This window comes from Vulpes lagopus, chromosome 2 (assembly GCF_018345385.1).
Source record: "Vulpes lagopus strain Blue_001 chromosome 2, ASM1834538v1, whole genome shotgun sequence".
Classification (NCBI taxonomy): Eukaryota; Metazoa; Chordata; class Mammalia; order Carnivora; family Canidae; genus Vulpes; species Vulpes lagopus.
In genome coordinates, this window is record NC_054825.1 from 43,614,388 (window position 1) to 43,683,815 (window position 69,428).

General features: G+C 50.5%; 2 protein-coding genes across 14 annotated transcripts; both read right to left on the bottom strand.

The window, feature by feature from the left end:
- Positions 1–7,355: 7,355 nt before the first annotated feature.
- Positions 7,356–35,340, bottom strand: PPCDC (phosphopantothenoylcysteine decarboxylase). 13 transcript variants are annotated; one of them, XM_041744778.1, is made up of 8 exons: positions 35,276–35,322; positions 30,737–30,825; positions 28,299–28,443; positions 26,920–27,128; positions 13,444–13,539; positions 12,449–12,577; positions 8,291–8,459; positions 7,356–7,908 (listed from the first exon to the last, which is right to left on the bottom strand). In XM_041744778.1, the coding sequence occupies exons 4-8, from the start codon at positions 27,052–27,054 to the stop codon at positions 7,823–7,825; spliced, it is 615 nt and encodes a 204-aa protein (XP_041600712.1). In that variant the 5' UTR covers positions 27,055–27,128; positions 28,299–28,443; positions 30,737–30,825; positions 35,276–35,322; the 3' UTR covers positions 7,356–7,822. The 13 variants fall into 13 exon arrangements, with proteins under 13 accessions (XP_041600712.1, XP_041600713.1, XP_041600715.1 ...); XM_041744779.1 differs by having other exon boundaries at positions 35,184–35,300; XM_041744781.1 differs by lacking the exon at positions 30,737–30,825 and having other exon boundaries at positions 35,276–35,339.
- Positions 35,341–36,688: 1,348 nt separating this feature from the next.
- Positions 36,689–58,698, bottom strand: SCAMP5 (secretory carrier membrane protein 5). The gene is made up of 7 exons (XM_041746172.1): positions 58,543–58,698; positions 45,831–45,894; positions 44,965–45,093; positions 41,406–41,562; positions 40,155–40,256; positions 39,607–39,724; positions 36,689–39,341 (listed from the first exon to the last, which is right to left on the bottom strand). Exons 2-7 carry the CDS (start codon positions 45,835–45,837, stop codon positions 39,147–39,149), a joined length of 708 nt encoding a protein of 235 aa, XP_041602106.1. The 5' UTR covers positions 45,838–45,894; positions 58,543–58,698; the 3' UTR covers positions 36,689–39,146.
- Between the last annotated feature and the right edge of the window lie 10,730 nt (positions 58,699–69,428).

Sequence of the window (69,428 nt, forward strand, 5' to 3'; positions counted from 1 at the left end):
TCCCCTTTTTACTCTCAGAGGTGCTCACTCTGGGTGACAAAATACTCGGTTAGCTTACCTGCGCCTCTTTCTGTTCCCAGCTCAGGCCCAGCCCATGAGAGCAGCACCCATTTCTGCACCCTCTAAGGGGCCATGTCTCGGCTTGTAGTTCTCACTGAGCCTCGGGTTCTTTTTTTTTTTTTTTTTTCAATTTATGATAGTCACACAAAGAGAGAGAGAGAGGCAGAGACACAGGCAGAGGGAGAAGCAGGCTCCATGCACCGGGAGCCTGAAGTGGGATTCGATCCCGGGTCTCCAGGATCGCGCCCTGGGCCAAAGGCAGGCGCCAAACCGCTGCGCCACCCAGGGATCCCCGGGTTCTTAATTTTAATGGGATCGCAATGCCTATCCGGAAGGATGGTGAGGACGAAGAAATGAGATAAGGAATGCAAAGCACATGCCAGGTACTGGAGAGAAGCATGCCCGCTCCCCATGATGCCAGTTTCCCAAGAGTGGAGCTCCAGAGCTCAACTGCTCCCCTCTTGAGGGGGTGACTTTTAGGAGTTCCAGGCGACAAGTGAGCTGCCTAGCTGTGCTCTTTCCTGAGAGCAAGAAAGGGCCTCCACCCCCACCCCGAGCTCCACTGCAGGCTCCGGGGGCGCCCCAGCCTCGCCTTCCGGCCTCAAGCGCTGCTGAGCGGGCCAGGCCAGCCGGGAAGCCTCAGCCCCCACTCACACGGAGTGAAAGCACCTTTGAACTCTCCCCGCTCTTCCAGGAATCCAGAGACCCACAGGGAGTTTGTTGGGCCTCCAATCCCCCAGGGACCTGCTATCTGGGTCAGCAGGCAAAGGGTAACCACGAAACTTCAGCAGATAAAGCCACCATGAGACCAGCCTGTTGCAACCAGGGAAAAACATGCTCCCAGATCATAGCTGGATTAGCAGCATGTCCTCCACAAGCCCCAAAGCCCAAGTCTCTGAGCCTCTTGCCCTCGCACCCACCCACTCCTGACATTCCTTTGCTATTAGACAACTGGCAGTTCTGGCTTGCTTCTCGCCTTGCCCCAGGTAGTCCCAAACCTGCCTTGAATATTGTAGAATATTTGGTTCCACCAGGAAGCTCTTGGTGTAAACAAGCTGTCAGTCACTGGGATCTGATTCCAGGGCTCTTTGTTCAGGGGCATTTGCGTGACATTTCAGATTTCTGTGCTGCCCTAGAAACCACAATGTATGTGTGAAGGAAGCTATGGGAGGAAAAAGGTAATGAGGCAGCTACTAAATTGGGACTAAAAAAAACCAAAACAGGTATCTGGTGGTAGTGGTGGTGTGTGGTGGAGGGAGCATCTCAAAGGACCTCAGCGAGGTAAGTGCTAATAAGGGTGGAGCTCGGGTTCTGCTGCAACAGCCAGAGGAGAGGCCCCCCCGGGCAGGGCAAGGAACTGGACGGTCACTGTCACATCTGAAATATTCCAGCTGACCCCATCACCCAGCTGTGGTGTTAGGAGGTGAGAAGGAGATCCAGGAAACTCAGCAGGACACCAACACGTGTACATGACCCAAACAGAAGCAGGGCTCCAGGTGGCTGACCCCTGCGCAGTCTCACTCAGAGAAGCACACGCTGGCCAAGGAATTGAAGAAGGAGGCCTCCTGAAGAACCTAAAGTGTGTCCAACTCACAATTGTCAGCCACATTCCTTAAAAACTCCCATAGCCCCCACCCCCATCTTCTTGTACCCCTCAGCAGCTCAAAGACTCTTAAGCCAAGTCCAAAATGGAGCCCCAACTCCTGGCCACCCACATGGCTCTGCTGCCCCCCTCCACTCAGGCCTCTCTCGGCCCCTTACTGGAGAGTTCATCAGCTCTCGGCTCCTTGCTTTAATTTCTCCCCCTTGACCCAGTACCGGAATTTGCCACTCAAAGGAGACACAATATAAAAACTAAGACTCCCTTCCCCTTTCTTGCCATCTCCCCAGTTCTGTAGCTCAGTCTGTTTTTTCCCTAATTCCCCACCACAAAATGCCCAGGAACCATGAGGGAAGACTAAACAATCCTGAGAGAAAAAACTGTGGTAAGCAAAGCAAAATTCTTTTTAGTGGGTGGCACCAGGGGCTGTTAATAAATCTTGCAGCAACGCACACACAATTGTCATTAAGCGTCCCCCAGCCCCACGCCCTCTAGCCACAGGGCAGTGGTTCTGCTACTTTCTAATCATGCCGGATTTTCTTCACGTCCTCACTCACTTTTGCACCCCCTTCCCCTCCAGAAGCACGGGGCTGGCCAAGGCCTTCAGCACAGCCTTGCTTCCCCAGCTTAGCATCTGGCTTCCTCCCTGACCCTCCAATGTGTCCCGCGAGCCACCCAGCGAGCCTCCACACCACACTGCACAGTCCCTGGGCTCCCTGCTGAAGCTCCGGCGTCCCCAGCACACGGAGCCCGGGTTCCTACGCACGTATCCCCCACCAGGTACGCGGCCACAGGGCTTCCCCCCGTGTCCACTCTTCAGTCCTCCAGAAAGCATGGGCGCGGGTTCTACGGCCTCCAAAGGCCCACCCACACTACTCGATTCGGAGCCACGCAGCTTAGACTAGCACAGTCTCACGCTTGATTCTCATGGTCACTTGATTGTTTTAAGGCCTTGGATCTTCCCGTAGACCATCAGCTGCTTGAGATCAGGAGTCTCAAAGGCTTATGAGTAGCCCTCAGGGGTATTCAAAAGCTCTCCTCCTCTATTAATTAGCTCATGACAAGAAAACCAGACCCATTTCTACTCCAGAGGCCTCAATGGAAATCTCCAGATGCCCCCGTCAAGTCATTTTTAGGAACTTCTGGATAAAGGACAGAAATAACCCATTTTGAAATGTGTGTGGCTTGGGATCCCTGGGGGGCTCAGTGGTTGAGCGTCCACCTTCAGCTCAGGGTGTGATCCGGGCTCCTGGGATCGAGTCCCGCATCGGGCTCCCTGCACGGAGCTAGCTTCTCCCTCTGCCTGTGTCTCTGCCTCTCTCTGTCTTTCATGAATAAATAAATATTTAAAACAAAATAAAATGTGTGTGGCTCATTGAGTTACACAGCTGCCTTCAGCTCAGGTCCTGATTCCAGGGTCCTGGGATCAAGCCATGTGTTGGGCTCTCTGTTCAGCAGGGAGCCTGCTTCCCCTCTTCCTCTGCCTGCTGCTCCCCCTGCTTGTGCTCTCTCTCTCTGTCAAATAAATAAAGAAAATCTTTAAAAAATAATAAATAAAATGTGTGTATTTACTGCCTTTGTGGGAGATAATATACTCATCTGCCTCACAACTTAAAATGAAGCTGGCCCCCCACCTTTCTCAATCACACCTAGTTCTGCTGCCAAGAGGCAAACAATGGACTGGTTTCTTGTTTATTTTTCAATAGGTGTTTGATGCATCTACAAGCCAACAGGAATACATCCTCCTTTCCAGCCCTCACTTTTTTTGCACACCAACTAGCATGCAATAGACATTTGTTCTGCAGCTTGCATTTTCTGTTTAGCAGCATATCTTGGACGGCACCTAGAGGGCTTCCTCACACTCATCTTGTGGCTGCATCGTGTTCCAGTCCCTAACTGATGCAACCAATCTCCAGTAGTTAGTTAGTGAGGGTGCTCCCGGCCTTTTACTGCCACCTACAATGCTGTAATGAATAGCTTATTCAGACTATATACGTCATATGTGTGAGTGTATCTGTGGGATGAATCCCTGGAAGCAGAATTGCTGGGTCTAAGGGTAAAGTACATATGTAAGTTTCTTAAAGACTTCATTTATTTATTCATGAGAGACACAGAGAGAGAGAGAGAGGCAGAGACACAGGCAGAGGGAGAAGCAGGCTCCATGTAGGGAGCCCGATATGGGACTTTATCCCGGGACCCCAGGATCACGCCCTGAGCCAAAGGCAGATGCTCAACTGCTGAGCCACCCAGGTGCCCCCAGTACATAATTTATCAAAATGTAATTTTGATAGATATTTCCAAATTGTTCTCCAGCAAGGTTGTATGCAGTCCTACAAGCAAAGTAACGGGTGCCCGTCCCCTCGCCCTCACCAATCTAACAGACAGAAACCTCCGCTGCAGTGCAGTTTGGTTCGCATCCTTCTCCCCATGAATGTGGTTGAGTGCTTTTTATGTTTAAGAGCCGTGTGGGGTGTCTGTGTGTGTGTGTGTGTGCGCACACACTCGTGCATACATATACATGTGGACTTGATTTTTTATCCTCTGCTCACTTTTCTTTTGTACTCTTGGTCCTTTTCTAGTCAATGAATAGCTCTTTATATATTAGGAGGTATTAGTCCTTTGTTATGTGAGTTGCAGATAATTTCCCACTTGCCTTTGGGCTATTGCTAGGCAGATTTGTTTATTTTTCTGTAAGCAAATTTATTAGTCTTTGCTTTTATGGCTCCTAGGTCGGTGTTTTGCTCAGAAAGGAGCTCCTTTCTGAGCAAGACTGCCCCTTCCTGCACCCCCACACCTTTTTTGTTAATACAAGAAGCTTGGGGGATCCCTGGGTGGCGCAGCGGTTTGGCGCCTGCCTTTGGCCCAGGGCGCGATCCTGGAGACCCGGGATCAAATCCCACTTCTGGCTCCCGGTGCATGGAGCCTGCTTCTCCCTCTGCCTGTGTCTCTGCCTCTCTCTCTCTCTGTGACTATCATAAATAAATAAAAATTTTTTAAAAATTTAAAAAAAATACAAGAAGCTTGGAATGACATACCAGGCTTTGTGAGGAAGAGGACAACTCCTGCCCTCAAGGAGATCCCAATTGTAGGGGGATACAAAGTAAAGAGGCAATTGCAATTTCATCTTATAATAAATAAGAAGGGGCATGATGGGAACCTAAGCAAAGACCGCCTAATCTAGCCTGAGTTGGCCAGGGAAGGCTTTCCAAGAGGTGGCACCCAGGTATATCAGAGGCATGAGTAGGAACCCAGCAGGTGGAGAATGGCCTTCCAGTAAAAGTGGCAGCAAGTGCCAAGGTAAGAAGTAACAGGGCTCTGCCAAGGCTGTCCGGTCCGCGAAGACAGGGAGTCTTGCATGGTGGCATGTGATGGGGGTGGAGCTAGAAAGGGTAGGCAGCAGCCAGATCACGGAGGGCCAAGATGTGTACTGCCCAGGAGTCAGGGCAGCAGGAAGAAACCGGAGTGTCACAGAAGAGCTATACACAGCCCAGTATGGAGGCTGGGCCCTGGCTGAGGACATCATGCCTGTCGCCCAGCAGTAGCCACAGCAGCCTAGAGAGGCTCCAGTTTCCAAACAACAGTGTGAATTTCAGATCCAAAGGTTCTATTTTGTCAAACTTTCGGAATTCCATAAAAATAATCAGACAATGCGCAGCTCGGGTGGCTCAGTGGTTTAGCGCCGCCTTTGGCCCAGGGCCTGATCCTGGAGACCCGGGATCGAATCCCACATCGGGCTCCCTGCATGGAGCCTGCTTCTCCCTCTGCCTGTGTCTCTGCCTCTGTCTCTCTCTCTGTGTCTCTCGTGAATAAATAAAATATTTTTAAAAAGTCAGAGAAAATACCATATTCTCTGAGAAACACTTCTAACTTCGATGCTGCCAACTTTAAGAGCTTTGACTCCTGGTGGGGAAAGCTGTGGCTCCCACTCCCACCTCAGCACTCCTCTTCAGTTGGGGCCAGGTAAGTGCAGCCTGACACTAACTCCCCTCTCCTCTTAACTCCAGCCTCAGGGTTTCAGGGGACAGCTGGGCTCTTCAGCAGCAGCCCAAGCCTCACCCCCATTCAAAACAGGCAGCAGGGATAAAGGATTGCAGTGATGGCCTGGGGGAGCCTAAGGATGGAGCCTGCAGCTGGCCCTTGTCATGGGGACCTCTCTCCTTCCAGCCAACAAGTCTCTGGCCCGCTCTGAGGAGCCACAGCTATCTGCAGAAGTATTAGGTAGAAGCCTATCAACCTCTCTGCTCCTGTGGCCTTCTAGAACAGGCATGGTGTAGCAGCTCTGCTGGGTAGTTGTCCTCCCCAAAGTGCCCAGCACAAAGCCTTTCATACAATAAGCACTCAGTAAATGGGGGCAGTTTCTTAAAATTTGAGCGTTTCATTACTCTTTAGCAGGCTGCTGAAGGAAAGAAAGGGAGATGTGGACATGGGGAGGGACATTGGAAACCACTTAAATAGAACTTTGGGACTGTCTCTGGATTTTAATCATTCAGGCCCTCCTCATGCCCCAACCCTCAAACCTGCCAGAGAGGTTGGGTCTGTGATGCTACTATTTTAGTTATATTTTCTTTATTGCCCTTAGGCAATTTTATCCCAAAGCACTTGATGAAGTCAAGTGCTGCAGAAATAAAGGCTCTTGGAAGCTACAGGAAGACTTGGGCCCAGTCAACAGGCTTACTGGTGCCCTTCAAAGGTAACCGCTATGCTCAGTGGTCCAAGGGCATTCGTGGAGTGCTCACTCACCCCTGGCCTGGAAGGCAGCAAGCCAGCCCCAACCTCAGCTCCAAATAGGAGAATAAGCCCTTCCCCCGCGCAGCCACCAAACTGCAATTAAGTCAAAGGCAAGGTGATAGGGTTTTCTAGGGCAGAACTGTTTTTCTCTGTAGAGTCTACTTCCCACCTTCATGTGTGCTGTTGGGTGGGGCTCAGGGAGAGGCAGAGACACCCAGGTCCTAGTCTCAGGTGCACAAGGCTGATGAGGACATCGGGAAGCGAGGGGCCTGGATTCCAGGGCAGGTTCCAACCCAGCTGGCTATCTGCCTGTCATTTGCATAAAGGCCACGACAGCTAAGGGCTGGAGATTTTATTTTTCCCAAAATGAGAGGGTCTATTTAAGTAAATGTTAGAAAAGCTCACTGGTGTGAATACATACTTAGCTTTAACTTCCCTTTATTTGACATTTACTAAGTAAGAGGCAGTGGGGTAGGGATCTTGCACACATAATCTCATTTAATCCTCTCAACAAGTCCATGAAGGCAGGATAATTGAGATGAGGAAAGTGAGAGAAAGGCTGAGCCCTGAGCCACGGTCCCACTGCTAGCACGTGACAGAGCTAGGATTTTTTTTTTTTTTTTAATTTTACTTATTTATCCATGAGAGACACAGAAGAGAGGCAGAGACACAGGCAGAGGGAGAAGCAGGCTCCCTGTGGGGAGCCCAATGTGGGACTCGATCCCAGGACTCCAGGATCACGCCCTGGGCCGAAGGCGGGCGCCTAACCGCTGAGCCCCCCGGATGTCCCCAGAGCTAGGATTTGAACTAGGGTCCCCCTGCCTCGGAGCCCTCTGCCCTTAACAACCATTGGATAGTAGCTGAAAGATATGCTGGTCAGCTGTCCGCCCCAACCCTTCCCCAGCCACACCAAGCAATGCCCCTGATCTCCAAGACTACAGACTGAGGTAAAGGAAGGACAGTCTCCCACAAGTCACTCTTCTCTATTTCCACGTACCCCTGATCTCACAGCATGGCCTGTGGAGAATCTCGGTGTCTTGCCAGTTCCAGGCTTCCCTGACTCTGCAAGCATGGCACCCAGGCAGCCCCCCACGGAGCTGAAGTGGCTCCCGGGAATGAGGGAGAATCAAGGTTTCTGTGACCTTCCCAGAGCATGGGGACATACAGCAGCTTGCTGTGCCAATCCTGGGGAAAAGTGAGTGGGTTCTGGAAAGCAGGCATTTCTAGTTGGAAAGAAGTTGGGACCTGGGCCTTTGGTCAAATTGAACCTGAGGCAAGTCAGGCTCCCGGGGAGGCTCTGGAGCAGGCCCAGGCCAAACCCCTACCCAGCAATCACAGAAGTCTTCACTGTATTTTGCCAATGTCCACCTTCTTCACAGATTGGCCTGGAAACACACTCAGTACAGAGGGATACACATGCCAGAGATCCCAGCTTCAACTCTCCTGAGAGTCACCATGCCAGAAGAGGACTTCTTTCACTTTGTCCACAATGGTGCCCACCTCGGCCATGGCCCCTAGACCTAGGAGGCAAGGTTCTGCTGTGGCTCATAGACTGAGGCAGGGGCCCATCCCCCACCCACCCTGCTCAATGCTCCCCTGAGTGCTCCACCCAGAGCCCAGCGCTTTGGAGGCCAGGACCATCTCTGCAAGAGCCATATCTTATATCTCATGACCCATCATATCCCTTCCAAGCCACCCACAGGACAGGCCCCAGAACAGTAACAGTAGCCACTATGAACTGCATATGGGCTACATGCCAAGGACACCAGACACTCGACATACACTCAAGCTTTCCCTGAGGTCACAACAGGCTGGGATGTAGACCCAGATCTGACCCCAGGGCTGAGCCCTTCTGGGACCCTGGGCTGTGAGGATGGGCTGTGGGCCTGTCCAGATGCCCACCTTGGTCTCCACACACCAACTTCTTGGCAACGCAAGGTATTTCAACATAGCCGAAGGCCTTGAGCTGGCCGACTTGCTGTGCAGTGATGGGATGCTCCCACATGACGGTGTTCATCGCTGGGCAGAAGAGCAGGGGCTTGTGGCAGTCCCAGGCCCGGATGATGCAGGTCTGTGAAGAAGGGCCGGGGTGGGACGGGTAAGTGCTCCCAAGCTCCTCTCCCTGCCAGCCCTCTCCAGTGCTCCCAAATCCTGCCCCCCATCCTCTGGGTCACAGCCAGCCATGGGCTTGGGATGACTGGGTGCTACTTGTCTGTGTCCCTGCATCTCTCGTCTCCTCATCCCCTCCACGTCCCTATAGCTGCCAGCACAGGGCCTACCCACAGGAGTGTCTCTACCAACACTTGCAATGGCCCAGCCACATCCACACAGACCCCTACTCCTGTGCAGAAAGCGCTCTCCGAGCCGGAGCACAAGGCCTCTCCACTGTGAGACACACCTCATAGAGAGAAACCGGCCAGGTGAGCAGAGGTCAAGCTTTGCAGTTACCCCCAAAGCAAAGGCCCAGACCACTCATGGGGTGGGGACCCCTCTACCCCAACACCAGCCCTACTTCAAGGCCAACTAAAGCTTTTTTTTTTTTTAAAGGTTTTCCCTCTTTTTTTTTTTTTTTTTAAGATTTTATTTATTCATGAGAGACACAGAGAGAGAGAGAGAGAGGCAGAGACACAGGCAGAGGGAGAAGCAGGCTCCATGCTGGGAGCCCAACGTGGGACTCAATCCCGGGTCTCCAGAATCACACCCTGGGCTGAAGGCGGCGCTAAACCGCTGAGCCACCCGGGCTGCCCAAGGCCAACTAAAGCTTGGCAGTGAGGACACCTTCTACATGACAAAACCCCTCTCATATGTAGTATCCCACACACCCCGCTGCAACCCTGTGAAGAGGGGCTGCCTGTTTCAAAGATGGGAAAGCTGCGCTCCCCAAGGTCCCACGGAGACAAAGATCAGGGCATGATGCTCTGCACACCGGCCCTGCCATCTTCCACCACAGCACACAGCCTCACTACATCCCAAGTTCCAGCCATCCCACCAAGTCACACACCAGAGGAGCCGTGAAAGGGACCTCCCAGCTCAGTGGGTGGCAGAATCACAGAGACCTGGGTTCAAATCCTGACTCTGCCATCTACTGTTACTACTAGCTGGGAGAACTTGGATGAGTAATTTAATGTTGGAGGCCAGCTTCTTCCCTGCAAAAGCCTCCCTCACTGGATGACTGTGGGGCATGGGCTGAAAAAGGCTTAAAGCTCTTCACACAGGGCCTGGCATCCAGGAAGGGCTCCAGAAGCATTAGCTCCTATTATTCCCCAGGCATAGGCTCCTGCTGCCAGGAGGTGCTCCTCTGTGCCCTGACTGCTCCGGCTCCTCGTTCCAGCTGTGGGCCCCTTGAGGAGACAGTGGTCAGCACATCCCTTCCCTGAAGCAGCCCATCTGGGAAAAGAGGGGAGAGCCCAGAAAACAATGGCTTGGATGGACCAAAGCCGATGCCCGCCCCTCTCAGTGCCCCCATTCTCTCCCGGGGACAGGAAGGAAGTGGAACAGCACAGAGCCTCAGGATCTGGCTACCCGTGTAGTCCCCAGACAGCAGCGTCTGTTTCCCACCAAGTCCTCTCAATTTGGCAACCAGGCTGAGGGGACAGTTTCAGGCACACTTCCTCTTGGCCCTGTGCCACCTGCCACTTCTGCAAAAGTCATGAACGTACCTAGAAGAGCCCCCCTAGCTTTGTGTGCAGCGTGGGGGTGGGGGTCAGGGTGGGGGTTAGGGTTTCTAAGTGTCTTCAGAGCAAAGCACACCAACCAGAGGACAAACCCAATACCTCCATGACCCATGCCTCTCTAGCTTTTCCCATCTCATGCCAAAGCTCAGTGCTTCCAGACAAACCACAGCTCCTCTGAACCTTCTGGCAGCGGGAGGGATGAGAGGAGGCGGCAGTTCCCACGGTCACATCTGTTTGGCCAACGCTCTGTTCTGTACCTCAGGCTCTGCCCTGGGAAGGTGCCTGGCGGAAAGAAGGCCTAGATCCCGAGCAGGAGACCAGCTCCCAGCTACACTGGTGACCCAAGCTCCTCTTTCTGGATCTCCTGGATTTTTTTCTCTCTCTCTCTCTCTCTCTTTTTTTTTTTTAAGTAATCTCTACACCCAGTGTGGGACTCAAACTCACAACTCAGAGATCAAGAGTTGCATGCTCTACTGACGGAGCTAGCCAGGCAGCCTTCTGCTCGGCTATTTAGCATAAAGAAGGGGCTAGGGCCTGCATGGGCCAGAGGGCAGATGGAGATGCACATCACCCAGGCCGAGGGCCCAGAGGCCTGGCGCACAGGTTCACACCCAGCACGCTGCTCTACCGGCACCCAAGTTCTGGGCACTGGGACGGGAGATCTGAAAGCAAGGGGCAGCAGGGTGCTCTTTCCAGGAATAAAAGGACAAAACATATTTGAGTAAGGACAGAGCCGTGGAGTGAAGATGATGACTTAAAGCTTAAACTTTATGAGATTTGTTATTCCTTGAAATATCTGGGCCTTCAAAGGAAACCTTTTGAGGCAAATGGCCTGGAGATTGGTCATAGGAACATGTTCCACTGCTCAGCCCACTCAGGAGGAGGGAATCCCGAAGAATTCAGGGAGTGGGGGCAGCTTTGAAGGGAAAAAAGGGAAGCAGAGCTTTGGAGGGAAAGAAAGGAGCCCTCAGAGAGCCAGCGCAGCCCAGGGCATAATTCCTAGATGGCAGTGTGCTTCATCATCAGCTGGTTCTGACCAGCCAGTGGGAAGCCTAGAAATTTGGTGAGATGGTGCAGGTCATGCACAAGTCAGACCTACTGAGATCAAAGTGGCCAGGAGCCTCACCTGCTCCAGCTGCCCTGTCAGCCATGCACCCGCCTCACTGGGAAGCCTTCTGGATAACGCTGCCACTAAGCTCGCCCTTCCCTGTACTCCCCTCCCCCTGCTCCTGGCTATACAGTCTGTGTGCTGTCCTTCTTCTGGTCACCCTGTACTCTTATTCAAGTGATGTTTCAATCCCTAGCAGGTTCTTTGAGAAGTGGCCTACACACCCATCAACAAGCATACAAAACTAAGCTCCTATCTGACCCCCCAAATTGGGACCCAGCTTCATTATTCACTTCTTGATCCTATTAAACTCCGAAAAAGTCCTTGTTCTTTGCCAAAGTAGAGTAACTAATTACCTTATATATACACTAAGTATTTGTTGAACTTACTAGATGCCCAGCACTGTGCAAAGTGGTGACTCCATGGTCAAAGGACCAATGGGGGTGATTTAAGGCTGTACCACACAGCAGAGCATACTCCCTTCTCACCTGCACGGGTCACTGGAAACCCTCTCTTTCCAGACCATGAGCTCCTGTGTCCTGTGTGTCCCTCAGCATGGGGCCCAACTCATGTTAGGGAAAAGCTCAATGTATGAGGGAAGCAGGGAGGGAGAAGAGAGATCACACACCTAGCTCCTCCCAGGATGATCAGATAAACAAGACCTTTTAGGACAACAGCTTCCTGGAGGTTCCTTAGGCCTAAAACAATCCCCACTTTGTGCAGCTGGACTTCTGCTCCTCTCCTCCACCATTCACCGGCTGGCACGCCTCACCCAGTCTTTCTCCTCCCATCCCCTCTAAGCCTTCCCTAACACACAGGAAAACCACATTTCTGCCTTGTGGCCAATGCTACAGGAGAGATAAGTGTGCATAAGAGATCCATGAGGAAGTAAACACTCTTATCAGATTGCCCATGTGGATATCCAGATCCTGGGGAGAAGGCAGGGCTAAGAGGGGGCAGGCAAGGGGGCTGGGCAGGGAGACTAACAGAAGAGCTCATCGAGGGCAGCCAATGACAAAGGGAGAGGAGCTGAGCATCAAGGAGCAGGTGAGAGGTGCATGCCCTCAGAGAGCATACACAAGCCGAGCCCATCCACCTGCCCAATTGCCAGAACATAGGTGAGACCAGGAAGAGGGTAGGGGATCCAGGAGGACTGTGTTCTGAGCAAATCATCCCACCATAAAAAGAATTCCAAGGCAAGAACCCTGCACAAAGGCAGTCTGCAGCTCAGCAAACCGGGAGGGAGGCCCAGGGAGGGAGGAGGGTAGAGTCACTCACAAGCAAGTTGTCACATATGCCACTGGCCACCTTCCCCAGGGTGTTGGCATCAAGAGGAGCCACCAGCATGAGGTCTGCCCACCTCCGCAGGTCAATGTGGAGAACGGGGTCGGATCGGCACTTCCACATCTGGCAGAGGGAAGGAAACAGAGTCATTGAGCTGCTACTTTCTCAGTGTGTGTGGGGGGGTGCACAACACAGGCCAGGGATGCTTAAGTCAGAAATAGAGGGAGACCCCCTGAGCGATGCCTGCCCACATCCACCGCTGTTCCTCTCGCTGCTAAGCTGGTGAGCACTGGCGGTGGAGCCAAGAGCCTGAGAGAAAGCAGGCCTGAGGAAACAAACGCCCCTTGTCTCTCCGAGCTATTCCCTTTATGGTTTGGTTTTCAAGAGAACTGACATCTGGCAGGGAACTCCTGGCCTGTCTGCTTGAGGCGGATGCTTGGGTTGTCCAAGCCAGTGGAAGGGCTCTGGGGCGGTGAGAATGGAGGGGGTGGGGTAGGGGAACGGGCCAGCCAGAAATGTTCTAGGCTGAGAGTGTTTAAAAATGCCTGGCAGGGCACCCCCGTGAGGCCCACACTCGATGTCTGGTGAATCGGCCGGGGCCTGCCCCTCTTTGGGGGAGCAGAAGCAGGGCCCACGTCCATGGGAAGCGAGGCATCTCGACAGCCCTGACACTGGGAGCCACGTGGACAAGGGTGGTGGGAACAGAGCTCCTCTGTGGTTTCATCAGCCCCGATAAGTACAAGGACACTCAACCGGAGGCACCCAGCCAGGCCTGGGCTCTGTCTGGGGTGGGAGGAGTCTCCCGGCCTCCTGCAGGCCAGAAGCTAGACAGATGTTTTCCTCATTGCCTCTGCCCAGAGGGCCCTGACCACTGACTTGAGCCTGGCCCGTCTGCTCTGGCCTCCAGGACCACGGGCTGCAGAGAGGCCACTCCTGTCCTGTTGGTAGAAACACGATGGAACTCGGCCATGGGGCCCCCGCGCACTGACCTCCCATTCATCAGCATCGCTGTAGAGAGTGACGGGAATGTCCTGGGGGCTGTAGAAATGTTTGGCTCTCTCAGTTGTGACCACTGCTACTTCCAGCTGTCACAGAGAAAAAAACAGGCGGGCGGGGGAGAGAGGGAAAGGAAACTGTTACCAGAGCCACCGGCCTGGAAGCCACACGGGGCCAGGACAGGCAAGTGCTTTCTGCACGGCCTGGCTCTGGAAAAGGCTTCTCCCTCCCTGGCAGTGAGCCTCCTGTTTGCACAGCTACTTCCGCTGTCACCCAAAGGTCAGGCCCCAGCAGATGTGGCCGTTTCACTTCCCTATCTGAGGGGCTGCGGAAGAATGAGTCACCAACTGCCCAGCGCATATAAAGCAGCAGGCTCCTGCCACTCAGGCCAAGAGGCAGAGGCAGACGGGAAGGAATGCAGGGCCAGAGGGCCACGGAAGGCAGGAGGGGTGGCAGGAGGGGCCGCCGAGGCTCGCAGGTCCTGAGCTCTGATGCGCGCCCCAACCCTGCCCTCTGCAGGCCACGCAGGGGCAGCCTGGCCTGGCACGGTGGCTGCCTCCGGCCCCAGCGAGAGTCCCCTCTCGTACTTCTAGGAACAGGGCCTCGTGGGCTCTGGCGGCAGACAGACTCCAGGAAACCCAAAGCCGAGTGTCTGACGCTTGCGGAGCAGCAATGAAATTCACTTTCACGCTCGTCATCCACAAGGAATCCATAGTGCCCGCGGGGAGGCTGGGCCGCCCAGGAGCCGCCCAGGAGGCGCAGCACTAGGCCGGGCCATCATCTGCAGAATGAGACGCTGAACTGACAAGCTGGCCGAGTGGAAGAGCTCCGAAGAGGCGGCCGAGAGGGGAACGGGGTAGAAAATCACAGGTCTGGGAGGGACATTCCTCCAGGAGACAGGAAAGTGGAGGGTGGCAAGGATCGTCACCTGGCTAGAGCAGGAACCACAGTGGCACGGAGGCCAGATCCAGCCTGCAGACGTGCCACTTGGCCTTCCTGAGGTTATAAACATTTTCGAGCCAATATATACAGATCGGGAGATTTCACACAGAAAATCCAATTTCCTGGCTTCTCTTGAAAAACTAAAAGCTTTGGCACCGTGGGGCCCGCGTTCCTACCTGATATCGGTGGCATCGCGCAAGGCTGCCGCTTGGGGCGGGACTTGGGATGGCGGGCCCCTGCCAACTCACAGTAGCCCCATCCCTCCCTGTCGTCTGAGGCCCCCTCCTCCTGCTTCCCCGTCTGTCCTGCGGCAGCATTCCCCACAGCACGTAAGAGCCAAGGGGGGACCAGGGCGCAGAGTGTCAGAGAGGCAGAGCACACAACTCCAGAGGGTCTGCTATTCCGAGCTCTCCAAGACAGCTCTCAGCCCAGTCCCATCCCTGAGAATCCACCACCCCAGGACTTGCACCCTCCACTCAGCAACCTGTTTAAAGGTCACTGAAGCTACACTCCCTCCAGGACAGCTCTGAGCAAGGCCGATGGACAGGGCTGGAGCGGACACGGGACCAGCACAGGTAGGGGAGCAGAGGGAGGCAGGGCAGGGCTGAGGCCCTCCGGATACAAGACAGACACCAGGAAAAACATGGCAAGGGCCAGTTAGAGCTAAGCAGGGCAGGTGACTTTCAAACCAGCAGGAAACTCAATCTAGACAATAAAGGATTGGAATGGGGAAAAAAGAGCAGCAGAGAGAACACGTGACAAGTAGAAAGCATTCAACAAGAAGGCACAAGTGAAGTCCTAACAGAATAGCAACTATAGTAACACATAATGAGCTAAATTACCTGATCAGAACTCAGGCTCTCATACTAGATCTTTACAATCCACCGATCACATCAAAATGTGTCTGGAAAGGCATATTTAAAACATGAGGATACACTGGGGCACCTGGCTGGCTCAGACAATGAAGTGTGTGACTCTCAATCTTGGGGTTGTGAGTTCGAGCCCTACGCTGGGTGTAGAGATTACTTAAAAATAAAATATTAAGAAATAAAAAGGTGGGGTGCCTAAGTCAATTAAGCATCTGCCTTCTGTTCCGGTCATGATCTTGGGGTCCTGGGATTGAGCCCTCCAGCCAGCTCCCCTGCTTAGCAGGGTCTGCTCCTCCCTCTCCCTTTACCCCTCGCCACCCCCACTCCTGCTCTCCCAAATAAATAAATAAATAAATACTTTTTAAAAAGGTAAAAAAGGATATATAAATGTTAAGCAAAAGAATAAACTTTCAGTTTAATAAGATAGATTCAACTCTGCTTCCTCCCAAAATCTCACTAAAATAAAAGGGATTTTTTTTTTAAGATTTTATTTATTTATTCACGACAGACACAGAGAGAGAGAGAGAGAGAGAGAGAGAGAGGCAGAGACATAGGCAGAGGGAGAAGCAGGCTCCATGCAGGGAGCCCGACGTGGGACTCGATCCCGGGACCCTGGGATCACACCCTGGGCTGAAGGCTACGCTAAACCACTGAGCCACCAGAGCTCCTCAAGGGATGTTTTTTTTTTTTTAATGATATGAACCAAGAACAAAGAGAAGACGACCAAAACACAAAATTAAATTAAACAAACAAAGACCAGAAACCAGCAGGTAAGACATGTCCACACATTTCTGGAAGACGGAAGTGAAAGGAAGCATTAGCAGATCAGTTAAGATGAGACGCTAAAGTTTCTTTTCTTTTCTTTTTTTTTTTTTTTGACGCTTAAGTTTCTTATGAATATTCAGGGAACAAAAAAGAACTCTTGGACACTAAAATTACAAACAGTGGGCAGCCCTGGTGGCTCAACAGTTTAGCGCCGCCTTCGGCCCAGGGCATGATCCCAGAGACCCGGGATCCAGTCCCATGTCACGCTCCCTGCTGGAGCCCGCTTCTCCCTCTGTCTGTGTCTCTGCCTCTCTCTCTGTCTCTCATGAATAAATAAATAAAATCTTTAAAAATAAATAAATAGGGATCCCTGGGTGGCGCAGAGGTTTAGCGCCTGCCTTTGGCCCAGGGCGCGATCCCAGAGACCCGGGATCGAATCCCACGTCAGGCTCCCCGTGCATGGAGTCTGCTTCTCCCTCTGCCTATGTCTCTGCCTCTCTCTCTCTCTCTCTCTCTGTGTGTGTGTGACTATCATAAATAAATAAAAATTAAAAAAATAAATAAATAAAATAAAATAAAATTACAAACAGTGAAATAAAAAACTCAGCATAAGTGTAGAAGAAATTAAAAAAAAAAAGTGTAGAAGAAATCTTCCAGAAAATAGAACAGAAAGATAAAGAAAAGACAGATGTTAGAAAAATAGATGAGAAAATCAGAAGATCAATTTAAGAGGTCCAAAATGTGCCTGAGGTGCAAAAAGAAGACAGAAAAATGAAGGTGAGAAAAATCACAAAAGGAATGGAATGGAATCTCCCAAAGCTGAAAAACTCAAAAGACAGGAGGCATCTCTTCTGCTTGCCTGGTGTCGTTCAGTCACTCAGGGGACCCAGAGCATCACGTCCCTGGTACCTGCTGAGTGTCTGTCTGTGGAGCCAGAGCCCACACCAGCTCTTCCGGAAGCCACATCCTCCTGCTGAGATATATGGGGTTTGCAATCAGCAAAGTCAAAAGAGTTCTTCTCACCATGTTGCTGCTAAGCCACAAACCCCAGCCTGTACCTACACAGCTACTTTCCTGGTCCTAAATGCAGCAAGTCATACTTCCCTGGTAAATTCCACTTTCCAGAGGGGGCCCACAGAGAGCCCCTAAGATCTCAGTCCTGTTCAGCCAGCACCACCATCCGCAGCCCCCCACCCCCACCCCGAGACATGAATCCAAACCACGGACAGTACAAGGTTCAGAGTGGAGCTCTTCCCTGAGGTCCACAGGGTGGGGGTGGGAGTTGGGAAGGAATCAAGAACGAACCCTTTAAAGTGGGATCTTTCACTGCTTATAAACCCACAGACATCACCACCAGGTGGTCCAGGGGGATGTCCCAAGACTCTACTGAAGGCCTCACCTCAATCCAGAGTATTGTGACGTCCAAATAAATAAAACTGAAGTTGTTAGGCCTTGTTCCCAATGAGCCATATCAAGCCCCAGTGACAACCACCTGCTGAGAGCTTTCCTAAGTGTTCCCAAATCTCCTCTATGGTAATTTGAGGAGCCCACCTCCTTTACCTTTTATCAAAAAGTCATGACATTAGTCATCTCCAGCTCTCAAGTCCTCTGCTGTTTCCCACACATCCTATAGGCCCACCACCAGACAGAAATTGGTCCAGGTGATGAATCACCCAACCTGGGTTCAAGTTCCTCCTATCAACATTTGTCCTGCTCTTTCAAGCCCAAAAGATGGAAACAAAATGGGACACAAGAGTCTCTCTTGTTTCCTTCTGTTCCCTCCTAACATTATACCACTGGCCTCCAAGACCAGGTCTGGTTTCTTTTCCCAAATATACATAACAGCCCTGTTGGTCGTGCTGAGTTTCAGTGCAAGCTTCGGCTCACTCTGGTGGGCTCTGGGCCACGCTCCTAACTCCATCTTTGGTTATATGTCCTCGTTTCCATTTAACGGTTTCCCATCTCCTTCAACAGAGACCTTCCCAGGTAGACATTGGTTTCTGGTCACTGCCTTCTTTTCCTCATGGGGGCCATTGTCATTCATCTCTAAGAGCTTCCCAACCACCATGAACAAATTGCAACTTAAGAATATCCCCCCCCCCCCAAAAAAAAAAGAATATCCCAGTTCAGGGGCCCCTGGGTGGCTCAGTCAGTTAAGTATCTGCCTTCAACTCAGGTCATGATCCCAGAGTCCTGGGATTGAACCCCGCATCACGGTCCTTGCTTGGTGGGGAGCCTACTTCTCCCTCTCCCTCTGCTTGTATGCTATCAAATAAATAAATAAATAAAATCTTAAAAAGGAGTGGGAGTAGTGCCTGAATGGCTCAGTCAGTTGAGCATCTGCCTTCAGGTCAGGTCATGGTCCTGGAGTTCCAGGATCCAGGATCCGTCTGCATTGGGCTCCCTGCTCCGTGGGGAGTCTGCTTCTCTCTCTGCTCCTCACCCCATTCATGCTCTTGCTTTCTTTCACTTCCCTCAAATAAATAACTAAAATCTTTTAAAAAAAAAATCCCAGTTCATCCTCTATTCTGCAATCTGGAAGGCTGCTTCCTGATCTAATTCCCCTATTTTCCCTAACTCCCAAACTGCCTGTCAGTTCGCAAAAGATTGTGCCAAGGGCTAAGAAACATTCCCAGTTTGGTAATGGCCCTGTTCTGGGGCTCCGTCCTCCGTCTCAGCTCTGCCATGTCCCCCTCACGGCATGAGGCTCCTCTGGCTCCCAGGGAGTTCTAACCAGGGGTCCAGGTGAGCCTCCCACTCTGGGCCCCTGCTTGAACTCTTCCCTCTGAGCTCCTCCCCCAGGCTGAGTCCATCCTTTTCTGACTACCCTCCCAGGTTACAGTCATTGTTAGGGAGCTTCCTGGGGTTAGTATCTTTACCTCAAGAGTAATCTGAAGAGTATGCGATGAGCCAATCCTTCCCAGTGCCCAGCCCGACTCCACTGAAGCAGCTACCTTTCCTTGGCACTGACCTGGCCCACATGTCCGGCAGGCCCAAGCCCGTTTTTCTGGTTTCAGAGGGATGTCACTTGATCTGATTCATCAGCCCTATGGGCTTTGTTCTTTCGTTTTCATTTACTCTGTCAAATGTCCTGGGAGCCAAGGGCTAAGGCCTGGGTTTTCACACACTTCAAAAAAAGGAAGGGGGAGCGGGACGGGAAACATGTTTTGTTAACTTCTGAGACACTAAATAACTCAGACTATTCACTCATTCACCCTAACGTTTCCCCTAAGCAAATGCCAAGGAGCCCTGGCAGGGCAGGAAGCTCCTAAGGGCAGGAACCCTCCTCGGCTTTCTCTGATACCCCTCGTGGGTCCTGGCAGAAGCAGGGCTGTGATTAAAACAATCTCCCACACACTGGAGAGTTCCTGAAAGGAAGCGCTGTGTTTGGTCCCCTGGTGAGACCTCTGCCAACAGTTTTTATATCTAATATTTAAAACCTGAACTTCTTTGGGTGATGTGACCAAGGCTTGGCGACCTTATTTAAGCTGTCTACAGTTTGCCTGGCATTTATAGAGGTTCCTTCCTGAAACCAGCTGGCAAATCTAGTTTTCTTTTCTCTGTTGAAGGTCCATTAGCAATCCCATCAGGGGTTCCTGGAGAGTCAGGGAGGGGGGAATGGAAACCTCCACTTTTACTTCTAGGCCTAGTCTGGCCCAGGCTGCCTCTGGGGCTGACTACCAGAGGGACCTGGGGAGAAGCACTTTCACAGCCAGAGGATGAGACAAAGCCCATGGCCTGAATTTCCCCCACCAACCCTATCTCTGGCCTCAACCTACTATAACCAGGAGCCAGTAGCACCCGCTCCCCAAGTTAGGACGATGAAAAAGGTCCCTGAACAAAGTCCAATGTCCCCTGGGAGGCAAAACTGCCCCCAGTTGAGAACCATTGCTCTACAGAATTATCCAACAGAACTCTGCAGAGATAGAAACAAGTCACACCTGTGCCGTTCAGCACGGCAGCCAGTAACCACTTGTGGCTACTGAACACCCGAGGTGTGGCTAGTGTAACTAAGGAAATGAAATTTTGGTTTTATTTTAATAATTTAAATTTGGATGTGGCTAGTGGCTACTGTATTAGATAGCACAGCCCTGGCATGCGCAAGTGAAGGAGAGACCCAGCTGGAACCCCCAACTGAGTGGCCCAAAAAGAGCAGGTGTTTCTAGTAGGGCAGGTGATGATAGCTTCTCAGGATGCTGGTGAGGATTCTAAAGAGGAAGTGCCCGCCATGACTTAACCCGCCACAAGGCAAGGAACCAGAGCTTTGGTGGCTTGGGCCTCAGGGGCTGGCACACACAGCAGAGGCCCCTGACACTGAACTGACCAGTGTTGGCACTGGCAGTGCCCAGAGCCTGGGAACCAGCCAAGAAGCTGACACGAACCTGAGCGTGGGGGTGGTGGGTATACTCTAGGAAAAAGGACTCGTGGTGCCCAGGGCAGTCAGTACACAGGGTGGGGAGCTGTGGAGGAGTTGGCCTTAATGAATCCCTGAGGGGGTTCCGGTTGGCTGAGTGGGTGTCCCAACTCATCATATGCCAGCTCATAATGTCTTTTTTTTTTTTTTTAAGATTTTATTTATTTGAGAAAGAGAGAGAGAGAGAGGGAGAGAAGGACAGAGGGGTAAGCAGAATCCCTGCTGAGCAGGAAGCCCAATGTGGGGCTTGATCCCAGGGCCCCGAGATCGTAAACTGAGCCAAAGGCTTAACCGACTGAACCACCCAGGTGATGATGTCTTGACTTGTCAAACATTTACTGAGCTTATGTATACATGGGGGCCACAGCTGGTAAGGTATGCGCTCTGCCCTTGGCAAGGACACAGCCTGACGAGGGGGTGCGGTATATAGGACCTTGACCAAGAAGCAAGGCAGACCAGGTAAGAGCCTACAATTTCCTGGGAATTCTCATCCTCACGGCCATGGTCAGCTTGAGCAGAGAATGCCCATGCTCCAGATTTGAGCTCAAGTTCACTTGCTGACCGGAGTCGAGAAGGCTGGTCCCAAGGGGGGCCTAGGGCAAATCCCTCTTCCTCTCTGGCTCCGGTTTCCTCTTCTGAGCCATGAGCCATTTAACCCACTAGGCCTTCAGGGGCCGTCTAGCGTCCAGCTCACTATGTGGTCCCAGCCCTCTTGCCCTTTCCCACCAGGCTCCGTGGGGAGAGCCATTCTCCACTGGCCTCCCAGTGGGCCTCCGGGAGGAGCTGGTGCTCTGGTCTCATCAGCCCTTCCTGCCATTCAAGCAGGACCACGCTTCCAATCCCTCTGTGCCCTTCCTCAGCTAGAGAAAATTCTCAAGGGTGCGACTCAAAAGGCAAACTGCAGAGCTCCCTCCCTGGAGGAGCCGGCCAAGCATGGAAGGGGCCAGCCGAACCAGCAGACACCTCAACAAATGCCTCAGAGCAGTACTATTGAACAGACCAGCTTCCACAACAGGACCACAGAGGAGGCAGGTAGCCTCTGTCCAGAAAGAAAGGAAAACCTCAAACCAGGCCTTGTGTCTCCTGCTTCCTTTTCTCAGTGAACATTGAAAAAAATAAATACATAAAGTTACAAAGAATGTTCCATAATATTCCCACCAAGAGTCCCACTGACTTTAAAAATACATACAGAGGTTAAAAAATTAAGACTGAACAGAATGATACAAAATCTCCCTTCCTGCCCCCATTTCTACACAAAGGTGACTACCTCCAGAGGAAAATCTGCAGGCAGGAACTCAGATATGTGAACATGTGAAAGGAACCATACAATATGCCAGTGGTCAGCAAACTTTTTCTCTGAAGGGCCAGATGCTATTTTCAGTTTCGTCACAACTACTCAACTCTGTAATAGCAAGACTGCACTCGTGGGCAATACTTAGATGAATGTATGGCTGTGTTCCAACAAAACATTATGGACACTGAAATTTGAATTTCATGTAATTTTATGTGTCTCAAAATACTCTTGTTTTCGATTTTTTTAACCACTTAAAAATGCAAAAATCATTCTTAGCTCACAGACAAAAACAGGTGATGAGACCAGACTTGGCCTGTGGGCCCCGGTGCCAACTCCCGTACCATGTGCACTTCATTTCCATCCTGAGGACGGTGCCACACGGACACCGAGATGCAGCCATCCTCTGAACCACGGCCCGTAATCTGTTATGAGGCTGGACCAAAAGTGCACCAGAGCTCTCTCTCCATCCCTGGACAGTCTGTTGTCAGTTTTGGTTTTTGTCTTGCTTTGAAATGATAAATAATGCTATAATGAACATCGTGTACATATAGTGAATCTCTGTACCCTACAGGATTCAATCCTACGTGTGAATCGAGGGCACGAACGCACGGTCTTTCCAGATATTGCCAGCTGGTCCTCCACAGAGGCAGAATTCACTTCATGCTACATAGGAGTGGGACCTTTTTTCCTAGAAACATGACCTTCTCTATGCCCAAGGCCTGTCAGCTCCCCAAATGGGAGACTTTCTCCACCTTAAGAAATCCCCTGCTGTCTGCAGCCTGCTGACGCCCGCCCTGGCAAAAGCTAGAGGTGTCATCTTCTCCTCCAAGAGAAGGACACCTCAACAATTCAGCAGAACAATTCAGTTCTGCTGAGGCAGAACTACCGCCTGATCACATGACAATTGTGGAGCAGGGAGACACCCCGAAGCTCCTGCATCCCAGGACCTTCTCCCAGGCTCCTTCGGGTCCTATTCCTTTCTGCCCTCACATCTAGACTCTTCAAGTGCTAGTGCCAGAAGAGGCTTTGGAGACGGATCGCTTAGTACGTGCCCACCCCCCCACTCCATTACAGGGCTAAGAAAACTGAGGCCACAAAGGAGACCTGAGCTGCCCAGAGTCCCAGCATGAGAAGTCCTCTATGCTCGGCTGCCTCTCTTGAGGTACAGCTGGCCCCCACTATCCAATTCCCCCCACCACAAAGAGTCTCCCAGGACTCTTTACAGTGACCACTCTCCTCGACTGCTGGTGTGTGAGTCATGAGGCCAAACCCAGCTCCTCTCCAGCACCCCTCCACCATCTCCCTGGTCTGGATCTAGCCAGTGGCTCTCCTGGGATACGTGGACACACTGGTGAGTCAGGAATATAGGTATAGCTTGGGATATTACAAGTTTGGTTCCAGACCACTGCAACAAAGCAAATATCACAATAAAACCAGTCAAATAAAAATTTTTTTTGTTTCTCAGTACACATAAAAGTCATGTTTACATCATACTGTGATCTCATACATGTGCAATAGCATTATGTCTAGAAAAGCAACATACATACCTGTAGGAGTGCAGACAACAGTGACTCCATATTGGACTCTCCATCTTGTTCATGCCTGTGCAATGACCTCCCTCCAGGAGTGAGGTGGTTAATGTATGCCCTGGCCAGAATGCAGGAAGCTTTGCTCTGATCTTCCCTAAACTGGTGCCCAGAGGGCATCACTTTAGATAACCAGTAGAGATCCTCTGCTGCACAGATGGCACCACATTAGAAAACTACTCTTTGACCCCACCATGCCCCTCACTCTATAAAAACTATAGGTGAAGGTCTGGACTTGGCAGAGAACAGCTGTGTAGTGCCCAGATCGTCATCCACCCAACCTGCCTGCCCTCCCACTCATCAGTTACCCTGAATAAATCTCTGTAAAGCTATGGAGTGGCTCAGTTTTCAGTTTCAAAGTGCCTTCTCCGTCTGGAGGACACTTGACTCTCCCTCCTCCACTTCTAACAACACCTTAATTAAAAGTAGTTTATGGCAAGGTGCCTGGGTGGTGCAGTCAGTTGAACATCCAACTCTTGGTTGTGATCTCAGGGTCATGATTTCAGGGTCGTGAGACTCACTCTCCCTCAGCCCCTGCCCCCCCCCAAAAAGAAATAAAATAAATAAATAAAAATAGTTTATTGCTGAACCTTCAGCAAGCTGTAATCATTGACCACAGGTTACCAAAACAGACATGATAATCAAAAAGTCTGAAATATTATGAGAATTACCAAAAGGTAACAAAAAGTGAGCAAATGCTGTTGGAAAAATGGCAGCAACAGACCTGCTCAATGCAGGGTTGGTACAAATCTTCAGTTTGTAAGAAAACTCAGTATCTGCAAAGCACAATAAAATGAGGCACACCTGCAGTTATGAGCCAGATCTGCAGAATCACCCAGCTCCCTGCAGCCCACACTTCAGCTACTTGTTTGCTGGCCAAAATTTAATGCTGCCTAGGGAGTTCAGGAAAGCCCTGAGCATGTAAATTCATGATGTAGGCAAAGAGCTGAGAAGGTCCTTCCATAGGACAAAGACCACTCCTGAGGTGACCCAGAAAGAGGGCAATGGGGGGGATCAATACAATCAGGGAACGTGGGGAGGCCACAGCAGTGGGCCAAGCAAGGACCCCCCTTTGGTTGCCAACACCTCACAAGGCCCCCACCAAGCAAATCCAGGCTTCTTGGAGAGCTGTTGTACCTGTAGGATGAGCTGGTAGGTGTGGTGTGGGTGGCGGGCCCCTCCACATGAGCAGATGGGGCTCTGGCTCCTACAGCTCTTCCCCCATGGGCTGTCTCACCAACCCCAGCAACCCCGCCATGTGGCTGGCCCAAAGGACATGGCAGGATGGGTGAAGGACAGGAAACAAACACCACTAGGCACGTCTGTGTGCCAGGAGCTGTGCTCCAGGAGGCTAAGTCAGGGAGTCCGCCCTCCAAAGCCAGTGACCTTCTGGCTGCCAGCCTTTCAGCTTGACGCCGGCCAGGGAGGGAGTTCCAGGTGAGGCCTGTCCCCCTCAGAGGGCCAGGGACTGCGGTGGGCTGGAGAGCCTCCCTGCTTCAGGCAACCCTTCTCTCAGCGCTGTAAGGCGGGCTGCAGGGCAGCAGGACTGGGCGGGCGGGGGCGGGGGGGGGGGGGGGAGTTGCCATTTCCCCCAGCTCTAAGGCTGCCCATCTGTTTCCTGGGATAGGATGCCCTGCCCCCAGGCGCCCCCCGTGCGCCCTCATGCCGGAAACTCACTTGCTCCGGGGCTGTGGGAAAAGGGAACTGCCTGGCTGGCTCCCACCAGAGGGGCACAGGCTGTCACAGCTGCAACAATTCCTTGCAGCTCCCAGGGCCAGTTAACCAACTCCTACCGACAGTGCTGGGCCTTTCGGGGAGAGGGGACAGGCCACAGGTGCTACTGCCCACCAGCTCCAGTGCCCAGCAGCCACAAGACTCACCTCCTTTCCCCCATCTGGACTCGCTGCCATCCCTGGCTGCCTGCTTCACTGCTTGCCCAGCATGTGGGGGACAGTGAGGGGGTGACTTCCCTGGGGGGAAGTTTGCTGAAAGTAAGGGTTATAAAGAAAAAAAAAAAAAAAGAGTTCTCACCCCTGCCTGGAGTCCCGACACGGTCACCTGCAAGCGAGCACTGCCCCCTGCTGGATGCCCTGGCAACATGCATGCGTGCCACCGCAGAAGGTGCAGTGCACCCCACAAGTTGTGCAGCAACATGGGCAAAGTCAAATGTGACCTGTGGTCCCTCATATCTCGGTCCAGATTCTCTCCCAGACCAAACTCTAGTCAGGCTACTCTGCGCCACTTTTTTAGCTAGGCCCATCCTCGGGCCTGGTCCTTAAGAGCAAGATTCCTGTTCAGTGGGTGTAGCCCCCCACCCTGGCTATCCGTTCAGCCTTGACATCACATCAGGCTCCTCATCCCTCAACAACCCCCAGGTGGTGACTGATCACCTTGGCCTGTCCGCACCAAGAATCCTGGAAGGACAGTTGAGCCAGAACCTTCCTGACTCGTGGTATTTCCTCTTAGAAATTTTCCATCCACTGCCCTTCACCTGCTCCTTGACTAGAAACCCCTACTCTTCCCTGTTGTATTTGGAATCACCCCAGTTCTCCATCGAGGTCTCTTTTCCCTTATTGTGATAGTTTTTCTGAACAAAATATGTTTTTACCACTTTACTGCCCATCTCTGGTTCTTAAGACACCAAATGAGGGTTTTGGGTTTGTTTTTGTTTTTGTTTCGGGGTATTTTATTTATATATTTTTAAGTAATTCTATGTCCAGTGTGGGGCTCAAAGTCACAACCCGGAGATCAAGAATTGCATGCTCTACCCACTGTGCCAGCCAGGTGCCCTTCATCACTTGAGTTTTTATAATGAAGGGAGCAAAGCCACATGGGCCGAGGCAGGCAAGGAAAGCTTTCCTATAAAGTCTGTGCAGAACTTAGAGAAGCAGAGGAACAGGAGGGCAGTGACAGCCTGGCAGGGAACAGGCCAAAGCAAAGGCCATTATAAGGTGGAATGCAGGCAGTGGGAGTTCAACAGACCTTAGAGACCAGACAAGGAAATGAGGTCAGTGCCTCCTGGCTTTCACACTGTTTAAGGCCTTGAACTTTTCCAGAAGAAGAATCTGCCCCAGAACCCCAATATATAAAAACATATATAACTATATAAAACTGATCAAAATGGAGGTGCCCCACAGGCATCTCTGAACACCTGAAGGAGCAGTTTGAAACCAGAGCCACAGGCAACGGCGTACCCGAGGTTGCAGCGCATCTGGACGGACAGGACAGCCAAGGTGTCTAAAAAGGAGGGAGACTAGAGCCACAGTGTTCAAGGTGAAATGGGGGTGGGGCAGCAAGGGGACGCTCCTCCTCCCACACCAGCACCCCAGGGAACCAGGGTCAGCACATGGGAGCCCAAACCCTCCCTTCAGTGGTGTTTCTTTCCCAGTCTCCCCTCATTCTCTATCCACACCCTCTCACCTAGCTCCCAGTCATACTGAACTGCCTCCTGCATCGCCTGCACACCAGGCACACAGAGGGCCTCCACACGCACCAACATTAACAAAAAACCCCCGTGCAGCACATAAAAATGGGCTGGCCCCTGGAGGGGCAGCTCTCCAGGATCAGAGACCACCACGCTGTCTAATCAGCATACTCACGCCAGGAATGTCCAAAAGCCGAGACACCAGAAGAGGCAACTTCAGGGCTGCAACACTCCCAGTGACGCCCACGAGAACATGGAACGGTCTCTTCACCAAGGGGGCGGCGGCCGGACATGATGTGCTGGGCTCCATGTGAGCTCTAAGAGCTTCAAATCCTCGGCGCCTGCCAGGACTGGCCTCCACGAGGCTCTATCAGGACTTCAAATCTAAAAGCAGAACAAGGGGCACCCACTTCACTCATACGTTCCACCACCTTGTATTGAGTACCCTGGGCCCGACAAGGGGTTGCTGAGGGGATAGCAGTCCCCGCCACTGGGGGCACACAATTTGATGAGGTCAGGTACCATGTAATACGGCCCAGGGGTGCGAGGAGGGTTGGTACCAGGGGCCGTGGCTGCCCAGGAGTAACTGAGGAATTCAGAGACCCCCAAAAATCATCAGGTTGAGTTCTGAAGGATGAGTGTGTTTCCCAGAGCAAGAAAGAAATAACTATGCAGGAAGGAATAATCTCACAAAGGTGAGGAGGCTTAAGGAGGGTTGTGGGTTTGGGGAATAAGGAGCAGCTTAGTAGTGAAGTAGTGATGGGAGGTAGGGGGTGGCAGGAGGTAAAGCTGCAGTAGGTCAAGGGCAATGTCAAGGGCAGTGAGGGCCAGGGCGGGTTTTCATTTTAGAAAGATAGTGCTGGTGCCGAGTGTGGAGGGGGCCCTGGAGATGAAGATGGGAGGAGGCTGGGTTGACTGAAGAGAGTAGCAGGATGGGACGGGTTCAGGGACACCAGAGAGGGGGTGAACCCTAGGCAACAGGACTTCGGTGATCCAGGGAGTGGAGAGATTTGCCTCTGTCACTGTCCCTGTGGATCAAACTGGACACCACTCTACAAATCTAAGCCCAGGAAGAAACAAGCATAAAGGAGATGTTGGCCATCCCCATGGGACCAGGGCTTGGTCTCTTCCTCTGGCCTGCAGATGTTGCTAGAAGGGAGTGTCTAAGATAATACTGCTGATGGACACACCCAAACCGGCACTCCGCAAGCTGGGTCAGCAAAATGCACCCACTCCATCAGCAACTATCTGAGGGCCAATGACGTCTAGCACTGGGCAAAGGAATTGTGGAAGACATGCCCGGCCTTCAGGGAATCTGTAGATGAGTCGAGAAGACAGAAGTCACAAGTGAAATCATTTGAGATGGGCCCTTCTCTGAGATGCACCTTTCTGGTGATTAGTGATTCAATTTGTTCCTGTTTACTTGCCTCTCCCTCTCCACTCCCCACCACCACCACCGTCACCAGCAAGTTCCCTGAATGTGTGACCAGGTCTAACTGCCAACAGCCAGGCACCTGGTGGGTCCTGAACTGCTGGAGGAATAATCAACTGTACCTTCTAAAACAGGGTGGGGCACAGGACACTGACACAGAAGCCTGGCTGGTGCATCAGGAACCCTGGGCCCTGTCCCCTGTCGTGCTCCTCAGCTGGTGTGTGACCTTGGCCCCAGGTACTTCCCTCCCTGGACCTGTCTCTTCATCTGAAAAATATAGAGGTAGGGCCAGGTGATCTCTGACGCTCCTTCCAGTAGAAACTTGAGTCAATGTGTGAAAGACAGCTGTGGGTGCTCTCTGTACAAGGGTCCTGGAAGATGCACTCAAAACAGGCAGCAGCAGGAGGGGAAACCAAGGCAAACTCCAAGGCAGAAGTATCTGTGAATCACTACCTCCGTGGCTGCACACCCATAGGGGCTTCCTCTTCTCTCCACAGGCCCCTAGGTTCCCGAGGACCGCTTTGTCCGGTATTTGCCTTCAGGATTCAGGCACACACCCACATAAGCTAAGGATCATATTTGGATCTATTATCCTACTCCTACCTGGAAAGATCTCCCAGAAGCCCAGACCCAGAGATTAATCAGCAGGAGCTAAGCACAAGCCAGTTCCCGGTAGCAAGACTCCCCCATTTGCCAGCTCTGTTTCAGTCTCTGCTCTAAATCAGGGCCTCAGCCAGGGCCAGGCTTGCCCAGAACAGAAATGAGTCTACTCCAGGCCTCGGGGAGCCCTGTTAGCAACTGGCAAGGTCTAGAGGGCCTATCAGCCAGCTCCTTCCCAGGACTAATCAGCACGCTGATTAGCACCCTCAGGTGATGGAGGCATTCTTGACTCTCCAGGGACACCTACCTGCCAGATCTCAAACCCTGACCCTGTCCCACCCCAGCCAACTGGTGCCAGATCAGGGAGATTCCTGCCACACCACAGGTTGAACTTCATCTCTGCAGTCCCCGAACCGCCTCTACATCAAGCTGATATCACTTCTAAGGAAGAGGCTACTGAAAGTAATCACTTAAAATCAGGGCACGGGGCACCTGGGTGGCTCAGTTGGGTTAAGCAGCCAACTCTTTTTTTTTTTTTTTTAAGATTTTATTTATTGATTCATGAGAGACAGAGAGAGAGGCAAAACATAGGCAGAGGGAGAAGCAGACTCCTTGTAGGGAGCCCGACGTGGGACTGGATCCCTAGACCTCGAGGGATCACACTCTGAGCTGAAGGCAGACGCTCAACCACTGAGCCACCCAGGAATCCCTAAGCAGCCAACTCTTGATTTCAAATCAGATCATGATCTCAGAGTCCTGGGATCAAGCCCCAAGTCAGGCTCCATGCTCAGAAGGGAGTCTCCTTGAGGATTCTCTCTCTTCCTCTTGCTCACACTTGCTGTCTAAAATAAGTAAATCTTAAAAACAAAGACAAAACTTAGGGCATGAAGCCATGTAGCCATGTTAGGGATTTCAATGGCTTCCCCACAGTAGGTGGTATAGCCCGATATTTACTACTTGAGCAAGGTTTAAAAGGACCGAAGCCTACTTACCTTTAGAGAAAAGTGAGTGTGGGCTGGGTGTCAGGGGTGAGGGACAGATGTATTTGAGTAACAGAAAGTGGATAATTCAACCAATATTTGAAAGCAAAATCAAACTGGTTCAACCTAAGAGTCTTGTGAAGTGTGATAGCTGACAGCTCTTTGTTTACTCTCAAAAAAGATCAAATCCCAAACCACTAAGTCTGTTACTCTAGCCAGGTCCTGGTAGAACCACCTACTTGCACAGCCAAGGTAACTATAGATAGTGCCTGATTTTTCTGGGCTTTGCTGGACTTAGGAACTCCTGAGCAGCAGAAAGAGTTGGCAGGCAGAGAAGTTGTAAGAGCTGAAGGCTATGATTACTAAGCCTCCAGCTCCCAGCACCCCTCATGCAGGTAAGCCACAGCCAGAAAAATGGCAGGTTCTGTTAGAAAGACAGAACCAGACAATGGCACCTGGGTGGCTCAGTAGGTTAAGTATCCGACTCTTCGGTTTCGGCCCAGGTCACGATCTCAGGGTTGTGAGATAGAACCTATGTCCAGAATCATGCCAGGCTCCATGCTGTGAAGTCTGCTTAAGATTTTCCCTCTCTTGGGATCCCCAGGTGGCTCAGCAGCTCAGTGGTTTGGCACCTGCCTTCAGCCCAGGGCGTGATCCTGGAGTCCTGGGATCGAGTCCTGCATTGGGCTCCCTGCATGGAGCCTGCTTCTCCCTCTGCCTGTGTCTCTGCCTCTCTCTCTCTCTCTCTCTCTGCGTCTCTCATGAATGAATGAATAAATAAAATCTTAAAAAAAAAAAAAAAGATTTTCCCTCTATGTCCCTCCCCTGCTTGAGCATGCACACATTCTCTCTCTCTCAAAAAAAAAAAAAAAAAAAAAAAAAGAGGCAGATCCAGAGCTTGCTTGTGGCAAGCTTGTGCTTTGTAAGCCTCCTCTGATGAGCATAATGAAGGCAGAGTTAAGTAAAGGTTTCAGGAATACCTGCCAGTCACAATATGGGCACGTGTGGAGCTACAGAGAACCAGGTGGTAAAAGCACTGCCCAACACAGCAACAGTGAGGGGCTGGGACCTACGACAAAGCAGAACCAAACATGAGGGGCTGGGGGATCCGTTAGGTGCTTGTCATCTCTAGTCTGAGGTCGAAGCCCTTCACTCCTGGCTCTAGGCTTTTGCTCTGACCCCATCTCCAACCAGTCAACACACTATACTCTGCCCCACTATTAATGAACAGCTTCTAGCTCCCCAAAATGTCACCCTTGCCCCAAACCCAAAGACATTAAAAGGCCACAGGGCTGGGGCACCTGGGTGGCTCAGTGGTTGAGTGTCTGCCTTCCACTCAGGTCGTGATCCCGGAGACCTGGGATTGAGTCCTGCATCAGGTTCTCCTGCAGGGAGCCCCGCTTCTCCCTCTGTCTGTGTCTCTGCCTCTCTCTGTGTCTCTTGTGAGTAAATAAATAAAATCTTTTTAAAAAAAATTTTTTAAAGGCCATAGGGCACTTTAAATTCCTGTCCCCGAGGTAAGACAAGGAACTCACGAGAGAGCTCAAGGTCTCGGCATTCTGCTAAAACTGCTCTTCTCGGGCAGCCCGGGTGGCTCAGTGATTTAGCACCGTCTTCAGCCCAGGGCCTGATCCTGGAGACTCAGGATTGAGTCCCGTGTCGGGCTCCCTGCACAGAGCCTGCTTCTTCCTCTGCCTGTGTCTCTGCCTCTCTCTCCATGTGTCTCATGAATAAATAAATAAAATCTTAAAAAAAAATAAAAAATAAAACTGCTCTTCTCTCTCACTAGAGGCAGGCGAGCTGGACTCTGCAGCTTCTGAAATCCCATTCAGGCACTCCTCCTCAAGCCCACATGTTGGGGATATATACATATATTATACACTATATTATATATATTATACATTTGTATTCTATGCCTTGTATGTTAATATATATGTATACAGTATATTAATTAAATATCAAATTCACACACACACACATACACACACTGGCTATGAGCCACACACTGGCAAGAGAGGTGAGGAAAAACCCTGTTCCCAAGACCTTCACTACTTCCCCAACTATAGGAATCTCTCCTGCTTATCAGCTGGTACAGGCCTCTAAATACATCTCAGGACACTAGGAAGTTTTTCTCTGGCAAAATTTAGCCACATTTTAATTTTGAAACACCATTCAGCACTTTTACGCAGATCGAGGGGATAAAACTCCAACACACAAAGGCTTTTGCTATTTTACCAATTTTTCAATTAAGGGGAGGTATAGGGCCATCCTTAAACCTAGTTTGAACAGCACTGAGCAGTCACAGTGCAGCACAAAGCAGCAGTGGGACGCTCGGATACACACCAACCACACTCCAGACTCCCGCAGACACACACCCACCTGGACTCCGGCAGATACACACCCACTCGGGCACATACACACCCACCCGGACTCGGGCAGATACACACCCACTCGGGCACATACACACCCACCCGGACTCGGGCAGATACACACTCACTCCGGCACATACACACCCACCCGGACTCGGGCACATACACACCTACTCGGGCAGATACACACCCACCCGGACTCGGGCACATACACACCCACCCGGACTCGGGCACATACACACCCACTCGGGCAGATACACACTCACCCGGACTTGGGCAGATACACACCCACCCGGACTCGGGCACATACACACCCACTCAGGCAGACACACACCCACCCGGACTCGGGCAGATACACACCCACTCGGGCAGATACACACCCACCCGGACTCGGGCAGATACACACCCACCCGGACTCGGGCACATACACACCCACTCGGGCAGATACACACCCACCCGGACTCGAGCACATACACACCCACTCGGGCAGATACACACTCACCCGGACTTGGGCAGATACACACCCACCCGGACTCGGGCAGACACACACCCACCCGGACTCGGGCAGACACACCCCCACCCGGACTCGGGCACATACACCCCCACCCGGACTCGGGCACATACACACCCACCCGGACTCGGGCACATACACACCCACTCGGGCAGATACACGCTCACCCGGACTCGGGCAGATACACACCCACCCGGACTCGGGCAGACACACACCCACCCGGACTCGGGCAGACACACACCCACCCGGACTCGGGCAGATACACACCCACCCGGACTCGGGCACATACACACCCACCCGGACTCGGGCACATACACACCCACCCGGACTCGGGCACATACACACCCACTCGGGCAGATACACACTCACCCGGACTCGGGCACATACACACCCACTCGGGCAGATACACACCCACCCGGACTCGGGCACATACACACCCACCCGGGCAGATACACACACCGGACTCGGGACTCAGGCAGACACCACCCCACCCGGACTCGGGCAGATACACACCCACCTCGGACTCGGGCAGAACACACCCACCCGGACTCGGGCACATACACACCCACTCGGCAGATACACACTCACCGGACTGGGCAATACACACCCACCGGGCAGATACACACCCACCCGGACTCGGGCACATACACACCACACCGGGCAGATACACACCACCGACTCGGGCAATACACAACCCACCGACTCGGGCAGATACACACCCACCCGGACTCGGGCACATACACACCCACTCGGGCAGATACACACCCACCCGGACTCGGGCAGATACACACCCACCCGGACTCGGGCAGACACACACCCACCCGGACTCGGGCACATACACCCCACCGGACTCGGGCAGATACACACCCACCCGGACTCGGGCAGACACACACCCACCCGACTCGGGCAGATACACACCCACCCGGACTCGGGCAGACACACACCCACCCGGACTCGGGCACATACACCCCCACCTCCGGACTCGGGCAGAACACACCCACCCGGACTCGGGCAGATACACACCCACCCGGACTCGGGCACATACACACCCACCCGGACTCGGGCAGATACACACCACCACCGGACTCGGGCAGATACACACCCACCCGGACTCGGGCACATACACACCCACCGACTCGGGCAATACACACCCACCGGACTCGGGCAGATACACCCCACCCGGACTCGGGCAATACACACCCACCCGGACTCGGGCAGACACACACCCACCCGGACTCGGCAGATACACACCCACCGGACTCGGGCACAACACCACCCACTCGGGCAGATACACACCCACCCGGACTCGGGCACATACACACCCACCCGGACTCGGGCAGATACACACCCACCGGACTCGGGCAATACACACCCACCCGACTCGGGCAGATACACACCCACCCGGACTCGGGCAGATACACACCCACCCGGACTCGGCACATACACACCCACTCGGGGCAGATACACACCCACCCGGACTCGGGCACATCACACCACCCGGACTCGGGCAGATACACACCCACTCGGGCAGATACACACCCACCCGGACTCGGGCAATACACACCCACCCGGACTCGGGCACACACACCCCGACCGGGCAATACCCCCCACCCGGACTCGGGCAGACACACACCCACCCGGACTCGGGCAGATACACACCCACCCGGACTCGGGCAGACACACACCCACCCGGACTCGGGCAGATACACACCCACCCGGACTCGGGCAGATACACACCCACCCGGACTTGGGCAGACACACACCCACCCGGACTCGGGCAGATACACGCTCACCCGGACTCGGGCACATACACCCCCACCCGGACTCGGGCAGACACACACCCACCCGGACTCGGGCAGATACACACCCACCCGGACTTGGGCAGACACACACCCACCCGGACTCGGGCAGATACACACCCACCCGGACTCGGGCAGATACATACCCACCCGGACTCGGGCACATACACACCCACTCGGGCAGATACACACCCACCCGGACTCGGGCACATACACACCCACTCGGGCAGATACACACTCACCCGGACTCGGGCAGATACACACCCACCCGGACTCGAGCAGATACACACCCACCCGGACTCGGGCACATACACACCCACCCGGACTCGGGCACATACACACCCACTCGGGCAGATACACCCCCACCCGGACTCGGGCAGACACACACCCACCCGGACTCGGGCAGATACACACCCACCCGGACTCGGGCAGACACACACCCACCCGGACTCGGGCAGATACACACCCACCCGGACTCGGGCACATACACCCCCACTCGGGCAGACACACACCCACCGGGACGCGGGCCGGAGGTCCCTACGGCGCCGGCCGACCGGAAGCGCAGCGCCCAGGCGTCCGCAGCCCCTCACAGCCGTCCACCCACACGGGCGACCCGAGCTTCACGGGCACAGACAGGAGACTGAGGTCACACACGCGAGCACACGCCCCCGCGGGCCCACGGCCTTCACACACACACACACACACACACACACAGACACGCGCGCGGACGGAAAGTGAGGTCACGCACACTCAGTCGCGGACCGACAGCGAAGCGAGGCTCCCAGGGCTCCCACCGCGGGGCCGAGAGGACACAGCCCCCTAAACCCCCAAGGTCCTCACCGGCGCCTGGGGCGGCTCGGACAGCCCCAAATACCGCGATATCCCAGCCGCCCCGCCGCTGTTTTCCGCTCTAGCGCGTAGCCGCGCGAGGGCGGCCTGCTACCCACGTGAGGCGCAGCCTTCTGGGAGTTGTAGTCTACCTCTCTGCTTCCTGGTAGTTGTAGTCCACTTGGGAGTCCTGCCGCGAACGTCAGGTCGGAGCTGCTCTTCGTGGGGCTGGCCTATCTGCCCTCCTCACCGCACACGTACGCACTGCTCATCACTGGGCACTTAATACTGAGCTTTGCCGAGCTTTCCTGTGTTTTAAATGCACAGGTGACAGAGCTAAATCAGAGGGAAGCCTGGGGGGGCTCAGCGGTTTAGCGCCGCCTTCAGCCCAGGGCCTGATCCTCGAGACCTGGAATGAAGTCCCGCATCAGGCTCCCTGCATGAAGCCTGCCTCTCTCTCTCTCTTTCTCATTAATAATAAATAAATAAAATCTTAAAAATAAAAATAAAAAAAAGCTAAATCAGACCTGTCCCTGCTCTTGAGACAAGCAGGTAGACAGGAAATTAGATTAAGATCCTCCATGAAAAAAAAAAAAAAATCCTCCATGAAGCAGAGGGACCAAACAACTAGAGGCAGGGAAGCCCTCAGAGGAGTCACTCAAGGTGAATCCTGAAGCATGACCAGAAACTTAAAGTTCCAGCACAGCACTTTCGGGCAGCCTGGGGGGCTTAGCGGTGTAGTGCCTGCCGTTTGGCCCAGGGTGTGACCCTGGAGACCCGAGATGGGGTCCCACGTTGGGCTCCCTGCATGGAGCCTGCTTCTCCCTCTGCCTATCTCTGTGTGTGCCTGTGTGTCTCATGAATAAATAAATAAAGTCTTAAAAAAAAAAAAGTGCCAGCACAGCAATCTAAATGGAGGGCACACACTCCTCCAGAGCAGAGAGAGCATACGGGGTACCCTTCGCTGCTGTCTCTCTGCCGTCTTCATTCTTCACCATCCAGAGACAACCCTCCCCCCCCCCCCCGCTCCAAGCCCTGTGTTTGTTGAGGTTGCTCAGTCAGCTGCCAGTCTCCATCAGCTAGAGCTGAGGTGGGGGCCCTCTGTGTTCTACCCTTGCTACCCTTGCCCTTGCCTGCAGTGACTGTCTGGACCAAACCACCCCCCACCCATTAATCCAGCCTTCCACTTCCTCCTCTCCTCAGGCAACTCTGAACTCCTCCTCCTAATAGGACAGGCAAGGTGGCCTGTGTGGCCTTTTCAAGGCCTACCCAAGGTTGCCTCGGAGAATCACACAGAGGTGTGTGACTTCTGGCCTCTGGGAATGACAGGCCACAAACCCACTTGACCCACCCTACCGCCATGTCCCACAGCCCACAGTGAAGCTCCACACAGGCCCACATGAAGACACAAGATGCAGCAGGACGCACAGGGCCAAATGTTCCCCTTTATTATGGTTCACTTAGTTACCACAGACAGACATTAGCTCAGGCAGGTCAACTGCCAGTTGCACAATGGTCCGTGTCTCCCAGAAACAAGGAGGAGCAGTAGGCACCAGTAAAATGCAAAGCAGATCACTGGCTGGCCAGACCTGAGGATTCCCAGAACTGACCTGGGCCTTCCTCCACCACACCCCCAACCCAGACCATCCAGCAGAGATGAATTCATGCCCAGCCCCCATATCTCATACTAGTTCCCTCCCTAGGAAAGTGCATAGTTGCCTGGAGATGCAGCATCCCAGGGCCTGGACCAGCTAGGCCACATACAGGTAGCAGGCCTTCCCAAGAGCAGAGCCAAGGCATGGCCATATAGGTATGGGCCAGGGAAGAAGAGAGGCAGGTGGGACAGGAAATTGACTGCAGGTGGCATCCAACAGGGATGAGATCTACCACAGGCCTCCTGGGGCTACCAGAGAGACTAAGAGAAAGGGAGCCAGAGGTCTAGGGCAGGGGAGAGGAAAGGCGAAGAAAACCTAGACCTTGGGTCTCTTCTTAGGTACTAGAGGCTGTGACACCTGCTTTCTGGAGAGAAAATGGTAGAGCAGAGAGCCAATCATATTCTGGCCCAAGCCTAAGGGACCATTAGGAAGATAACTTTTCAGAGGTCTTGGCTCCCCTTACAGGAAAATGAAGTGCCTGGAGCTCTAAGCTCAGGATGGCACCTGGAAGCCCAGATGTTGGGTTCCAAGCTGGAGCCAGCCCAGAGTGACCAAGCTGGGTTGGCTACATTTTTCAGGCCAAATAGCCCAGGCAGGAGAAAGGAGGATGGAAAATAGGCAGCTGCTCCTTGGGTGAGAATCCACTCCCTCCAGGACTCAGAAAGAGCCAGTGACATTTTCACAATGGTTGGAACAGAACATCCCCACGGGCCTTAAATCACTATCCTGCAAGGGAAAGGGAGTCCTGACAGGGTGAGGAAGGGCCAAAAAACAAGTCTAATAGGCAGAAGGGAAAAAGCAATCTTGATTTGAAAACAAAAAATCAAACCAGAGGGCTTCCACTCCCACCCCATCCAACCTGAAATCCAATTCCAGCCATTGTGCTTGTGGACAGGACTGGACATGTGCTTCTTCCGGGGCCTGAGTTCAAGTGCCCAGAACTGCTCCATGACCAAAAGCAAGCTGGGGTGGGAGAAGGCATGCTCTCCTTTCACTGGGCCCCGCCTGCCTTTTCCTTCAATCTTCCCAGCCTCTGAGCCTGCCACTCTACCAGACCCAAGCAGAACAGCTATTTGCTCCTAGGAATCCAATGGTCATTCAGAGATAGCTGGTACCTGCCCAGTGGGCTTGGGCCAGCCAGGTCTCACACAGAGACCAATAATTATTTACATATCCTTGGCTCCAGCTGCACCTTTACACCTGAACATTACCTGGACACCACCCAGCTCTTCAGAGAAGGCAGTGGAATCTGCCCTCATGGATGGCAGATGCCACTTAGCATAGGATGGGGCTAGGCTAGCAGCTGAGGGTATGGGGAGGGACACAGGCAGAGAAGTTCAAGGGGGCTCTGGGAAGAGAAAGAGGGGAAGCAGGGCAGAGAAGAGAGGAGCCTACTCCTGCAGGCCATGCTCTGAGATGACCCTGCATTTCCACTTTCTGGGAGTCGGGTACCCAGGTAGGCTGTGCATCTCCAGCTGTGTGCCCTCCTACATCGCGCCTAAGGCTCAGCTCCTGTCTACTTCCTTGGTTTGGGAATGGGCTCAGTCTCAGGAGCAGATACAATTGGGGCACTCAGCCTTGGGGAAGACAAAGATAAGCCACATGGGGAAGAGAGAGACCCTGGGCAAGAAAAGAAGCACAGGGAATTTGACACCAGGAAGAGAGGAGGGAGGAGAAGGGGAGAGGAGACCAGATCAGGAAGAGCAAAGAAGATCCCTAGCCTGTCTCCACCTATCGACCCCCCCGCCCCCATGAGTGCTAAATACTGTTGCTTCCCAGTGACATCAAAAGTGGAGACAGTTTCAGCTCATAACCCTGGGGAAGGAGCCAGGCTTTCTGCTCTGCCTCCCCCTGGTCCATGAGGGGTCCCTGGGCCAAGGTCAGAGGGGGTACCCTGGTGGAGGGTGGGGCTGGTTTAGTTCTAAACATACATCTAGCACCGCAACAACAGAGACCTCCACTGCATACTATTTCACAAGGGGACACGGACACAGCTACCACCGCACGGGACAGCTCCATGTGCAGCCCACAGCTCTCGGGCGCTGAGAGCAGAATCCGAAGGAGTGGGGGAAGGGGGAGTTATATATATATAACTCTGATTCTTTGTACAAAGGTGGGGAGGAGAAAAAGGGAGGGAGGAACCCTGCTTGGTTACCACAACAGACAATGTGGCTTGAGTCCCTGACCCACTGACCCCCAGCCCTGCCCTCCTGGTAGGCGTGGATGGCTCACATCTCATTGGAATATGTGTAGTTGGGGGTGGCGGAGTACTGAGTCTGCGGCTGATTCATGGCCCCCTGGGCCGCCCCCATGGCTGCGTTCTGGGCCGCCTGCTGCACGTGTGGGTTCTTCCAAGCCCCCGTGGTCCACTCCTCCTGAGCTTTGCTGAAACTCCCCCCACTGCCCCGGTAGAATTTATGAACCTGTAGGAGGAGGAGCACAAGGAAAGATTAATCAAAGGGAAGGGGCAGCCTATCCAAGAAACACCTGGAAGCCAGAGATAAGTCCCTGTAAAAGCCAGTCCTCCCTCCCACACCTGCCCTGTGTACTAGGAGCAAAGTCCACCAAGCCATTCTAGACTGAGTCCCTTGGAAGACCTCTGGGTCCTCCTGTCACATGGAGGAGGGGTTGTTACAGATCGTAGCCCCTTCCCAAAGCCGCCCTCTCAACCTTGAGGTGACCACATACCATGCTGAGGGCGATGAAGGAAAACACAGCCACGACCGTGAACATGATGGTGGGAATGAGCATCACCACTGCTGAGCCAACATTTGTTCCGAAGAAGGAGATGGTGGCGATCCAGCCGCTGCAAGAAGAAGCCAGCTGTGGGGCTGCCAGCATGGTGAGGGATAACCGGGAGCCACCCCACCACAGCCAGGAGCCATCTCATTGTCACAGGGAGGGGCCACAACATCGGATGCAAAGAGATCATCCAAAGGGCCTATGGCAATGGTTCAGAAAAATCCTTTCCCAGGACTCAGGAGATAAGCTCCTCAGACTAAAGCTTCCTGCCCTTGGGTTCTCCCATGATGCTTCCTGCTCTTGGGTTCACCCCTTGGCAACCTCAAAAACCACTGCGAGGTTCTCCTTCCCCTCTGCTGCTATGGCTGTGTCTATTACACTACCCTGAATCCTCTTGCAGGCCAAGCAGCTAGCCCAAGATGTAAACAAAGGACACACCCAAGGTGCCACGGGTGCCCAGGCGTGGGTCCATCCCAGACACCCCAATCTCTTACCAGACTCCCCAGCCTGGGATGCCCACGGCCTGGATGATGCTGATGACCAGCTGGGCCATGAAGGTAAAGAAGAATGCCATGAAGCTGAAGGAGCTGTCAGTCCTGCAGCAGAGGAGATGATTCTCATTAACTGGGTAGAGGGCCAGGGCTTCCCCTATCTTCAAGACCCCCCAGGACTCTCAAGTTTAAATGATTATACAATGGACAGAAGACGCTTACAGGACTAGTGGAGAGGCAAAAATGGGACCATGTTTACACGGATCTTCGCAAGCTTCTATGTGTTAGTCTTGTGTGTGCAACATTACATAGGGAGAGATCTCCCTACAAATGGACCAGTCACATGCACAGTAAGTACATGGAGGGTTGGCCCTACTGGCATAGAAATAGATGGGTCAGTTATGGGAGGAATAAATGACTCCATTGTCAAGGGGATGGATAAGCTTACTGGTATCAAGATAATCTAGCTCTGCTGGTACATGGATGGACATTTCCATAAGCTCAGAGACAGAAAGTCCATTGGTATAAGAATGGAACCCTACTGGAACTAAACTGTAGCCTAACTGGCATACGGATAGATGATCTGATTGGCAAAGACATTTGAGGCCCCGTTAGCGCTGAGATGGATTCTCCATTGGCACCAAGACAGATATCCTTGTTGGTATACGGATGAATAGTCCCATTAGCACCAAGATTGAAAATTCATTTTACACAAGGTAGACACCCATCGGCACCAAGACAGCCCCACTCATACATGGATGGGTGGTCCCTTTAGCACAGAGTTGGATGACATCATTAGCACTAAAACCATGTCAGTAGTACATGGATGACTGATTCCATTCGCACATGAATAGATGGTCCACTTGGTACCAAATCAGCTGGCCCCACAGGTACAAAAATAGGCAGCCCAACTGGGACAGGTGGCCCCATTGGCAAATCTGACATACAGCTGCCTGGGGAAGGCAAAACAAAAATAGACCTAATCTCCATGCTGTGTCCACCCAAAGAAGTGAAAAAGGAAGTGAGGAGTGAGGAAAGAAGGAACCAATGCTCTGCCTCCTAGCTCTCTCACCCCAGCACTGCGTTCTCAGGAAGCCCACATCCTATCTGGCCATCTGAGCTGAAGATGAACAAGTGAAAGTGAGTTTGGAACAGGGGGTAATCAAAAAAAAAGGGGAGAGAATATGTAAAGAAGAAAAGGGGAGGTAGGCAAAGAGACAAGGTTAGGAGCTGGGGTCGGCACCAACCACTTACTTGAAGGCCTTGTAAATGGGCCGAAACCAGCAGACGTAGGAGCAGGGTGTGAAGAGGATGAGCCAGAGAAAGGCGAGGCCAAAGTTGGTGGCTCCCCCGCCTCCGATCAGCCACGCGAGACAGCCCACCAGGTTCACGGCCAGCGTGACGCTGTTCACTGCAGACCCAGGAGCACATGCACACACAGAGACAAACACCAGGTGCACACACAGACACCCAGGCCCATGCACAGACACGTGAGCAACCAGACATGGACACACACACCCATAACTCAACAGACCCACAAGCAAACAAATGGAAGCAGCACAATGTACAGAGAGGTAGAGACACACAAACATACATGAGAACCACATTTACAGAGATTCGCGCCCACAACCACATCAGTGAATACACACACACACACACAGATACATGAGACACACATACATACACACACAGAAGGAGTAGAGACTGTAAGAAATAAAGCTGGGAGCTTAGACCAATTCCCCTCCCATACCCACTCCTAGAGATCTGAGAAATCTGGAGAACAAAGAGTCTCCAGACCAGGAACCCAGAGCCTCAGCCCGACAAGCCCCACTGAAGGGCCCCAAAGCCTCCAGGTGGTGGAAATGCTCTTCTCCTGGGCCCCTGGTGGCTCAGGCAGTTAAGCATCTGCCTTCAGCTCAGGTCCTGAGATCGAGTCCTACATTGGGCTTCCTGCTAAGTGGAGAGTCTACTTCTCCCTCTACCCCTCCTCCCTGCTTGTGATCTCTCTCTCAAATAAATAAAATATTTTTTAAAAAGAAAACAAATACTCTTCTCCTTCTTAAGAATGGCCTCAGCCCTTGGCCCTCCCAGGCTCACAGCAATCACCAAGCTCAAAGCATTGGAAACCCTTACATCTTCTCTTGCAAGGGGCACAAAAAGTGGAAAGTAAAGGGCCTTGTAGAAGCATCTCTTCGAGCCATTGTGCCATCTGCCCTGTTCTTAAATGGGGCAGGCAGCATTGGCCGGGATTTCAGTCTTTATCTTTTTTTTTTTTAATTTTTTATTTATTTATGTATGATAGTCACAGAGAGAGAGAGAGAGAGGCAGAGACACAGGCAGAGGGAGAAGCAGGCTCCATGCACCGGAAGCCCGATGTGGGATTCGATCCCGGGTCTCCAGGATCGCGCCCTGGGCCAAAGGCAGGCGCTAAACCGCTGTGCCACCCAGGGATCCCTTCAGTCTTTATCTACTTCATTTCTGAGACAACTACCATGCCACTTCCTCCACGAAGCCTTCCTTCACTCCTGCAGCATTATTCATGTCCCATCCCTCCGACCTCGTGCAGACTTGGGCTGTTCTGCATGGTTCCCCAAGTACAAAACCCCAGCCCATCAACCACACTAGAAGCTCCCAAAGAGTAGAACTCAGGCTCCCACTCATCTGTGCCCACCTACTCTAGTTGAACTCAGAACCACAGGGTCACTGAATCACAGCCAGCAGAAACCTTAAAGACTCATGCTGGCATTAACATACACTCAGGGCTTCTGACATCAGGGTGCTTCCTTCCTCCCTTCCTCGAACATTAGATTGAGTCCCTTGAAGGCTCCAGAAAGACCCGCTGAATAAACCAAAGGCAGGGGGCCTCAATCTTGGCCTCAAACAACCAGGGATCTGGTTCTTGGCTTCTGAATAGAGCCCTTAAGCATCTCAAGGGTCATAGGCATTTCCTTGGGAGCAAAGCATCTGGCAGGTGCCTAGTGAGGACTTAGGAAGGTATTTATAGCCCTTAAATCCAGCTCCTGGATGAGATCTTCTCAGGGGCAGAGTTCTCAGAGCCTGGGGCCAGGTGGGGTGCTCCCCAAGACTGGCAGGACAACATGGTCATCTGTGCGGGTACACCCATCTTAGGGCCCCTCATAACAAGGGTGAGCATTTCTTCCTCTGCACTTCAGCTGCATTTCCTTCATCTCTGTTTATTGCCCCCCCACCCCAATTTCCGAGAATGCTGGAACTCCCAGAACTGCTTTTACTTGCTCAATACATAGAACAGACATTAACCTGTTTTTATATTGGTTACACCTCTCCTCCCAGTCCTGTCTCCCTCTAGCTCACTGGTGCTAGTGCCTCTACTGGGATTATTCTACTACTTCTTTGGAACAGATCCATTAACATGGCCACTCAGCTTTTTACTACCTCCATTTCTCTCCCTGTCCAGATTTGATTCCATAATTCATTACATGTTTTCTAATGCTCTCCCCTACCTCGTTTTCTGGTCACATTCCCCCTGGATGGACACAATTCCCATCTGTACCTGAGCTGAGTGCTGCTAGGAAAGAAGGAAGCCTACAGAGAAGCCTGCAAGGACCATAAATTCATCAGCCAAACTCAAGCGGACCCTATGAATGGCCTAGAAATTTTAGGGGTCATGTGTCTTTGGATAGTGTCCTTACCCTCTGTCCACAAATGTGCTTTCATTCTAATCCCACTTTCCTCAAAGCTCCCATTCCTGCTTCTACATCACATTTGATTGGAAAAAATAGAAGCCATTAGAGGCGACCTCCTCGTCCTCTTCCCCACATCTACAGACCTAGCCACACCTGCCCCATCTCTTCCTTTCCTCATGTTACTTGGAGAAAGGCTCCTTCTCTGCCCAAAGGCCAGCCAAGACTTGAAACTGAGTCTTTCTATCCCACACTCCTTCTACCATCCCACGAAGAACCTGCAAAGACAGCGTTCTTTACCACCTTGCTGGCATGAGCAATCACCTCCCCAAGTCAGCAGCTAAGTGTGGGCTGACTCAAGGAACATCACACGTGACAGACTCTGGCGGTGGTCCACTGCAGGTCTAAGGTTCCGTGAGGCCAGGTACCCACTCAGGAAAGCCAGCCTGCCCTCCCCCTCCTTGTACATGCCTGGAAGGTACTAGCTGGGCACAGCCAAGTCCCATCCCTCTAAAATGATACTTTCCCACTGACCTGACACAGACTATCAGCAACTAGAGCCTTTAAACTCTGTAGAACATTAGACCTCTATATTCTTAGAGAACAACACAGAACTCCTTGGAACCATAGTGATCACTAACTCAAAACTCTCCTGCTCTAAGTGAGGGGACTGTTGCTTAGGAAGAAGGACAACCAGCCCAATTTGATCCCATATCTCCCAATTCCCAGTTAATGCTATTTTCTCTGAACAGTTTTCCAAAGGAAGCAAAGACAAATGTGGCTTTGAGACTAGGATTTCTCTCTGCATCCAGAATCCCAAGGTCCTGGCAGCCACTGGAGGCTACCTGGCAAATCACCCAAGCGGGAAGGGGAAGGGAGCACAAGAAAAGAGAAATGATACTGCGGCCAGAAATGCTCATCTAGATGCTCTGTGAATGAGAAGTGGAGGGCAAGGGGATGAGGGAAACCAGGGCCCAGATGGGGAGTCGGCCCATGAAAGGAGGCTGCTGGGAGATGGCCCATGCAGATGCTGCAAGTGTGGCTGAAGGACAGCCAGGCCTACAGGCCCCCATCCTGATGGCCAGCACCGATCAGCCTTCCTCCCTCCTCCTCCCACCCGCCATGGCCCACCCCCATCCCACAGCACTTACACATCCAGAGGTAGTAGAGGCGCTTGGTCATGCTGAGATGCTGGGGAGGGATGTCTGCCTCAAAGTCTTGGTAGAAACATGGCTTCAGGGGGATGAATTTGGGCAACGGTGGGAAGTTGTTCACTTTCTCTGTGGGTGAAGCATATTGCACAGCATCACCTTAAATATTCCCCTCCCTGATGACCCAGTATGATCCTCCTTGCCCTGGTTTCAGCTGCCCACCCTGCCCCCGGCCCCTGTGGTCACAGGCTACACTGCAAACCCCACCTGGCCATCCCTGGTTCCTCAAGTCTGCTCTTAGGTTCCCAAAGTAACCAAAGGCCTCGAGGCAGTGTTACCATCTCTCAGAAGAACAATTAAATGCTGTCCAGTTCCAGGTAGATGAAGCAGGATGGGAGAGCCTGGAGATGAGGGTTTCTATGTGCACACCAATACTCCTGTTTTCTGTTTATCTGGTATGGTGGGGCATCAGCTAGATAGTCTCTCAACGACCCTCCAGCTCTGGCATCCTATACCCAAGCCTTTGAAAGCCAGACAATTGAGAAGCCAGAAGGAAAGGGTCTCACAGTATTAAAGAGCAATGGTGACCGAGGGACAGGGAGTGAGCCACCTGTGCTGCTGTATCAGTCAGATGGCCAGCAGGACCAGGGCATTGGGACGCTCAATCAGAGACCTGACAGAGAGCTGGACAGTGTCATGCTGAGGGTTTTGGAGATACAGGCCTCAGTGGGGGACCAGGAAAAGCCTGGGGACAAGAGGACAGAAAGAACTCGACCTCCAAAAACCAAAGAGGATAAAGAGACTAGGAAGGGGGCCACCCATCCTATGCTCACTTGCATGTTCTATCCACGTGACCCTGTCCTTACCTGCCATGATGGCACCGATGGCACCAGCCGGCCCAGCGGCCTGCCCACGCCTCTTTGTCTTGACCTGGAAGGAAAGAAAAGCCAGAGCAGGATGAGGATCAGGCCCAGCTCAACCGAGTCCCTCTCTCAGCCCTTGCAGGGTTAGAACCTGGCTCTAATGCCTACAGGGGGGTGAGCCCAGGCACTCCTGTCCTTTGCCTCAAGGCATAGAGTCTATCTTCAGAAAATCCTATTTGAGGAGGGGAAAGGAACCTGGGAAGGGACCCCCATGAGAAGGCAAGTGACAGAAAAGGCCTGAGGAGACTAGAGACCTCTGAAAGAGAAAATTCTTTTTATTTATTTATTTATTTGTTTATTTATTTATTTATTTATTTATTTATTCATGAGAGACACAGAGAAAGAGAGAGAGAGAGAAAGAGAGAGAAAGAGGCAGAGACACACGGGGAGAAGCAGGCTCCATGCAGGGAGCCTGACATGGGACTCGATCCTGGGACTCCAGGATCACACCCTGGGCTGAAGGCGGTGCTAAACTGCTGAGCCAGCCGGGCTGCCCATGAAAGAGAAAATTCTATTCCTTGATCCTGAACATGACAAAGCCGGCATCACTCACGGCTGGCCTCCCCTCTCTCCTGCCTTTGCCTTCGGTCATCTGTTGGGGATGTGTAATGTGTCAAGCACCGGGAGGCAGCGTAAGACAGATGGAGCTCCTGCCCTCTGCGTGATACAGTCAATAACCTGTGCAGTACGTACTCTAAAAGGGAAAGGTGGCTACCATGAAAATATGCATGATAGATAGCAAGGTGATCTAACCTGTTAAGGGGAGTCAGGGAGTCAGGGAAATTTGACATAAGCAGTGAGCAAAGAGACCTGAAGAATACAGAGGAGATGCCTAGGGCAAGGCATCCTTCCGGGCAGAGCAGAAAGCTTGCACAGACTCTGATGTAGGAAGAAGCCTCACACTTTTAAGAAAGGGAAAAGCAAGCTACCTTAGCCAAAGCAAAGAGTACAAAGTGGAAGCAGCAGCTGGAGAGGTGAGGTGGGGAGTGATTCTTGAGGCGCTTAGGAGGCCAGTTTGAAGGGACCCTGAGGTGGATTTGGGGAGTGGGAGGAGGGAGGCCATCAAGAAGACTCCCTGCCAGCTAAAACCGTAAGTGCATGATGGTGGAGCTATTCACTGAGAGTCCCATCGTGGGAAGAAACCAAGAGAACAGACACAGTGTGGGATCCCAGGGTGGCGCAGCGGTTTGGCGCCGGCCTTTGGCCCAGGGCGCGATCCTGGAGACCCCGGATCGAATCCCACATCAGGTTCCTGGTGCATGGAGCCTGCCTTCTCCCTCTGCCTGTGTCTCTGCCTCTCTCTCTCTCTCTCTCTCTATCATAAATAAATAAAAATTAAAAAAAAAAAAAAAGAACAGACACAGTGTCCCAGGGAGATAAGAAGCTGCCTTATGGACACACTAAGTCCCAGTTGCTGTGAGAACCCCCTCACCCCAGACAGGGCTGCCTTATAGACATTGTGAATATTCAAAATCAGAAAATGGTCTTTGTGGGTGCCTGGGTGGCTCAGTGGTTGAGCATCTGCCTTTGGCCCAGGGCATGATCCTGGAGACCCAGGATCAAGTCCCACATTGGGCTCCCTGCATGGAGCCTGCTTCTCCCTCTGCCTGTTTCTCTGCCTTTCTCTGTGTCTCTCATGAATAAATAAATTTTAAAAATCTAAAAAAATAAAGACAACGGTCTATGACTAAGTACTAAGGTAATGCAATGCTTAAAAGTTCAGTAGAAATTTCTATCAAGGTTAAAAGCAGGCAAAATGCATCTGTGGTATTAAAAGTCAAGATGCAGGAGAGGAAAAAAAAATTAAAGTCAAGATAGTGTTGCCCTTGGGGGAACAGGGAACATACACAGAGTTACTGGTAATGGTCCCTCCCTGGGCCTGGGAGCTGGTTACACAGTGTCAACTTTGTGCAAATTCATCAAGCATGAGACTACACCCTTCTGCTCAGGGTATGATCCCGGTTCAGGATCCAGTCCTAATCCCACAGAGTCCTAATCCCGCATCCGGCTCCCTGCGAGGAGCCTGCTTCTACCTCTGCCTCTCTTTCTGTGTCTCTCTTGAATAAATAAATAAAATCTTTAAAAAGAAAAGAAAAGACATTATCCCCTTACACAGCTGCATTAATTGCAGCACTGTTTGTAACACCAAAAGATTGGAAACAATTTACACATCAATAGGGGATGATGAAATAAAGGGTACAATCATACAGTGGACTGTTCCGCAGTTTTTAAAATGCTCTGCAGCTATTAAAAAAAAAAAATACTGGTGTGGGAAGATCTCCACCATTACTAGTCATTGAATAAATGACATAAATATAAAACAGTCTAGTCTAGACAATAGGCAAACAAAAGACAGAAAAGTCAAAACAATATGCTATCTTTTATAGTAAAAAAAATAAACGAGGGGAGAGGAGAATAAAAATATTTTTTCCTTTGACCCAACAATCCTACTTCTGCTTATTTACCCACAAATAAGAAACAATAAATACATGTCATTCAGTGTGACTCTATTTTGCAATAGCAAACTGTTGGAAGTGACCTAAATGCAACCATTTGAATAAACTGTGGTGCATCATTCAATGGAGTAGCTGTAAAAAAGAATGAAGAGGATCTCTATTAACTGCTGTGGAACGGTTAAATGAAAAAAAAAAAGCAAAGTACAAATAAGTATAAATAGTATGCTACCTTTTATGCAAAAAGGGGAAGGATAAGAACATAGAAAGCTGCTTATTTTTTTGCAAAAGAAACACAGGAAAAGTAAACCAGACACTAAAAAAATGGTCACCTACGTGATGTCAGGGCTCAGATGACTAATGAGACTTCCCTGGGTAAAGATTTATACATACTTTTGTACATATAATATACATGTATATTTTTGTACATTTGTTTTTGTACATTATAATATACATATAATGTACATATAATATCTAAATACTCAAGAACTTACACCAGAATGAAAAGCAAACCCTAAAAATGAAGTAAACAAAAGCAAATGAAGTTAACTGTACAGGAAATTGATAACACGGCCACATAGAAAAAAGAACTAGCCAAATAACTTGATCAGAGCACTCTGTGTTCTCTTAAAAGGATATATCTTAAGGATAAAAATAACTGGAAAGAAAGCTTAAGGTGGGGCACCTGGGTGGCTAAGTGGTTGAGCACCTTGCCTTCAGCTCAGGGCATGATACCAGGGTCCCGGGATCGAGTCCCACATCAGGCTCTCCTCAGGGAGCCTGCTTCTCCCTCTGCCTGTGTCTCTGCCTCTCTCTCTGTGTCTCTCATGAATAAATAAATGAATAATCTTTAAAAAAAGAAAACGAAAGTTTAAATATAACCAGGTTTACTGTTACCGCTGTTACAGTGCGGTGATGCTGAAACTTTGTCATGTGTATCATAGGAGAGAGCATGAGTGTACAGGGTGAATATCGTTGGGACGTGGGTTCTCACTGTTAAAACAGAGAGGGAATGGGCAGCCCGGGTGGCTCAGTGGTTTAGCACCTGCTTTCAGCCCAGGGCCTGATCCTGGAGTCCCGGGATCGAGTCCCACGTCGGGCTCCCTGCATGGAGCCTGCTTCTCCCTCTGCCTGTGTCTCTGCCTGTGTCTCTGCCTCTCTCTGTGTGTGTCTCTCATGAATAAATAAAGTCTTTTAAAAAAATAATAAAAAGAGAGGGAAGAGTTCTTCTTTGCAGAAAAGCTAGCCATAAGTGTAGGAGTGACAATTAGAAAATCACCCAGCTCCACCATCACTAATGTAACCGCTGATTCAGGCAAGGATCCTCAATGGCTTCCAAAACCACTGGGGAGGAAGAGTCACAGTCACAAAGTACCAGCCCAAAGGTGACTTGCTAATTACAAAAGGGAACAGGTGCTTTTATTGTAAAAAAAAGCTGGCAGAAACAACCTTAAGTGATCACACTTAACATCACCAATATGGGACAGATGAACATTATGGCCTCCCAGTATGATGTACCAAGGATGCACCATCACCTATGTTAGTATTCCTGCCCCAAAACGTTTAACTTGAATCCAATCATGAGAAACAAACGAATCCAAGTTGTGGAGCATTCTAAAAACTAAACTGGCCTGGAGGTGCTTGGGTGGTTCAGTCAGTTAAGCATCCGACTCTTGCTTTCACCTCAGGTCATGATCTCAGGGTCATGGGATAAGGTCCTGGGACTGAGCTCAGCAGGAAGTCGGCTCACTGCTAGTCGGCTTGCTCATCTCCTTCCGCCCCCCTCCCCAAACACTAGCTCTTTTAAATAAATAAATCTTTGAATAAATAAATAAATGAGTGACTATTAAAAATTAATAATAAGAATTCATAAAAATAAGTGAAAACTAAACACATCTGGACTGTTAAAAAATGCCAACATCCAGGGGCACCTGGCTGGCTTAGCCAGTGGAGCAACTCTTCATCTCAGGGTTGTGAGTTCAAGCCCCCCACTGGATATTGAAGTTATTTAAAAATAAATCTTGGGTGCCTGGGTGGATCAGTGGTTGAGCATCTGCCTTTGGCTCAGGTTGTGATCCTGGGGTCCTAGGATCAAGTTCCACATCAGGCTCCCCCATGGAGGGCCTGCTTCTCCCTCTGCCTGTGTCTCTGCCTCTGTCTCTGTGTCTCTCATGAATAAATAAATAAAGTCTTTCTTATTTTTTTAAAAGAATTTATTTATTTATTCATGAGAGACACAGAGAGAGAAAGGCAGAGACACAGGCAGAGGGAGACGCAGGCTCCACGGAGGGAGCCCGATGTGGGACTCGATCCTGAGACCACGGACCACGCCCTGAGCCAGGGGCAGGTGCTCAACCACTGAGCCACCCAGGCGTCCCAATAAAGTCTTTTTTTAAAAAATCTTAAATAAATAAAATATTAAATAAAAGATTTAAATTAAAATCTTACATTACATATTTTTTTTTAATTTAAGATTTTATTTATTTATTCATGACACACAGAGAGGCAGAGACACAGGCAGAGGGAGAAGGAGGCTCCATGCAGGGAGCCCAATGTGGGACTCGATCCCAGGACCCCGGGATCACACCCAGAGCCAAAAGCAGAGGCTCAACCACTGAGCTACCCAGTGTCCCAACAAATAAAATCTTTTTTAAAATGCCAACATCCTAAAAGATTTTTTAAAGTAAAAAATAAAATAAAGGATGATCTAAACTAATGGAGACTAAAGATGTATGGCAACAAGAACCAACGCAACGTGTAAGTAAGCCTCCATTGGATCCTTGTTCAAAGGGGAAACACTATAAAGGTCATCACTGGCATGAAAAGGAAACTAAATAATAATTATTGTGTCGATGTTTACATTTCTTGGGTGTGATAATTTAATTGAAGTTTTACAGGAGAATGCCCTTATTCTTAGGAAATATGTATTCAAGGGTTTAGGAGTAATGTGTCATATGTCTGAAACTCACTTCAAATAGTTCAGAAAATAAAAATGACATAGATACAGAATCAAAGCAGATGCGGCAAAAGTTAACAAGGTGTGAATCTAGGCAAAGCAATATAAATGTCCCTTCTACTTTAGTTTGGTGTAAAAGTTTTCAAAATACAAAGTTGGAGAAGAATATGAATAATGTCAGGAATAGATTATAATATAAGGAATGAAAAAAATGCATAAGTCCATGGAGATACCCAAAAGAAAAGGAAGGAAAGAGAATGTTCTAATAAACGTAAATGGAATGACAATTTTTAAAAGTCATTATCTGGGACGCCTGGGTGGCTCAGTGGTTGAGTGTCTGCCTTTGACTCAGGGTGTGATCCTGGGGTTCTGGGATCGAATCCCATTATCAGGCTCCCTGCAGGAGCCTGTTTCTCCCTCTGCCTATGTTTCTGCCTCTCTGTGTGTCTCACGAATAAATAAATAAAATCTTTGAAAAAAAAATACAAACAGAAAATGAATGAATGTATGAATGAATGAATACCAGGCAGAAGAAGATGAGCTGGCAAAGAATGAGGAGAGCAGTCACTGAGGCAGGAGGAAAATCAGGAGCATGGAGTCTCCAAAGTTAGGAGCAGACAGTGAACAAATATGACAGATGCCACTGAGAAGTCTGGCATGAGAAGGGCTAAAGACTGGTGTGTATAACACTCAATAACAACTAGTCATCTATGCCCCAGGCAAGAATTGTTTTGATGGCCACAGATGGGTGAGGGTGGGCAGAAGTAGAAGTCAAATTAGAGCTAGTTGAACACACAAGCTGAGAGCAGGCATAGAAAGCTCTTTGAAGAAGCCTGTCTAGGAAGAGAAGAGAGACAGGTACTATGTAGGTGGGCTATGGGGTCCTGGGAGGGCTGCAGCTGCTGGGTGTTTAAGATGGAAGTAAGCTAGAGATGGGAAAGATCCAGGCAAGCTGCAATGACAATAGAAACAGAGGTTAACACAGAGCAAGCCCCTAATAAGGGGAGAAGGATGGGGTCCAGTGCCGGGAGGTGGGACAAGCCTCAATACTAGCAAGTGGGAAGGAAAACATGATGCAAACAGATGCGGGTTTGAGGCCTTGGAAAGGACAGTGAGAGTCCTGTGTATCTGCTTCAATTTTCTTTATAAACGAGGAGACAGGATGGGGTTGAAAGGGAGGAGGGAAGAGTGGAGAACCCAGTTAAGTCAATGGGCAATTATTATTATTTTTTTTTTTATGGTAGTTACACAGAGAGAGAGGCAGAGACAGGCAGAGGGAGAAGCAGGCTCCATGCACCAGGAGCCCGATGTGGGACTTGATCCCGGGTCTCCAGGATCGCGCCCTGGGCCAAAGGCAGGCGCTAAACCACTGCGCCACCCAGGGATCCTGTCAATGGGCAATTATAACACAGCCTGAGAAGTGTCATGGAAGAGCAAGTACAAAAAGCTGTGAGAACATAGAAGAGTCCCTCCCTGGTCTGTCCTGGAGGAGCCATGGAGGGCTTCAGAGAAGACCTGAATCCTGATGGATGAATAGGAGTCGGCCAGGGAAAGACAGGGAAACAAGTGTGAAAGTCAGGACAGCGATAGCATGGCATATTCAAGGGACTGAATGAAGCTCAAAGCAAAGGAAAGGAAGGAAAGGCAAAAATCATGTTGAAAGGTAGAAGGGCTGGGTCATCCTGGCCTTGAAGGCTATGGGCAGAATTTGGGCTTTATCCTCAAGAGTCTTGAAACCCACTGAAATATTCTATTCCTCTCCTCTTTAAAAAAAAAAAAAAAAAAGCCTCATGGGGTGACTGGGAGACTCAGTCAGTTAAGCATTCAACTCTTCATTTTGGCTCAGGTCATGACCTCAGGGGTGTGAGATTGAGTCCTGCACTGGGCTCCACACTGGGCCTAGAGCCTGCTTAAGATTTTCTCTCTCTGAATGGGGAAAATTAACAAGGCAGGAAACAACAAATGTTGGAGAGGATGCGGAGAAAAGGGAACCCTCTTACACTGTTGGTGGGAATGTGAACTGGTGCAGCCACTCTGGAAAACTGTGTGGAGGTTCCTCAAAGAGTTAAAAATAGACCTGCCCTACGACCCAGCAATTGCACTGTTGGGGATTTACCCCAAAGATTCAGATGCAATGAAACGTCGGGACACCTGCACCCCGATGTTTCTATCAGCAATGGCCACAATAGCCAAACTGTGGAAGGAGCCTCGGTGTCCATCGAAAGATGAATGGATAAAGAAGATGTGGTTTATGTATACAATGGAATATTACTCAGCAATTAGAAACGACAAATACCCACCATTTGCTTCAACGTGGATGGAACTGGAGGGTATTATGCTGAGTGAAATAAGTCAATCGGAGAAGGACAAACAGTGTATGTTCTCATTCATTTGGGGAATATGAATAATAGTGAAAGGGAATATAAAGGAAGGGAAAAGAAATGTTGGGAAATATCAGGAAGGGAGACAGAACATAAAGACTCCTAACTCGGGGAAATGAACTAGGGGTGGTGGAAGGGGAGGAGGGCGGGTGTTGGAGGGGAATGGGTGACGGGCACTGAGGTGGACACTTGACAGGATGAGCACTGGGTGTTTTTCTGTATGTTGGTAAATTGAACACCAATAAAAATTAATTAAAAAAAAAAAAGATTTTCTCTCTCTCCCTCTACCCCTCCCCCCCAAAATAAAAACAAAATTAAAACCAACAAAAAGAAAGAGCGCCTTGTGTTAACTAGCTATAATTTAAATAGAAACTAAAAATATGTATATATAGTCTCATAGGGTTTTTTTTTTTTTTTGTAAAATGAAAATGTTTTTAGCCTTGTATAAAAATATTTGGGGGATCTCTGGATGGCTTTGGGGATCCCTGGGTGGCTCAGCGGTTTGGAGCCTGCCTTTGGCTCAGGGCGTGATCCTGGAGTCCCAGGATCAAGTTCCATATCAGGCCGCCTGCATGGAGCCTGCTTCTCCTTCTGCCTGTGTCTCTGCCTCTCTCTCTCTCTGTGTATGTGTGTGTCTCTCATGAATGAGTGGGTGAAATCTTTAAAAAAAAAAAAAATTGCAAGTTAAAAAAACAAAGTGTATAAAGTTGAAAATAAAAGTTCTTCCAAATCTACTTCTCAAAGGCCATCTCTTTAAAAGATTGACCTCTAGGTTTCTGTTTTGCATATATGACAAAAACAAGATCATTTTGTACATGCTGTTTTACAACGTGTTTTTTTCCACTCAACAATATCTCTTAAAAATTTTTCATGTTAATGATACAGGTTATCTCAATATTTTTAATGATTGATCAACTGGATCGACAATATCATGGGCCATGGAGCCGTGAGGTGTGTCACGGGCTATTTGGCAGTTTAGAGGTCACAGCTTCAGGAAGTGGTGGGGCAAAGGCCAGCTGCCAAGAAATGAAAACAGGAAAGAGAAGAAGGGACAAGTCTAGCAGACTCATCTTTCAGAAAAATTGCTGAGATTTTAATACACACACACACACAAAGATTATCAGTGGCAACACTGTAACACCATGTGCCAAAGAATGAATAGTAGTCATGTTTGGATAATAAGATTATAAGTTATTTGTTTTCTTTCCTTCTATCTTTGCTTTCGAAAATTTCTACAATGGTCTCATGCCACTTTTTTAAAAAGATTTTATGTATTTATTCATGAGAGACACACAGAGAGAGAGGCAGAGGGATCCCTGGGTGGTGCAGCGGTTTGGCGCCTGCCTTTGGCCCAAGGCGCGATCCTGGAGACCCGGGATTGAATCCCATGTCGGGCTCCCGGTGCATGGAGCCTGCTTCTCCCTCTGCCTTGTCTCTGACTCTCTCTCTCTCTTTCTCTGTGTGACTATCATAAATAAATTAAAAAAAAAAAAGAGAGAGAGAGAGAGGCAGAGACACAGGCAGAGGGAGAAGCAGGCTCCCTGCGGGGAGCCCGATGCGGGACTCGATCCCAGACCCCGAGATCACGCCCTGAGCCCAAGGCAGAAGCTCAACCACTGGGCCACCCAGGCGTCCCCTCATATCACTTTTGTAGTAAGATACAATAGGTTTTAAACAGCAGCAACTGGAGGAGGACATAGGGTTAGAAAGGTTTTTCCAGATAGGATACTTGAGTATATATATTTGGAAGTGGGAGGAAGGCATCAGGGAAAACAGTGGCACATACAATAGAGAGGGAAACAGCTGATGGACACTGGGACCCCAGAAGACAGAAGGGCCAGCATCCATAGCACAGAGTAGACAGCCCTCCTTCCACTGGGATTGAACAACCAAACTCAAGAAATGGAGAAACGTGGGCGCAGTCCTACCTCCCACACACCCACCCAACTCTCCTCCTTGGGAGCAAAAGGCTTTGCGAAAGTGGTCCAGTTTGGGATACTTCTCCACAAAATGGAATGGGGAGCTGATGGGAAGAGGGGAAGGGTTTCTAAAGTGACAGAGGAACAGCTGAGGCTGGAGACCATGCACCAACCTAGAACCAGATTGCCCTGGTATGTGATAGCACCCAGAAACTTTTGTGTTCTGAGTGTAGAATTCAGAAATGGGGGGTCTGCTGCTGTAGTGGGACACAGAGACAAAGTGGTATGGCTGTTGAGGGCATGAACCAGAGAATGGTTAAAATCCTGGACCCTGGAGTCCAGGAAGAACATGGAAGGTGTAATGCTCATGGAACAGAGGAAATGGAGGTACCAGAGAACTAGAGGTCTCCTTGAGATCACAAAGCAGATAAAATAGAAGTTGGACCTGATGGTGCTCAGATTTTAAGTTTAAGATTTTAGAGGTAGTCACATGCCAATGATGGCCAGATTCAAATGTGGCTGGTAGAAAGGATGGTAGAAGGAAGCAATGGAGTGAAAGACTGTGGCCCAGCACTAAAATCCTCCATAAAAACAAGGAGGAGGGAGGCAGACAATAACTTGGGTTGTGGGATGGGATGCCTGGGTGGCTCAGCAGTTGAGTGTCTGCCTTTGGCTCAGGGCGTGAACCCGGGTTCCTGGGATTGAGTCCCATATGGGGCTCCCGGCAGAGAGCCTGCCTCTCCCTCTGCCTGTGTCTCTGCCTCTCTCTCTGTGTCTCTCATGAATAAATAAATAAAAATCTTAAAAAAATAATAACTTGGGCTGTGGGAGAGTCAAAGGAGGAGACTCCAACCCTGCTCCAGCCTGATCCCCATCCTGCTCCCGGGGTTTCTCCCAAAGGTGTGCCCGTGGTTACAGAGAAGTCAGTGTAGCAAAGTATGGATGACTCAGTGCAGAAGCAAGAGCACAGAGCAAGGCTGCTAAGACGGAAGTTCCCCACTCTTGCTCTACCTCTGGTCCGCTTATCACACCCCAAGCCCACATCCCCAGCCCTAAAGTCCCAGAAGTATGAATCATCCTCAGAAAACAGCACTCTTCTGGCATGTGGCTGTCACTGTCCTGTGACAGCCGGTTCAGTACCCCTGCTGATCCTGAGCCTGGCTGGCATTTTAGGCATCTGCCTTCGGCTCAGGTCGTGATCTCAGGGTCCTGGGATCAAGCCCTGCATCAGGCTCCCTACTCAGTGGGAAACCTGCTTCTCCCTTTCCTGCTCCCCCTGCTTGTGCTTGCTTCTCACTCTCTCTGTTAAATAAATAAGTAAAATATTAAAAAAAAAAAAAAAAGACTTAAAAAGCCTCCCAAGGGGTGGGAGTGGAGCACCTGCTGCCCTTCCCCCATCAGGCTAAGCCCACAAACTTCTGTCAACCCTGCTGTACCATGCTTCCTCCAGGAAGCCTTGAAAGATTCCAGGCTATCAGTGGGGAAGGAAGCACGCCTGTAGAGGAAATGCTGTGGGGAGGGGGCAGAGAGAGGGGGAGGAAGAAGAAGGGAGGAGGGAGGAAAGGAAAATGAAGAACTGGGAGGGACGCTCTAAACTAGATCAAGCAGCTTCCTCAAGGGAGGACAGTATTTAGTCCTATTATTTCTTCCCCAGAGAAAGGTGCTGGCAAAGAGCCGCCCAAAAGGGGAATCAACTTGTTCAGAGGTAGCTGGCCAGACAGGGAAAGAGTTAAAGAAACAGCGGCAGAGCCCAGAGCCCGAGGCCCCTCTCCAGAGTTCTCTTCCCCGATCCCGCTGACTCTCCACCGGGTTTGCTACACCCGCGACCCTTTCTTCTGTGAAGAGAGACATTCGCCAGAGACATCCTCTCTCAGCTCCAGGGACTCTGCCTTCAGGCTCCCGGAGTACGCCCCCGTCAGATCTAAACTAGCAAGTTTTGTGAAGCCCCACACAAAATCCCCCTTGTCAGTCATGCCCCTGCAAGAACCATCCCCCTCTTTCAGAGCCCTGTGCCTGTGCAGGTAGAGCAGGTAACGCTCGGATCCTTTCAGAGTCCCCCTGCTCCATGGGCACAGGCACAGAGCTGGGGTCACAGGCGGGCCTCCCCTCTTAGCCCATACCACTCCCTGGGAATGCCCTCTGGACTCTCCCCCCAACCAAATCTCCCCTCCCCCAGGAAGTCTATTCACTGGCTCTTGCCTCCCTTTCTCCTTCTGTCCCTGGGAAAGTCGGCCAGGCCCTAACTGATCTCCCCATCCCGGAGCTGGGGCATTAGGAGATGGTGAATTCTCAGTAGGAGTCCCTCCTCGGTTTCCCCAACCCCCTGCCCGGAGCTCCTCGGGGCAGGGACCGGGATGCATCCCCACGCACCTCACCCCCCTCCTCATGGTCACCTCCTGCCAACACGGGAACGAGCTACCTCGGCGTCACCCCTCCAAAACCCCGGGCTCCGGCCAGCCAGTGCACCCATCCCCCGCCGACTAAAGGTCGGCAAACCAAGGGAGGAGACCGTGGGGGGGGGGGGGGGCGTGCACAGGCTGGGTCCACCTGCAAGCACCCACAGGAGGCCACCGTCACCCCGCCGCCAGTCGCGTGCGCCATCCCCCAGAGGAGGAGGCCGGTTTCCAGGGAACGCCAGGTGGGGCTGGGGGGGAAGGGGGCCCGAGCCCAGGCTCCAGGGTCTGACGTCACCCAAGACCCAGGTTCCCGCTGCGGGAGCCGGGAATGGGGGTGGTGGGGGTTGGGAGGCCCGGGGCCACCTGGAGCGATCTTCTCCCGCCCCCGACGGGGAAGGTCACCTGGAGCCCACCTCTCCAGCAGCTCGGCCTGCCCTGCCCGCCAAGGTGGCGCGGAGGGGGCACCCAGCGGGACGGGGGTCACCGCCCCTCGCCCTGAGCCCAGCCTCCCTGGAAAGCCCTTCCCCCGGCCTGGAGGCCCAGAACTCACCGCCGCCGCCGCTCGGCTGCAGAAAGGCCGCGGCGCTGCGCCTGCTCAGCCTGCGACGCGGCGCGGAGCCCTGCCGGGAGCCGCTCCGGGGCTGGGGCCGGGAGCGCGCGCTCCGGGCAGGATGCTCACGCGCCCGCGCCGCCCGCGCCCGCAGCAGCCGCCGCTCTCGCGAGACTCCCTCGCCTCCTCTAGGGCCTCCGCTCCTGCGCTCGCGAGAAGACAGGCCCGGCCGCCCCCGCACCTTGCGGGAACTGTCCGAGGTGCTAAGTTCCAGGCACCGCCCGATCCGGGAGTGAGTGGGCCCCGAGAGGGCGAGGGTGCACGGAGAACTAGGACGGGGAGAGAAAGGCCCGGAGCTGGTAGCCTGGCACCTGTAGCCAGAGCCTCAGCTTCCAAATCTGTAAAATGGGGAGAATAACCTCCACGCCACTCTGAGGGACGTATCAGAAAGGAAGAGCTTTGCGAGCAGGACACCTGATGAAGCTCCTTGAGGTCCACAGGCCCGAAGTGGCAAAGAGAGGATGGAGGCTGAAAAATCATAGACGAGGGACGCCTAGGTGGCTCAGCGCCTGAGCATCTGCCTCCAGCCCAGGGCGTGATCCTGGGGACCCAGGATCGAGTCCCACGTCGGGCTCCCTGCATGGAGCCTGCTTCTCCCTCTGCCTGTGTCTCTGCCTCTCTCTCTCTCTGTGTTTCTCATGAATAAATAAATAAAATGTTAAAAAAAAAGAAAAGAAAAGAAAATCATAGACGAGGGGCAGCCTGGGTGGATCAGCGGTTTAAGTGCCTGCCTTTGGCCCAGGGCATGACCCCGGGGTCCTCGGATCGAGTCCCACGTCGGGCTCCCTGCATGGAGCCTGCTTCTCCCTCTGCCTGTGTCTCTGCCTCTCTCTCTCTCTCTCTCTCTCTCTCTCTCTCTCTCTCTCCCTCTGTGTGTGTATCGTGAATAAATAAATAAAATTTAAAAAAAATCATAGACGAGACAGAGACAAGACATATGGAGAATGGACACATAGATCTATGGAAAGATAGAAATAGGAAGACAAGAGGAGAGCCACCAACATAGAGACATAGAAACATGGAGAGACAGAGAGAGAGAAATGCAAACAGATCAAGATTTGGAAAGAAAAAAGATATGGAAAGATAGAAGAGAGAGGGAGAACGTGATGAAGTGAGAAAGAGATGAGAAATAGGGACAGGCAAGGTACACAAAGGAATAGAAAGACAGAAGTTTAGCAAGACACAGAAAAAAAAGAATGAAAGAGACTGTAATACGCAGAGATGAACACCTAAAGAGAGTAGAGACTAGGGTAAATAGTTAAAAGCCCAGAACTAGTGACAGTGGAGAGACCCGCTTGGAGAAATGGGGCTGAGAGTGAAAGACAAGCTTTTATTGTGAACAGTGTTTATGTTGCAAACCTCCTATGGAGACCTCTAAAGCCAGGGCCACCCTCTGTCCTGCCAGCCAATGGCTCCTGCCCTCCACAGTGCCCTCCACTCACACCATCCTGGGCCTGGAAGGGGGCCTCAGTGGGTGGGAGACACTGAGGGGATTCTTTGCCCAGAATAAGGGCCTATTGTCTGGCTCTAGCCTGCTGCGAGTAGGGCCACACTCCCACAGCTGGGATGGAAAGGGGGTGGGAGTGAAGAAAGGCAGACAAGAAACAGGGAGAGGGAAGGGAAGGGAGGGAGTCTCAGGGGCTATGGAGAGTTGAGTAGGATGCATAATCTAGCCACCAGGCCAACCAGGAGCGGAGAAGCATGTGCTAAAGGGAAGGACACTGGGTTCTGCTGTTAGTCCTGTCCCTGGTTCACTCATATGGTCAGTGCTCTCCCCCTGCTATAATGCAAGCTTTAGCAGATTTACAGAGCCTTAGGGAGGACCCAATAAGATGAGGAATGGGAACCTGAGGACGTTGTCAAACATGGCTCCTACAGGAGAGATGTTGGGAGTCCATGTGAGCCTCAGGAAAGATATAGGGGTTGACATGAGCCTTTAGGAGAGGGGTCTGAGGTCCACATGGAAATTTACAGGGTAGGGAATCCTGGGTGGCTCAGTGGTTTAGCGCTTGCCTTCAACCCAGGATATGATCCTGGAGACCCGAGATCAAGTCCCACATCGGGGTCCCTGCATGGAGCCCACTTCTCTCTCTGCTTGTGTCTCTGCCTCTCTCTTTCTCTCATGAATAAATAAAATATTCTTAAAAAATAAGTTTACAGGGTGTATGTCTGGATTCCACATAGAATTTACAGGAGATATCTTGTGGTTCCTGTGGGTCCTATGGGAGAAATGTTTGGGTTCCTAACTGATGACCTCAGATGATTTTTCTTCCCCAGTCAGGAGATTCAGAAGGGCTTCTTATCTGTCCAACAATTAAGGCAGGAAAAGCATCCAGGTCCAAAGTCATAAGCCCATCTCTGTCCCACTGGATTACACCTTTGGAGTGTGGATAAATGGAAAGGAACAATGCTGTCAGTGATAACAATCATTTAAACATACTTTTATTCAATAAGCATTTGCTGATCACCTACAATGGGAAACAGCATGATGCAGTGGTTAGAATATGGACCTACAAAGCAGACTGCCTGCCTTTCTCCAGCTGTGTTGGTTTGGTCAAAGTACTCATTCTTACTGAGCATTAGTTTTCCACATACATAAAATAAAGGTGGTGATAACAGAACCTGTATCTAGGTTTTCTGTGACAATGAAATGAATTAATACATGTAGACACATGGAACTCAAAGACAGTACCTAATACACTGTTAATAAGTGTTGGTTTATACTATGTGCTAAGCACTGGGAACATGTTTTTCTTATGGTTAGGGGCAGGAATGAAAAAGCCTGAGCCAAACCATGCTATAATACGTTTAAAGCTTATCACATATGGCAAATGTCACATGCCACTCACCAAAGAATGTCATAGGGCTAATGCATGAGAGACAGAAGATACACTCTCTCTAGAGGATTCAAGGCATGACAGACAGTGGGGACGTCTAATTGCAGGGAGGGAGCAAGTAACTGGGAGCAATAATCCAATCACTCATTGGGCCAGCTCCAGGCTGCTTGGCTTTTCTTGCCCAGCTATGGTTGAATGAGGCAGGTCCACCAAAGCACCTCTGGGATAGCACCTGTTACAGGCCAGTAAACAACTGAAAATAAAAGAGGATTTTTCTAGCATTTACTAAACCATTAATATATCTGAGTAAGATGTTAAGCCTCATGACTATTCCATGAAGTTGTGCTATTATCCCCAATCTGTACATGAGAAAAGCGAGGTTCAAAAAGGTAAAGTGATCTGCCCAAGGAAATAAAATGGATATATCTAACACATGGAAGAACCAGTATTTTTAGGTTGGGTTTCCTCAGAAGCAGGCACTGAGATAAGGATGTGAGTACAAATGGTCTTTTTGAGAGATGATCCCAGGAAGTTCTAGTAGAAGCAAAGAAATGAATGGAAACCAATTCAAGGTACAATAATGAGCAGGTTACCACTGTGGGCAATGGTGGCAGGGGTGGCAGGCATCCTACTGGGGACCTCTGAGACACAGTGCAGAGTGCAACACAGCTGTCTTGCCAAGCAAATGAGGAGACTAAGGATTTAGAACTGCTCCTAGCACTTCTAGACTTTCCTGTGTGCCTTCTGAGCAGAGAAATCCCTCAGGCAGCAAATCCCAGGGGCTTGCAGTAAGAAATCATCAAAAATGGTTAAGGAAGTATGGAGAGAGCACTATGTAGTAGTATCTACTACAACTGAAATCTTAACTCAATCTATCTGGCTCTCAAGCCACATCATGCTGCCTTCAAGGTAACCCGTTAGTCCTTGAAGTTTGCAATATGGAGTCTCCTTTCTTAAGAAAGAAGCTCCTGCTCCCCATCCCACCCCATGCTTCTGGTCTCGTGAGATACTAGGTCCCTGACACCTAGCATATATGCTTGATCACACAGCACTGCGTATACGATGACACACATTCTTGCCTGCAGAACCATGGCACTGTCAGAGCAGTTCATCCAGTCCACTTACTACCAAGGTGGGGAACCCTCAAACTCAGAAAGTTTACCCTAGGTAGGCCCCCTGGACAGTGCCTCTCCCCCTCCACACCTCCTCCCTACCACCCGCTCCCTATGTTTGTCTTCTCTCCCCCACCACACTGGAAACTCCACCAAGGCAACCCACAGAATGGGAGAGAGTGCTGACAAATCACATATCTGATAAAAGATTTGCATGTAGAGTATATGGAGAATTCACAAAACTCAATAAAACAACGAGGGGCACCTGGGTGGCTCAGTAGAATTAAGCATCTGCCTTCAGGTCAGGTCATGATCCCAGGGTCCTGGGATTGAGCCCCGCATCATTCTCAGTGAGGAGCCTACTTCTCCCTCTGCTCCACTCCACACCCCCCACTCTCTCTCTTTCTCTCATATAAATAAAACCTTTTAAAAAAATACAATGAAAAATAACTGACCTTTAAAATGGGCAAAGGATCTGAATAGAAATTTCTCCAATGAGGAGGCACCTGGTTGGCTCAGTCAGTAAAGCATACAACTCTTGACCTTGGGGTCGTGAGTTAAAGCCCCACATTGGGCATAGTGCTTACTTGAAAAAAGAAAGGAAGGAAGGAAGGAAGGAAGGAAGGAAGGAAGGACGGACGCCTTGGTGGCTCAGCGGTTGGGCGCCTGCCTTCAGCCCAGGGCATGATCCTGGGGTCCCAGGATTGAGTCCCACATCGGGCTCTCTGCATGGAGCCTGCTTCTCCCTCTGCCTGTGTCTCTGCCTCTTTCTCTGAGTCTGTGTCTCTCATGAATAAATAAATAAATCTTTTTTTTTAAAAAGGAAGGAGGGGATCTCTGGGTGGCTCAGCGGTTTAGTGCCTGCCTTTGGTCCAGGGCGTGATCCTGGAGTCCCGGGATCAAGTCCCACATCAGGCTTCCTGCATGGAGCCTGCTTCTCCCTCTGCCTGTGTCTCTGCCCCCACCCCTCTCTATGTCTATCATGAATAAATAAATAAAATCTTTAAAAAAATAAAAATAAAAAAAGGAAGGAAGGAGGGAAGGAAGGAAGGAAGGAAGGAAGGAAGGAAGGAAGGAAGGAAGAAAATTTCACCTAAGAAGATATACAGATGGCTGATACAAGCACATTAAAACATACTCATTGGGCAGCCTGGGTGGCTCAGTGGTTTAGCGCTGCCTTTAGCCCAGGGTGTGATCCTGGAGACCTGGGATCGAGTCCCATGTCGGGCTCCCTGCATGGAGCCTGCTTTCCCTCTGCCTGTGTCTCTGCCTCTCTCTCTCTCTCTCTCTCTCTCTCTCTCTCTCATGAATAAATAAATAAAATCTTAAAAAAAATAAAATACACGCATCATCATTAGTAAATTGAGAAATGCAAATCAAAACTACAATGAAGCACCATTGTGCATCCACTAGAATAGTTATAATCAAAAAGACAGATACTAAGCACTGACAGGGATGTGGAAAAATTGGAACCCTCATACTCTGGATTGTAAAATAGTGTAGCCACTTTAGAAAATAATCTGGCAGTTCTTCAAAAAGTTAAACATAGAGTTACTGTTTGACCTTGCAAGGTATAAACCCAAGAGAAATAAAAACATAACTTCACAAAAGACTTGCAAATTGGTTGCAACTTTATTCATAATAGCTAAAAACTGGAAACAGCCAGCAACAAAAGAATGGATAAACAAATTATTATATATTCATACGATATAATATGACTCAAGGAGAAAAATGAATGAGCAATGGATACATGCAGCAATATGGATGAATCTAAAATACGTTATATTAGGCAAAATAAGCCAGACCAAAACAACCAAAACAAAGCTATACTATATGATTCCACTTACATGAAGTTTAACAACAGGAAAGTTAATGTGATACAAATGAACCTAGGGGCTGCTGATTGTGGGGTGGGTGGGAGGGGCGAGTTGACTGACTAAAAAGAGAACAACTTTTTCTGGGGCGATAGAAATATTCTAGAACTTGTTTTGGGTGGTAGTTACAAGTTATATAAAATTATCAAAACTTATTAAACTGAAAACTGAAGATCTGTGTACTTTATTGTGTGTAGGTTATAACTCAGTTTTGTTAGCTTGAAAATATGGGGATCACTGGAACAGCTTGAGTGTAGGAAACAAGTATAATTCCCAATCCCCAACCTCTTGTGGGTGTCACAGGCCCTAGTCCACGGTGGCTTCTCAGTGCTTCCTTCCTGCTCCCAGCAGTGCCTCCGACGGACCACTTGGGGGCAGCCACGCCCGCAGTGACTAACCCTGGCAAGAGCTGCTTGGCCACCAGCCTGGTGGCTCAGCAGGCAGCAGAGCGGGTGCGGGGAGCCGGATGGCCTGTGCAGCTCATCTTCATCGCGGCCACCTTTTACAGTCTAGCCAGAAGCCCTGAACATGCAACACCTACTGTTTACTTGTCGAATTAGCACAGAATTGCCCATCCAAACCTGACCCCACTAACTGCAGGCATAGCATGCCCAGGGGTCCTCGACTTTCCATCCTCTGTTGCTATTGTTCCTGCCCACAGCTGAGCATTGCTCATGGTGTTCCTTTGGCTAGCTGATTCTTACTCATCCTTTGAGCGCCCATGTGAGTCTCAGATCCTCTGGACACCTCCCTGGACTAAATACCTCAGCACCTTCCTTCCTCATCACCCAGGGCTGTATTAATACCTTCGTATCTGACTCCCCATCAGACAGTTCAGGGCCAGGGGTGAGGGAGCAGGCCGTCATCTGTGTTGCATACCCTCATCCCACTGCTAGTCTCAGGGACAGTGGACCTCAGTTGAGTAGTGTGTTTGGTAAATGTTTAACAATTGGCTCTTCAGGGGAAAAAAGTACCGATATATTTATTATAAGCTTTACTGATATAAAGGACGTGTAACACACAACTTATACATAATAAAATATACAATACAGTTTATTATCAATTCCATATAGCCAATCAATCCTCAAAGAATGCTTTCATTGGTCTTTCCTTTACTCTTGTCTCCATAACCTATAGTTACAACTGATGAATGAATGTGATAATTAGCAAATAAATAACAATACGTCAAACTCTGTGTTTGTAGTGTTTGCTAATTTCTGTGCTGTAAGTACATCCCCCATGGCTGATTTCAAGCTACTAACATGATGTTACTAAATGCTGGGTCCGGTAAAGAGGCAACACCACAGCATACTCTTATATAGTGTTACTGCCACACCAATACCAGAAGCATAACTTAATTCAAGAGCATGAGGGCAGCGCAGGTGGCTCAGCGGTTTAACGCCACCTTCAGCCCAGGGCGTGATCCTGGAGTCCTGGAATCGAGTCCCGCGTTGGGCTCCCTGCATGGAGCCTGCTTCTCCCTCTGCCTGTGTCTCTGCCTCTCTCTCTCTCTCTCCGTGTCTCTCATGAATAAATAAATAAAATCTTTTTTAAAAAAGAGCATGAATAGTAAAATGTCATAAAGTTATTAGAAAGCAATGAGTTTTGAATGATGACTTTAATATTTTACTTTTCTTTTACTGCAACAAGCTTAATTGTAAGCTGATATAATTAAATTTTTAATAATGGTTGTAGTTGAACAGCAGATTACAAAATTGAAATTTTAACAATTGGCTCTCATGGGCCAGCATGAGCTGCTTCTAGCACTCATATTAGGCTTTTCATTTTTTATTTCAAGGATCTGTCTGCTTTATTCTTTTGTTTTTATATGCAACTTACTATGAAAATAAAAATATGGTTATGCATATGCCTCCAAAAATCATCTTTTTGGACCAACCAAAATAATAACCAGTTAATATCATACATGACAGTCCCCAGAATATTTTTGGTTATCACCAAACTCAGAGACTGATAGCCCTGGCCTTGTCATCCAAAGGCAGAATGGGCCACTGTGATGCTAGGCTCCCTTACATACTTTGACTCAGGGTTCCCTGGGTTCAGGCCTCTCACCTCTTCCCAACCCTCATTTCTCTCTGGAACTGCTGCTGATCAGCTCCAAAATCCCCAACTCTGTAGCATCCCCATTTAGCCTCTACTTCCTTCTCTCTCAAACATTTTTGTTTGAGAACAATTTTACATTTTTTTAAAGATTTTATTTATTCATGAGAGACACAGAGAGGCAGAGACAAAGGCAGAGGGAGAAGCAGGCTCCCTGTGGGGAGCTCCATGTGGGACTCGATCCCAGGATCCTGGGATCATAACCTGAGCCAAAGGCAGATACTCAACCACTGAGCCACCCAGGTGTCCCCATTTTACATTTTTATAATTATTTATAACACCATAGAACTTTGTAAATTTGAGTTATTTACCAATATTTACTATATTATGAATTAAAACCAGTAATTTAAAACTTTTTTCTCCATAATTTCACTTAAAATAACAATGATAGGGGCACCTGGATGGCTCAGTTGGTTAAGTGACTGACTCTTGATTTTGGCTTAGATCATGATCTCAGGGTCTTAAGATCAAGCCCCATGTCAGGCTCTGTGCTGGGCACAAAGCCTGCTTAAGATGCTTTCTCTCCCTCTGCCCAACCCCACCTCATTCATGTATGCTCTTTCTCTAAATCATCATCATCATCATCATCATCATCTCATTACATGGTAACATTAAAAAATTTATATTTTCTAAAACAAACACACATATAAAAGTAGTGAGCAGTGAGAAGTATAGCACTGTTCTATAATTTTGCAGTTCTCTTTAATATCTGGATTCATAGAAGATAACTGAAGCCCCATATCTGCTTCTGCATTTTTTTTTAATTATCATTTTAGTTGGGGGAGGGGACAGAGGCAAAGGGAGAGAGAGAATCTTTTTTTTTTTTTTTTTATGATAGTCACACACAGAGAGAGAGAGAGAGAGAGGCAGAGACACAGGCAGAGGGAGAAGCAGGCTCCATGCACCGGGAGCCCGATGTGGGATTTGATCCCGGGTCTCCAGGATCGCGCCCTGGGCCAAAGGCAGGCACTAAACCGCTGCGCCACCCAGGGATCCCAGAGAGAGAGAATCTTAAGCAGGCTCTATGCCCAGTGCAGAGCCCAACAGGGGGCTCTATCTCACCACCCTGAGATCATGAGCTGAGCTGAAATCAAAAGTCGACTCTTAACCAGCCGAGCCACCCAATCACCCCTGCCTCTGCATTTAATCTGTTGAAATATCACATCATGCAATCTTTGGAAAATTCCACTGAACCTTTGTGAAATAATAAGAATGAAAAAGGCAAATAATGTCTTAGTTTGTTATAAAAAGTTTTGACCTCTGGGGATCCCTGGGTGGCTCACCGGTTGAGCTCCTGCCTTTGGCCCAGGGCGTGATCCTGGAGACCCGGGATCAAGTCCCAAGTTGGGCTCCCTGCATGGAGCCTGCTTCTCCCTCTGCCTGTGTCTCTGCCTCTCTCTCTCTCTCTCTCTATCATGAATAAATAAATAAAATATTTTTAAAAACAAAAGTTTTATTTATTTTTTTAACATTTTATTTATTTATTTATGAGAGACACAGAGAGAGAGAGGCAGAGACACAGGCAGAGGGGGAAGCAGGCTCCATGCAGGGAGCCCGATGTGGGACTCGATCCCGGGACTCCAGGATCACACCCTGGGCCAAAGGCAGGCTCCAAACCTCTGAGCCACCCGGGAATCCCCTAAAAAAACAAAAGTTTTAATCTCCCCCTCCCCTCTCTCCAGCCAAAGAAAAGGTCTTAAGGACCTCCAAAGATCCCTGAATCACACTTTTAGAACCACTCGCTGCTCCAGACCATGTCTTAGGGTGGGATGCTGACTTTTCACACTCAAAGAAGCCAATCACTCGTTCATTCAACAAATACTGTGCACTGAGTATCAGACACTGTTCTTGGGTGCTAGAGATGCAGCTGGGAACAGAACAAAGTTCCTGCCCTCACAGAACCTACATTCTAATGGGAGAGATTGAAGGAGGAGGATTGTTATTTTAGGGTGGTCAGGGAGGCCTCTTGAAAAAGGTGACATCTGAGCAGAGCCTGCCACTCTGAGGGAGCTGGTGGGATGCACCCTCCAGGCAGAAGGAGCAACAAGTACAACAACCCTGATGCACAAGTATGTTCGTAGTGTTGGAGGAAAAATGAGGAAGCTGGTAGGACTTAAATGGGATGAGTGAGGAGAGCGGAAGATGAGGTTAGAGGAGGGAGGAGTGCTCAGACTCTGGGCATACTTTAAAGGGATAATGACATGCATGAATCCATGCCCTTCTTTGAGGCGGCAGCAGGTTATATTCTCCAAAAATGGCCACAGCAATATTTCTAGCCCCACATGCTCTTCCAGAACACTGCCATGTCCTATCAAGAAGTAAAGCGTACTTCCTTTCTCCTTGAACTTGGGCAGGGCTCAGTGACTTCCTTGATAACCAGAATGTGGCAGAAATGACACTGTGTGACACCCAAGGCTAGGTCATAAAGCACAACATGGTTTATGTCTGCTTCTCTCTCTGTTACTAGATGCTCACCCTGGAATCCAGTCACCATGCTGTGAGGAAGCCCAAACTAATCCAAGCAGACAAGACCACATGGAGAGGCCCACACGGGGATCTGAGGCTTTCAGGTGACAGCTAGCAGAACCAACAGACAAGCAGGTGAACAAAATTTCAGATCATTTCAATCCCCAACCTTCAAGTCCTCCAGCTGAAGCCACAGGTATCATGGAAAAAGAGACAAGCCATTCATTGCTAAGCCCTGCTTAAATTCCTAACTCACAGGGATGCCTGGGTGGTTCAGTGGTTGAGTGTCTCCCTCTGCCTATGTCTCTGCCTCTCTCTCGGTCTCTCATGAATAAATAAATACAATCTTAAAAAAAGATTTCCTAACTCACAGAATCTGGAAGCATAACAAACTATTGCTTTACATAAAGACGTTTTGG

What these genes read in the sequence shown, in the direction of transcription:
- SCAMP5 (XM_041746172.1), bottom strand. An exon ending in ATCCCAGGCTGGGGAGTCTG is followed by an intron (nt 39,725 to 40,154) that starts GTAAGAGATTGG and finishes TTCTTCTTGCAG; the next exon opens with CGGCTGGATCGCCACCATCT. An exon ending in CCTTCATCGCCCTCAGCATG is followed by an intron (nt 39,342 to 39,606) that starts GTATGTGGTCAC and finishes CTCCTCCTACAG; the next exon opens with GTTCATAAATTCTACCGGGG.
- PPCDC (XM_041744777.1), bottom strand. Translation starts at nt 23,440, where the DNA reads ATGCCCTCTGGGCACCAGTTTAGGGAAGATCAGAGCAAAGCTTCCTGC. An exon ending in TGTTGTCTGCACTCCTACAG is followed by an intron (nt 13,540 to 23,281) that starts GTATGTATGTTG and finishes TCTCTGTGACAG; the next exon opens with CTGGAAGTAGCAGTGGTCAC. An exon ending in GTTGGTGTGTGGAGACCAAG is followed by an intron (nt 7,909 to 8,290) that starts GTGGGCATCTGG and finishes CTTGCCTCCTAG; the next exon opens with GTCTAGGGGCCATGGCCGAG.